The 72,089-nt window shown below is 43.2% G+C and overlaps 1 protein-coding gene across 2 annotated transcripts; it reads right to left on the reverse strand.

The window, feature by feature from the left end:
* Positions 1 to 2,075: 2,075 nt before the first annotated feature.
* On the reverse strand, positions 2,076 to 56,313 carry PPP2R2D (protein phosphatase 2 regulatory subunit Bdelta). Of its 2 annotated transcripts, XM_025178191.3 has the most exons (11): positions 55,729 to 55,815; positions 44,130 to 44,219; positions 34,695 to 34,792; positions 33,948 to 34,163; positions 26,947 to 27,112; positions 15,729 to 15,841; positions 8,988 to 9,165; positions 7,337 to 7,501; positions 5,625 to 5,794; positions 5,456 to 5,547; positions 2,076 to 4,180 (listed from the first exon to the last, which is right to left on the reverse strand). In XM_025178191.3, the coding sequence occupies exons 4-11, from the start codon at positions 33,948 to 33,950 to the stop codon at positions 3,901 to 3,903; spliced, it is 1,167 nt and encodes a 388-aa protein (XP_025033976.1). In that variant the 5' UTR covers positions 33,951 to 34,163; positions 34,695 to 34,792; positions 44,130 to 44,219; positions 55,729 to 55,815; the 3' UTR covers positions 2,076 to 3,900. The 2 variants fall into 2 exon arrangements, with proteins under 2 accessions (XP_025033976.1, XP_075791355.1); XM_075935240.2 differs by lacking the exons at positions 33,948 to 34,163; positions 44,130 to 44,219 and adding an exon at positions 56,146 to 56,313.
* Between the last annotated feature and the right edge of the window lie 15,776 nt (positions 56,314 to 72,089).

The following is a 72,089-nucleotide window of genomic DNA, read 5'->3' on the forward strand; positions in this document are numbered from 1 at the left end:
TGAGGACTCTCTCCTCTTTGATGCCTTCTTGTCCTGAGGAAAACCTGGGATGAGCGTACCTCCCTAGGTTGTCATCCCAGGTCTGAGGCAGGGTGTTTACTCTCCTCCAGTAGAATTAGCTTTAAGCAGAAGTGTCTGTTGCTGTGAGCCTTGGCCTTTTAAGTTTGGTGCAGTCCTGAGGTGAATGATGTTCTACCAGACATCTGACGCATTGTGCATATCTGTCAGAAATTGGCATTGCCTCTACAGGAGAGAGAGTGTTTAAAGCCTGGAGAACCAGGCATGGTGAAAAAAGTTTGTTTTGTTTTTTTAAATGACTAATAACTAACAAACAACAAAAAGAACTAACTACTAATCTATGAAAATCTCTTTCAGAAATGTCAAATAAAGCAGAGAACTCAGGTTGAGGGCAGTTGAGAAGGAATTGGAGGGCTCGAGCCACGTTTCTGCAGTGCCTGCTGGCATGTTGCATGCTGCTTGGCACCGTGCATGGATGACTTGCGCAGGGACTGCTTCAAAATCGCCATTCCAGGAGCTGGGAAGGCATCCAGTTCAAATGTGGAGCATCCATGGGGGGACCTCTTGAGGAAGATTCTCCTCAAAAGGTTTATGTACCTTTCTTAGACACGTTTGCCTAAATAAGGATCCTTATTTCTTAAACTGAACTTTTTTACCTGCCAAGATGAAAGTTTGAGACTTAAATTTCTCTTTTAATATTTGCAACTAGAAGACTTGCCAGGCATTGCTCAGGTCCTTTAGAATAGGGAACTGGGCGTGGGGTAGATGCAGGAGTCAGGACAGGGACTGGTTTCAGATATCAATCGATACCATTAATTTCAATTTTAATACAAATAAAGAATCCCAACCACCAAAAGGAGAAACACTGTTTTCAAGTAAGATGTGTGTTGAAAGCTTTTACTGAACTACAATCATCTGTTTAACCAGAACAGTAATATATATAAAAAAAAGTACCCTAATATAATCTCCCTTGCAAAAATTTCTTTAATTTTCTCCTTAATCCCACCTATGCTTTGGGGTTTGCTGAACCCAACTACAATGGCTCTCTAATAGGGATGTAAAATCCCATTTAGTTGTTTAATTGGTTCACCAATTAAAGGGGAGGTTGCTCCAGACCTGCTAGAGCAGTCCCTCCCACCCCATCACTGGGCTCAAGCAGCCCCTGCCTGTGGCAGGCCAGGGTGCCCTGCAAGCAGGTGCTGTTCTGGCGTCCCAGACCAAAATGGACAATGGCTGCTCTGGCCGATCTGGCATCCCAGTTGGAGCAGCCCCTACCTGAAAAGTGCCCAGGCCCACTGCAGACAGAAGTCGCTCTGGTGGGGAGGCCAGAGCAGCCTCTGTCTATGGGGTTCCTGGGCTCTCTATAGTCAGCTCTGCTCCAGCCGGGCCAGAGCAGCACCTGTCCATAACAGGTCCCCTGTAGGGCAGAAGCAGCCCCCTTCCTACCTGTCCAATGTTTCAGCCCCCACTGGTTAACCTTTACCAGTAAGCCTTACCCGTTAAGGCTGAGGCTTACCGTTTGATCAGTTAAATGCTCACATCCCTCCTCTCTAATAGGCAGAATAACATTATTTAGTCATCCAGTATGGACCTTACAAATACTTAAGCCTGGTCTGTACTAAAAAATTAGGTTGGTATAACTACACTGGTCAGCGGTGTGATGCCACACCCAAGCTGTATCAAGCAAACCCAAGTCCCTGTGTATACAGCACTCAGTCAATGGAAGAATTTTTCTGTCAGCCTACCTACTGCCTCTTCGGGAGGTGGATTGCCTACGCTGATGGGAGAATCCCTCATGTCAACATGCATACTGTCTGCACTGAAGCACTATAGCAGCACAACTATTCCACTGTAACAATTTAAGTGTAGACACAGCCTTACTTTGCTCATTGGAATATTAATGGGACTAATCCAGCTACATTTGGTCATTTCCCTTTCCTAAGTAGTATGCTAATTTGATATGTAAGTCTACACTGAATTATGCTGGGGGAAAACTCAGCTAGAATTTAAATTTAAGAGCAAAAATAAGAAAAAATTGTCAAGATACACAGAACAAGTTCAGGTAAACATTTAAAATTTATTAAACTTTTTGGTCAAAATAATTGAACAAGTATATACAATCCCATTGTATTAGCTCTATTATGTATTTTAAGAACAAGGTCAAATCTAATGCTTAAATGACCTAGTTCTACAATTCAAGATTTGCAAATAGTGTCACAACCAATATACAGTATAAGATTTTTATTTAAACTTTATTTGTAGAACCCCCAAAAGTTAGCTGTATTTACTAGCTTATTGTGAACAAGAGTGGCACTATGGACATTAATTGAGAGGGTAGGAACAGACATTTTTCTCTTGCATATCTTATCTGATTGAGTAATCATAATACACCTTCATTTTATTAAAAATGGAGTGTAAACCACACTTCTGTATTTCATCAGGGAAGCTCAAGGGGCTAATTTCTGAAAGAGACCTTTGATTTTGTAGGCACATTTCATAGCCCTTATATATCTAGGTAACGTAATGCTATTAAAATGTGCCTACACCCTCACCTGTTCTGGGTGAAAAACTGATGGATGAGTTCTGGACCCTTTTTAAAAATAGTACCAAGAACTATTCTTTAACCTCCTGCTGTCAATGGGAACAGACATTACCACAAATGCATTTCACATCAGTATGTAGCCTCCACAGAGCCTGATCTCTTGGTGTCTTTGTTAGACTATGTTATAATTTATTTTGTTGTGATGCTGCTTAGCATAAATTAATTATTTTAACTCCAATGTGAAATTCAATATATATGCCAAAATTTTAATTTAAAATAAAGTATATTTTTTTCCAAACCAAAAGTACTGAACAGGTGAAAAAAAAGTAATGTGCATAAAGTATGTGTCTGTCTCAAACATTTGAGAGGACTCTGTTAAACTGGATTTTTAGTTTTCAAAGCAGCAATTTTATTGAATATTTTCAGTTATTTTTCCTTCTGTGCAAGATGGTCTCTTACTATTATGGCTCTAGATGACTTTATACCAAACTTTTCAATCTCTAACTTTTTTTGCATACAGTATATAATTTTACAGAAAAACAACCTAATGACAATTCCGTGGAAACTAATTTCAGAGTTTGAAATATTTCATGTTATACGAAACTTCAGATCTGCCTGTCAAAAATCAATGTTCTGGAACAAACTTGTCAAATCTTCCCATCAGAATTTTTTTTTCACAATTTCAATACATGCGATAAAAAAATAAAAAAGACTGAATACATACTTTCAGATTTAAAAACACTTTTTTATAGTTTGTTATTTTTATTAAGTGGTTTACACCCGAAGGTGTGGTTATAGATACAGTTGGTGAGTAAATATACATGGAAACTTGCCTACAAATCCAACTCAAGACCTACCTTAGTGCTCAGAGATAAAAACACCTAAGCCTAGATGAAAGGCCAGAGGAGGAATGTTTACAGGCATAAAGCACAATATATGTTTTGAAAGGCCCAAATATTACAGCAGAGAAAGAGCGCGAGAGACAGAAATTACATTTTTTTGACAAATTTTCTTCTTGGGTGTTAAATTTTTGGTCTATAAACTGGAAAGGAAGGCTCAGACTTAAATAAATACATTTGAATATTGGCCTTTATTGAGTACTGTCCATCAATTCTGCTTCTAGTGGGCTTTTTCTTGTTGAAAATTGCAACTCACATCCCCCCCTCATTGAAGGCAGAACTACACCATGAACTCAAAATCAGGCAAGCTTCTCTCCTTTATCTATAAAAGGAAGTAAGTGCATCAATGTTCTTTACTGGTAGGACAACAAGGCCTTCTCTTTTACAGAAACAACTGAGCTTAACTATGCAAGAAGATGACTGTCCTCAAATAAGCCACCTTTAGTTAATTTTGTCCTGGAATATATACAAGTTATTGGTGGCAGCTACAGCAATGATGTTCTCTGTGGGGTGCCATGCTGTATGAAGGATCTTCTTGTTGAAGTCCAGACTGTCAACACTTATCTCATCTTTCTTTCTCTTACCACCTGTACACACTTTGCGTGGCTTTAAGATGGCACGAGGTTTGCTACTTTCTCTTGATGCTTCTAATGTAATATCCCGTCGTGTGTTACGATCAAACATCCTAAAGAAATTGTTGTAGGAGCCAGTCATGATAGCACTGTTCAAAACCAGAAAGGAAAGCATTTTACTGGATTTACTAGTGACCATAACACATTAGTCCACTCCAGCATTCCTCTAATTTACTACTTCTGCGCACAGAATGAATGACTTCCAGAGCTCCATTTTAAGACTAGCATTACGTTCCTTTCCCTCTTACTTCATGTCCTCCCCCTCATTACTTCTCCTTTGATCTGTCTTCCCACATCATTTATTTCATATACCACATTCACCACTTGCCTCTTCTCCAGCTCTCTTCCCTTTCCCCTCTCGCCATCCACTTTCACACAGGCAAATCACTTGTGACTTTTCCCTTCATTAGCTCTCTGGATCAGCACAAAAGGAAGTGGCTGGTGAAGCAGCAGGACCCTCTCCCTCACAGTTCATAGCAGAGCTGCTCCTTTTCCTAATATAGCACTATCTCTATATCCTCCTTATACTACAGCAGTCAGGGGAAAAAGTCCTTAAGCAACCACCCAAATCCAGCTAGCAGTACCAGAAAGGCAAGACATTTCTCCTGTACTGAAGACTCATCTATTTATTTAAAAAATGTGTCTTGAAGCCCATTGCTACTTCCCAGATACCTATTATCTCTACCTCCCCAATGAGAGAAAATTATGAAGACTAATGCAAATATCGATATTGTGAAAATTTAAGAGAACAGTATAAAATAAACTAACTTCTAATATCAAAATTCTATACTGATTGGATATACTAGAGGTATAAAGAACTTCTCTGGGGTGGAAACAGTGCCATAGGTTATGCAAAAAGAATGAGATACCTTTTTAAGTTCAGTCAAAAGAGTTAACAGAAAATGACCAACTTTGTTAAAGATATTTAATTCTTGTATTAACAGAAAAACAGATTGACACCGCTCCTGTTTGGGACATGATACAAGGGTAGGATTGCTATTATTATAAGTGAGATTTTTGCTATGATCCTAATAAGCTTTTTGTTTTGGTTACAGATGTAGCTGCACCTCTCTCCCCTTTCTTTTTTCTCCCCGAATGTACCACTTCAGGTGTTAGGCCTCATTCCTTTAACTATCCAAGGGTGGAATTTTGCAATGCTACAGTTCTCCTATCAATAATTTCTACCATGTGAATGGTTAACCTGAAAGCATCACCCTTACCAGGTGATGCTTACTGGTTACAGTTAACCAGCAGGGACTGAAGCAGCATAGCAGACAGGCCTTGAGGATGCATAACATAATATAAATCTATGCTGAAGTGTTTTCAGGATTGGGCACTAAATTTATTTCACAAATTAATCTTACCTGTCAGAACCATTCCAGCAGCATTCAAACTTGTCAAAGATGCAGTCATTTTCATACAGAGAACAAAGCTTGCTTCGAAGATATTCATGAACCTTAAAACATTTAATGAAGTATTAGACAGACTTAAAGAAAATGATGCTTTTTAAATAAAAAATTATGAAAACTGTACCTGATATGTCTCTACAGGCCTGTTTTCCATATTGAGATCCCACACTTTAACTGAAAGGTAGTCTCTTGTCATCATGTATCGACCACTGTGACTGAATTTTACATCAGATATTGAAGAAATAATTTCTGAAAAGAATGATCTGCTGCTGGGATCTTCAGGCTCTTCAAAAACTGTAAATTAAGGTGTAAAGTAAAACTTCATCCAATACAACAAATTTTACAAATGGCAATGCTATTCAGTATTTACATATTTTAAAATCATGGACCTGAATACTAAGTCCCCCATTTAAAAAAAGAAAAGAAAAAAAAGAGATCATAGCCTGGCTTAGTTTTGTGGGGATTTTTTTTTTTTTTTAAAAGGTGATCTTTGTTTAAAAAGGCACTAAGTTCTGGTATATCTAGACTATCAAGAAACTGCAATTCTTGGACTTTGGGAATGAACATTAGAGAGGAATTAACCAAAAAAAATGTATAGGAATCTAAATTAAAAAATAATTGCTTTTCCACTAGGACTACTTATTATGATAAAGCAGAACTACAAAATATTAAATATGTACAATAATAATGCATCTCCAGTGTACATTCTTTTCTAGATCCCATATCTCAGTGGTGCTAGAGAATATGCATTTTATAAAGCAAATATAAATTGCATCACACACAAAATATATTGAAAGAGCACGTTTGTATTTACACTGGAATTGCAATCAGGATCTAGGTCTACTTTTTTGAATCGTGCTACTTGGTGATGTTGAAAGTTCACGTACTCTTTATCCTTAAAATCAATGACAATACAAACCATTTAATACCAAGAGAATACCACCAAAGTTCGTTCTTATAAACCTTGTATATAACCATCACAGACTATGGTACATTTTACAGAGTAAAGAAAGTAAACAAAAATGATAAGCTAGACTGGCTATTGACATTTCCAGTTATATAAACTCTTCATCTTCATATAAACTAGGCTGGCTATAAAGGATGTTTAAAATATTTCTCTTCTGGAATAAAAAAATTGCTCATCTTTTCTACAATATATGAGCTTACCTGGAAATATCAATGCTATTTACGTCAACCCCAGGAAGGAGTGATATATAAAATTATTACTATTATGCAACCAAGAAACAACAGGCTGTGTGTAAACATGGGCCCTATTCCTTATGGTGGAAATATAAAAGCTTTCCTCACCTATATGAGGCTGTGTGGCTCAGTGGTTAAAAAAACAAAAAAACAAAAAAAATCACACACTGGCCTTTTACCTCTGGGAACTGGCTTCAAATCCAGCACAGATCACTGTGAATAAAATTCATTCCGATAGCTGTAAATGGTCACAAATGAAATGGGTTCTGGCAGCCTCAGCCCAGTTCCTAATGCACAAAGGTAGATGTCAATAAATTGCCCTGAACTGGCACTCGTTAAGCAGATACCTTTGAGAAGCACCAAGACTGAGTCTGGACAGAAGACAGGTCTCACTGGTGCCAAAAGCACTTGAGCCACATCGTCAATTGTCTCATGCTACACTTCTGCTTGTTGATGGCCTAGAACAAGACAATTAAAATGTTCTATTCTACAAAACTACGACCCCTTACCTTTGTAAGTTCTTTACCAATTAGCAGAATTTGACATTTTAATGTTTAAATAAGTAGAACACCGTCTCCAGGAAAATGTATCAGACAAACAAGTTTATAAAGCAAAGAGATATTTTAAATTACTTACATTTTGAATGCCTATCACAGAGGGCAGAAGAACGCATATCACAGAGTCGTATAGTTCCTTTACTACTACTGTAGACAAACACATTACAATGATGTGGGTGAAACTCTGCAGCAGTAATCACTTCTGTCAGTTCTTCCATATTAGCAGGCTTAATATCTACAATGTCTGAAAATTTGTTTGTAAAGGTGCCAAATAGCATCACGATTGTTTTAAAATATAATTTCAAAAAAATTGTTAATTATGGCTCTTGTATAATTTTAGAAGCATAAGGAAAGTTCATCTCTTCTGCTGTGGGGACATTTACTCATTGTAAAAGGATATGAGTAAGAAAAATAATCCTGGGCAGATGCTAGCATCTGTACCCAGTATCATGCATAAAAATATCTGAGTGGAAATTTTTTTGCAGGATCTTACCACTGAACATTGAATGGCCTTTGTTCCCCTTATGCTGTAAAACATCTTAAATGATATTTTATATTTCTCAAATCTTTGCTTTTATTGAAGACACTAATGTTATTTGCCAAAAATCTCTCTTAATTGTCATGGACCATTTTGGCCTGAAATAGGCAAACCTTAAGCCATACCAAAAGGGTCACTTTCAGCATTGTCTACAAGACATATCCATTCTTGGTGTGCAAAATTCTAAAGTGTCTATTTAATTTCAAGATAAACAGAATACACACAGGTGACACACTGAATACAACAGGAGGTAGCACTCTAGCAAAATGGAATCCTTTATTTTTTAAATATATCATCAATAATCTCATTTAATAGAAGACTGATACTCACAATTAAGAAATATGATATAACATAGCATTTCAATTCGTTTTCACATTCTGATTTGCAAAATTACACTACCTCAACCCAATATATGTCCCAGCTTGGCGCTTTCCATTTCAAAAACAAGTTTCACTGTGAATTACAGCATTTGAACTAAGGATGTTAAGCGGATAATTCACCAATTGTGTAATCGATACAATCTGTTGAGAACAGGGAGCCCGGCTCCTATTACATTTAAAATGCAGAGCCTCAGCAGGGTTAGCTCGCATTGGCTCTGCCTCCCGTCACCTAAGTTGGTCCCCCCACCCCCCTCCCCCCGTAGGGATATTAAATTTAGATTAATCATCTAATCTAACAGCTGATGCAATTTGCACCGACCATTCGATTAGTCAATAATGGCGCCTGTCTTTGAAGTGTAGCAACATCCCTAGCACTGCCACTTTGGAGCACCCACTTCTCTCTCCTCCCTACCCCCTTGCTGCCTCTTTTTGATAGAGGCAGCTGGGGAGGGGGAAAATGTGGAGGAGGGGAGCAACTAGTGTGTCAAGCAGTCATTCACCTCCCTCCCTCCCAGTACCAGCTCCTGCTTCCCCACCCCTCCATGGTGCTGCTTCTGACACAGAGGTAGCAAGGGTGGGGAGGGAGTGAAGAGTCTTTCAACTACCCAATAAGCCTAGGCTTATCAGGTACTTGACTACTCAAGTAGTCGCTTACATCCCTAATTTGAACTAGTGTTTAATTATATGACTGGAGTTAAATGAAAGTATTTAGGCGCTTATGTTTAGTAAAAATGCAGAGAAGCACTTTTCTATTAAAAGTTAAAACACAGAAATGTATATACGATCATAGAATTCATACTGAAAAAGGATACTAAAACTTCTATCTGTGATTTCTAAATGCCATAGGTTAATTCTTAGGTCATCTGCAGAAAGGTATGTTTCATGATCACTATTTACTGAAATAGAGTTTATGTGATACGTGTGTGCATTTGCAAATATCCTTCGGGGACTTGCTTCTACCATTAGGTCCATGGGTTTCAATATTGGTACCTGCAAAGAGCAAGATACAAAAAAAAGACAGTTTTCATTTGCAGGGAAAAACATCACTATAAAGGCAAAAGAAATAGTAATTTGTGATTCATACATTCACATTAAAGATAAGTTATATTCAACTACTGTATGTAGTCATTTTTTATTATGTAAAAATTTAGATTACAGTATAGGGTTGTAAAATCCTGTTTAATTGGCTATCCCGTTAAACATATTGTTTAACCATTTAATCTATTAAAAAGGGGAGCAGGGGGTAGCTCCAGCACAGCTAGAGATCTCTCCCGACCTGCCGCTAGGCTGGAGCCCCCCCGAGGACAAAGGCTGCTCCGGATCGGATGCTGGAACAGCATGCCTGCCCCCCACCCCATGGGGCTGAAGCAGCGCCCTGCCCATGGTAGGCGAGGAGCTGTTCCAGTCCCTACCAGTTAACCTTAACCAGTAAAATCTTTGCACCCCATCAAAGCAATCAGATTCTCTCTCTTTACTGGAAGAGCATTCATTTAGTTCTGGGGCACTTTCAAATCCACTGAGCAAAAAAAATATGTAGCAAAACAGTTGTCGTCCTACTTTGACTTTCCATATTAGCACACAAACCAGATCCTGGATTAACTTTTTGCATTTCAAACATGTAAGGCTCTCCCATACCTCCACCATGAAGAGACAAGTACAAGTACACGTTTATACTGAACAATTTGGCTATCTCCAATTTGAAACTAACATATCTGAAAATACATCTTCTGTAATTACTTTTAAAATCTATAACTGAAAGAAATTAGCTAACCAAAAAAGAGCTCAGATTGTTTACTTTGAGCATCTGATAGCTCTTGGTATTCATGCTATTTTTCCTCTAAAAGTCAATTAATTCCTTGCACACATCCATCAGGCAGACTCAAAACTCTTAAAACATTTTAAAATGGAATGAAAAACAAAACTATTTGAAGGATGAACCACCAGAATGTGGACTTTTAGAATTAGAAAAAAGTTGGTTAATTTAAAAATTAAATCATTTTGACCACGTACTCATAATCTGATACTCTTCTTACTAAATTGTTGAGAAATTATTTTTAAACACACCAAGAGGAAAGCTAAGAGAATCATTGTTTTTTAAAAAAACAGACGAGAGATTTCTGGAGCTGCCACATCTTGTTTATCAAAAACATCCTTTTTCTTACCACTAATGATGTGTCACATTTTAACATTTAAGGTAAAAACAAAAAATATAAGGGACAAAGTGGCATTCTGAGATGAAATGGAAAAAAAATATTTGAGGGTATATGATAGGGATGTTAAATATCGGGTAATTGAATAGTTGATTAACCTTGAAATTCTTATCAGTTACTCAATTATTCTATAGTACCCAGGTGTGGGGCCGGTAGCCGGTGAGCTCCAGCCCCATTTCTGAGGAGCCCCCTGCCACTCAGAGCTGTTGCCTCCGTATCAGGCGGGAGATGGTCTGAGAGGGCAGCCAGTTTAAAAAACCAGGTCCTCTTGCCGATCTGCCTGTTGCCCTGCACTGCTGCCTCAGACACAGAGGCAGCTGTGCAGGGTAGCAGCAGCCCCTTTCCGGGGGACTGGAAGGGGGGTTTAGCTTCAAGACCCGGCACAAGCTGGAACGGAAATGGGCTGCCTGCTCGCCTGGCTCCTAATACAATTTAAATGGAGAGCTGCAGTGGGGTAGGTCCTGGACCCAGAGAGAGACAGGACTGAGCTGGGCTGCTGGTTAGCCTGCTAAAAAATTTATTAGTGGGCGGGGGCGGGTGGAAGAGAGAATGAATATAGTCTATAACATTAACCTATAAACTTTTGCTTATTGGTTAATCAACTACTCTATTATATCCCTAATATACAAGTCTTATAAAAGACAATCAACATTCAGAAACACTTGGATTAATGTAATTAAAGGTAAATTAAACAAAATCTAAATTACAATTAATTACAATTAAGTGTGAAATTTTCCTTGATGTAAAACTCTGCACCAAGGCTGCAGAGGAAAAGTGGAGCACATGAGCCACACAGAGAGCTTCAACACTCTGTATGTCAGTTTGGAAGATCAGTGTTGAAAGAATGAGGATGGCTATGTAAATCCAGTAGGCCTAACACACCAAGTGTACAGGAGTGACTACAACTACAATTCTGCAGTAGCTGCTGTTGGAAGGGGAAGGCTCTATGCACCACAGTAGGGATGTTAGCGTATACTTAGGTAAACGAATAACCGATACACCTAGGCTTATTGGTTAATCCTATCGACTACATGCACTTCCTCTCTCTTGCTGCCTCTGTGTCTGGGAGTAGGGTAAAGTGGGATGAGGTGCCCATGAGGAGATGGCTTTAAGCAGGCTCCCCACAAGCACCAGATCTGACCCCCCACCGTGCTGCTGCCTATAATCGAGAGGCAGCAGCGTGGGGAGGGGGAGGGGAAAAAGGGGGGCAGCTGGAGCAGATACACACAGGGAGCAAACTTTCAAGTTAGCTCCCCATGCATATGGGGTCCCACGGACCCACCTGCTCCCCCTATTGGCTGCCTCCTACAGAGGCAGCAAGGGGGAGCAGGCAGGCACCAGTACTGGGGATAGCCAGCTTAAAAGCCAGTCGTCCTCCCCGGTCCCCAGCTCCGCGGTGTCGTCTGTCCACCGCCTCCCCCCACTGCTGCCTCTATCAGTGTTTTTTAAACTGTGTTCTGTGGCACACCAGTGTGCTGCAAGGCAGTCGGAAGTGTGCCGTGGGAGAACAGAGTTCAAAATATCTGCCCGTAAAGGGGCAGGCAACCTTTTTTTTTTGCTCAATAACTTCCTTGCCAACCCTTTTTGATGGGTGGTGCTCAACAAAAAATCCTAGGTGTTCCTCATAAAAAATATTTATTGTTTGGTGTTCCTTGGTCTTAAAAAGTTTAAGAAACACTGATATATCAAATGTAGCAAGATGGGGGAGAGGGAGGCAGGGGAAGGCCTCCATGAAGCAGTCTCTGTCCATGGGGGTCAGAGCTCCCCATGGACAGAGACTGCTCCTCATCTCTCAAAGCAGTCTCTCTCCATGGGGAGCTCGGACCTGAAAGGACAGTAGCTGCTGCCACCCTGTGCTGCTGCCTCTGTATCAAAGGCAGCAGCGCAAGTAGGCAGACAGCCAGTCCATGAGGGAAGCTCCTTTTTAAACTGGCTCCCCTCATGGGCCAAGTGCTGCCTGCCACCCTGTGCTGCTGCCTCTAATACAGAGGCAGCAGCGAAGGGTGGCAGGGGGCTCCCCAGGAGTAGGGCTGGAGCACATAGGCTGCCAGCCCCACCCCCAGGGACTATCAAATAGTCATGTAATTGCTAAAGTGTCATGAGGTTACATGACTATTCAGTTACCCGATATCTAACATCCTTATACCACACTGATAAAACCATAAACATACATTCCCAGCATCTAGTTATGTGAATGAAGCAAATTTCTTCTAAAAATGCACAAGAAAGAGTTAAGTAAAATTCACCTACTGAAATCTAAAATTAACTTTTGAGACTATAATGTGAAAAAGAAATGTCAGGTGAACCTATTAAGAGATCACATGTATCATTCCTGGGGAACTGATTATGAAAACATACAAGTGTAAATATCACCAAATTGGATATTAATATGTTCCTTTTATAAATTACCAGTAAAATTAAACCCTGAACCACTAAGATTTCTAGTAAGTGTGATATGCAAGTAGTTTTTACTACTTACCAGTTATAGGACACTAAGAAAAATATTACTTACACATTACTTGCTTTGGAAACAAAAAAAAATGACGAGCTATTTCAGGTTGAAACTCTTAACAGCGACTCCCTGGTCCGGCAGCATCCGTGGTCCTGCCAGACCATGAATGTTCCAAGACCAGAGAGTCCCAGGGGAAGGCTGGAGGCTGGCCTGCCTGGCTCCTTGCAGCTGGACTGCTATGTAAAACCCGGCCGGGCTGTCTGGCACAGCCAGAAGCTCAGTGCACTGTGGCAGAGCTGCCTGGTATGGCCAGGAGCCCAGCATGCAAGGAGCTGGGCTGCCAGACTTATCAAGGAAAGGGGTGGGAGGTGAGGAAATGGCAGGGCAACTGAGCTGGCAATGGAGAGGGAGCCGGCCAAAAGCCTGTCCAAGTTGGGGAGAGAAGAGCGCAGTAGAAAGGGGGCCGGATACAATCTCCCCTTGGCCCAGCAAAATCCCTCATCTAGGACTGGTAAGGTCCTGAGGGTGCCAGACCAGGGAGGTCCAATGTATATTGCAATTTGATTGGGTTGTGACTGGTTTTGGTAATTCTGGGTTTTAACAGCCTCAGTAACAATAAACACATGATCAAAAGTATAAAACCTTCTTGTTTCTGCTTTCAAAGAATTTTTACAGTACAGTAGAACCTCAGTATTAAGAATACAAAATTACAAACACTGATCAGTCTACCACACACCTCATTTGTAATCAAAAGTATGCATTCATGCTACAGCAGAGACCAAATGCTCCCACAAACAACATCAGAAACAACAGAAGTACAAATATAGTGAAGTACTGTTAAACATGTATATCACTACAAATAAAGGAAATGTTTTTAAAAAATTGACAAAAAAAGTGTTTATGCTTGTTTCATTTAAATTAAGATGGTTAAAAGCAACATTTTTTGCTGCAGTAATATTTCAAAATCAATGTTCATTTGTAAACTTTTGCTCAGACTTATGAAAAATCTCCATTCCAGAGATGTTTATAAATGAGGTTCTACTGCATTATGTCTTGACACCGTGTTTAATCATATTCTTCCTGCCATAGCTTTATATTTTAAAAGGGCAAATCAGGACTAGGAATGGATCCAATTCTTAGTTTATGATGCAACAGAAGCAAATGCTATAAATAATATTACTCTACCGATTAAAAACATTAAATTTACAAGCACTAAATCAAAACCATTAGGAAAACACTTCTTTACAGTTTCCAATTTCAGAACAAGCTCCACTCATTCAAATACAGCATCCAAAGACTCCTGCAATGAATCCTTAAAACAATTACATTTAGACCTAGATGATCCACGTGGCCAAACATAAGTTTCTTTTAACTAACTGAGTTGACCATTATCACTTAAAATTATTTCAAATTATTTTTCCACCAACGTCCAAGATAACCACCCTATTTTAAGTGCAAATTAATCGTATGTGCCTCCCCTTGGAAGCACTGCATGGAGCCCAGGATCAGTTACAGTCCCCAGCTGACCGCGGGCTCCACGCAGCACTGCCCCTTTAAAGCACTGCAGTGGCGCATCAAAGGGGCAGGGCAACACGGAGCCCAGGATCAGCAGGAGTGCCGAAGCTGATCCCGGGCTCAATGTTGTGCTGCCCCTTGGAAATACCGCCCCAGCAACTCAAAGGGGCAGCACATTAGGAGCCCGGGATAAGCTGGAGTCATCAGCTGACCCTGAGATCAGCTACATGGGAAGCCCAAGATCAGCTGGGAGTCCTCAGATGACCTTGGGCTCCACAGCTTCCCCTTCAAAATGCCACCTCTGGCATTTCAAAGGGGCAGCTGCCATGGAGACCACGGTTAGTTGGGGACTGCCCAGCTGATCCTGGGCTCCATGCAGCATTTCCCCTGAACCCGAGGTCAGCTGGGAATCCAAAGGGGCAGTGCAGTGCAGAGCTCGGGATCAGCTGGGGACTCCCCAGCTGACCCCAGGCTCCACTGCCCCTTTGAAACATGTGGAGATGTCGTTTCTAAGGGGCAGCTGCCACACAGCTAGTCCCGGGCTCAGCTGTGAGGCGGCTGCTCCTTTGAAACGCCGCCTCTGCGCATTTCAAAGGAGCAGTGGAGCCTGGGGTCAGCTGGGAAGTCCCCAGCTGATCCCGAGCTCTGCACTGCACTGCCCCTTTGAAGCGCCGCAGCAGCATTTCACAGGGGCAGTGCAGCATTAACACCTACGATTAATACATTAAAAAATGTAATACGTTAGTCCTGGACTGCGTTATTGCAGGCGTTAACACATGTCAATTGACAGCCCTAGTGACATTTATGAATCCACACAAATATTGCAAGATGGTTCACTAACAGAACAGGTTATTCAGGGAGATGAGATGTAAGACATTGTCTAGGTTAAAAAATAGTTTAAAGAATCTGTAATGTTAAACTGATCATTCAAAAATATTCTCTCAATTTCAGTGTCTTCTATAAATTATTTATATGACTGAAAAGATGCACCTAATGAAAAACTGTATGTATTAATTTTAAACAGACTTTAAAAGCCCTATATTTACAACAACATTAAGATATTCCAAGATGTCAGTAAGAAGCCAGCCACAAAATATTTGAAGCAGTCTTGTCTTTAATCTTTGCAAAGCATCTATGCAGTGTTTTATGGGACCATGAATTACTGAAACTTCAATAATGTCTTCACATTTAATTCTGCATGTTTTGTATGATCGTGAAATACCCAGTACACTTCTGATTCCACATAGTACAAACTGCAACATAAGACAACTTTATACATGAATGTTTCTTTTTAAAATGTACAATGGTGAACTTACACATTCAAAAAACTAGATTTGATTAGAGTCACAGGAAAAGAAAAACAAAACATAACGTACTCGTAGTGCTGTGATTCTAAATGGATCCCGAAGTCGTCCATCTTCATCTTTCAAGTTATACCCTTCAGCTCTTTTATCCCTTTCACTTATTTTCCATAATTTAATAGTTTTATCTAAAAACAAAAATTCACATTCTTGAAACTGAAATTACAAAATTAAAGACGTTTCAATAAAATATAAAGTTACATGCCAGATTATGAACTTTCCAGGACAGGGACTGTTTCTTTCTTTGGATTTCCCCTGTACCAAATACTAAGACGAGGCCTTTGAGTGCTACCATAGTAATACCGTTATTAAAAAACACACACACTGCATACTGAAAGTATTTTACTTTGTATGAGCTGCTTATGGAATCAATCAGAATTCTGTCATTAAAGTTGCCTGTTTTAGCCAGTTATATACAATGTTCAAACATAATATAAATGTAAAGCGTTGTTAAAGCTGGGAATACATATCAGTAATGCAGAGCTATTGTTATACCCCAAGCAAGCAAGATAAACCGAGGAAATTTGGAATTAAAATAAGAAATGCAAATATGTTACTTCAAGGAAATGCACAGTTAAGGCCCCCTAAATGCCTTAATTCTGACTTGTAGTGAGTGCCAGCATCAAATAATCATCCAAAGGGTATTTTAGCATTTGATATGCTGGATTAGATGAAGTTCAAGCAGACAATAGATTTCATATTTTCTCTCATGATTTCTCTGTCCACTATATATTAGAGTTGGTCTGATCTAATTAGCTCATCACCTAATAAACCATCTTGTTAGTCTTTAAAGTGCTGCATAGTCCTGTCTTTGGTCTGACTGTGTTTGTTCAAGAACTCCTCCTAAACAGCAAGAGCTAGGAACATCTAATTCCAGCTTCCTCTTATCATAACTTAAAGCAAGGCAAGGGTCTGGTTGTGCCTGGAAAATGGGATATGCCCAGAGAGGAATTGCTTCTCATAAAACCATAGAGAAAGGAGACAATCATCAGACAGGTGAAAGGGACTGACTGGGGGCACCTCATCTCCCATCCAGAACTGCCCCAGTCCCAAGCCTCATGCTCTCTCCCAACACCCTTTAGGGAGGGTGGGGTCAAAGCTCCCTCCTTGTTGATTTGTATGTGAATACAAAAACGAACAAACAACAAACACCAAACACACACACACCACCACCACCGGCGACAATCACCAGGAGGGTGACTTGAGCATGTTGGCTCCCATCCTGTCCGAGACTACCCCAGCCCCAAGGTTCCTACTGCCCAGGTGCTCTTTAGCTCACCTGCTTTTTCAGTATGGTTCACTTATATTCCACCGGAAAAACTAGCCATGAAAGAAGTTCTAATTCTCCTTTAGGGTCACTAGTCCCTTGATACTTGTGCACATAAGGATACTGAACTACTGTAGACTTGCGATAATCCGGCACCTTTGGGACCCAGGTGGTGCCGGATTATCAGATATGCCAGAGTATTGGTAGGTCCCGGTACAGCTGCACGGCTTAACAGCTGGCTGGGACCCTATCTCCCTTCTCCCTCCCCTTCCCTTTCCCCTTTGCTGAAGCAAAATGCTCTTCTCTATGCTGATCCCACTCCCACTTGTGTTCGGTCTGGGTACAGCCAGCATGTGCGTTGAGCGGCCGGCTTTTTAATCAGTTGGATGGGAGCGCTTGACATTTTGATGCTGGAGTATCGGAAGTCCCGGACAATTGGAGTTTTACTGTATTAGACTGAAGAGCTCTTTTTCCACTACAGAAAGATGGAATACTCAGCCTCAGGGACAAGTTAAAAGGAGTGTTACTCGGAGTGTTATGTAAGAAAGTTTAGAGAAGTTAACTATCTTTCTTTGTTAAGGTCAGGAGCATTTTGGTCTGCTGGTTTAGACAAAGAATTGAACCCTGGATTTCTTGAGACTAGCAGGTCACCTTTGTGAAATAAAAATTGTTCAAGGATAAGGTTGTGTGTTTTTCTATAACAGAAAGTGCAGGAAAAATTATTCTGAGGAAAACCAACAACAAGCAGTAATGCAAACGTGTCTTTTAGCTAACTTGGTCTCCCCAGCTTGAATATTAAAAGTTCTTTTCCAAGGCGGCATAAGTTTACTCTATACCTTCTATGCTAACTGGAGAACCCAGGTATCAGTATTCTTCTGAGCTAAGTTGGGGTTCTGAGTGGGAAGAGATGCAATATAGGATCAGTAAAACAATGAAGATGTAAGCACCAAGTATATTTATATCTAGGGGCCCTAACAAATTCAGTCCATTTTAGCCAATTTTAGGCATAGGATTAAAAAAAAAAAAATCATAAATGTCATGATTTCAGCTATTTAAAACTGAAATGTCATGGTTGTGTAATTGAAGGGGTCCTGATCCAAATCAGTTGGCGGGGTTGGGGGGGGAGATGCAAGGAAAATTTCCTGAGGATTGAGACATCCTTCAATTTTAAAATTTTAAAAGAAATGCCAAAAAGGAGTTTGAAGAACAGCTAGCCAAAAACGCAAAGGGTAATAACAAAATATTTTTAAGTATATCAGAAGCAGGAAGCCTGCTAAACAACCAGTGGGGTCCCTGGATGATTGAGATACAAAAGGAGCACTTAAAGACGATAAAGTCATTGCAGAGAAACTAAATGAATTCTTTGCTTCAGTCTTCACAGCTGAAGATGTTAGGCAGACTCCCAAACCTGTCCTGTCCTTTGTAGGTGACAAATCGGAGGACTGAAGTGTAATTAGAGGTGGTTTTGGAATTAATTGATAAACTTTACATTAACAAGTCACTGGGACCAGATGGCATTCACCCAAGAGTTCTGAAAGAACTCAATTGTGAAATTACGGAGCTATTAATTATGGTTTGTAAGCTATCTTTTAAATCAGCTTCTGTACCCAATGACTGGAAGATAGCTAATGTAACACCAATATTTAAAAAGGGCTCTAGAGGTGATCCCAGCTATTACAGACTGGTAACCGGGCACATTAGTTGAAACAATAGTAAAGAATAAAATTGTCAGACACATAGAAGAACATAATTTGTTGGGCAAAAGTCAGCATGATTTCTATAAAGGGAAATCAAGGCTTACTAATCTATTAGAGTTCTTTGAAGGGGTCAAAAAACATGTGGACAAGGGGGATCCAGCGGATATAGTATACTTAGATTTCCAGAAAGCCTTTGACAAAGTCCCTCACCAAAGGCTCTTATGTAAATTAAGTTGTCATGGGATAAGAGGGAAGATCCTTTCATGGACTGAGAACTGGTTAAAGGACAGGAAACAAAGGGTAGGAATAAATGGTAAATTTTCAGAATGGAGAGGGTAACTAGTGGTATTCCTCAAGGGTCAGCCCTAGGACCAATCCTATTCAATTTATTCATAAATGATCTGGAGAAAGGGGTAAACAGTGAGGTAGCAAAGTTTGCAGACGATACAAAACTGCTCAAGGTAGTTAAGACCAAAGCAGACTGAAGAACTTCAAAAAGATCTCACCAAACTAAGTGACTGGGCAACAAAATGGCAAATTAAATTTAATGAGGATAAATGTAAAGTAATGCATACATATAATATGATGGGGGCTAATTTAGCTACAACAAATCAGGAAAGATCTTGGAGTCATCGTGGATAGTTCTCTGAAGATGTCCATGCAGTGTGCAGCAGAAGTCAAAAAAGCAAACCAGATGTTAGGAATCATTAAAAAAGGGATAGAGAATAAGATGGAGAATATCTTATTGCCCTTATATAAATCCATGGTACGCCCACATCTGGAATACTGCGTACAGATGTGGTCTCCTCATCTCAAAAAAGATACAGTGAGCCCTCGCTACTTCGCGGTTCGACCATCGCGGATTCACGACTTCGCGGACTTTTTTCATTACATTATGTATATACGTGAATCCGCGATGGTCGAACCGCGAAGTAGCGAGGGCTCGCTGTATACATGTTAAATATGGTGTCCCTACTTCGCGGATTTTCAACTATCGCGGTCGGGTTTGGAACCTATCTACCGCGATAAACGAGGGTTCACTGTATACTGGCACTAGAAAAGGTTCAGAGAAGGGCAACTAAAATGATTAGGAGTTTGGAACGGGTCCCATATTAGGAGAGATTAAAGAGACTGGGACTTTTCAGCTTAGAAAAGAGGAGACTGGGGGGGGGGGGGGGGAGGGGATATATGAGAGGTATATAAAATCATAAGGGGTATGGAGAAAGTGAATAAGGAAAAGTTATGTACTTGTTCCCGTAATATAAGAACTAAGGGCCACCAAATGAAACTAATGGAGAGCAGGTTTAACACAAATAAAAGGAAGTTCTTCACATAGCGCACAGTCAATCTGTGGAATGCCTTGCCTGAGGAGGTTGCCATAGCTAGGACTATAACACGGTTTAAAAGAGAACTAGATAAATTCATGGAGGTTAGGTTCATAAATGGCTATTAACCAGTATGGGCAAGGAATGGTGTCCCTAGCCTCTGATTGTCAGAGGGTGGAGATGGAAGCAGGAGAGAGATCGCTTGATTATTACCTATTCGATTCACTCCCTCTGGGACACCTGGCATTGGCCACTGTTGGCAGACAGGGTACTGGGCTGGATGGACTTTTGGTCTGACCCAGTATGGCCATTATGATGTTCTTATGTAAAATGGTATGAAAAAAAGCATGACCTATACACTTGAATAAGCCTCTCTTTCAGAAGGTTGTATGAAATTTTTTCATGAACAAACAGGAGACTGATACACAGCATTGAAATGTGCAGCGATTTATTCTGCTGAGTTTCACAGTTGGTGAGCCTGGTGTTCTCTTTAAAAGGTGACCATTATATAATGGACAAGCCCTTGTGAAAGGATATGGATTCTTACGTAGGAGGTAAGAATGATCATGATCACCCTCCCTTCCACCGTTCTTCATAGGGTGGGGAGTGCTGAAATGACAAATTTTGGATTCTCTTACCATTTCTGTAGCAATGGTATTGGATTACAGAAAAGCTGAAAACATACTGGATTAAGAGACTAAAGAATTCATTTGTGGACAAAAGTATAATGAAGAAAAAAGTGATTTAGTCAGGAAAGTAAGGCTATTTTAACAGAAGCTATTGTCAGGAAAGATAAAACTTTATTTTACAAACAAGAGGAGACTATTGTTGTATAAAAAAGCCTCCTCCTGAGCTTACTTGATTTATATACACATGGATTTTCTAAAGCTACACCAAACTGTAAGGTGTAAGGGTTTTAAACTGAAACTCATTGTGATCTTCGTCAAACTTTGTAATCTGTGTAACTCTCAGAAATTTACTGTAAGCTGCAGTCACCTTGCTTGTAACTTTCTCAAAGCTGCATCCTCTCCTGGGTGAATGGAGAGAGAGTGTGAGAGTGAGAGTGTGTTTGAGAAGACTGGGAACAATGGAGGACATTTTAATGAATCATCACAGTCTGGTCATGCTCCTTGCTGGATAAAGCGAATTCTGGGCATGCTCCCTGATGATGAGGTGAATGAGTCACAGGAGCCATTCAGACACTATATAAAGAGAAGCAGCACATGTGAGACACTCTCTTTTTCCCTTCCCTAGTTCCTGAGAAGCCCCTCTCCTGTGTCTTTGCTCATCATGGCTGGTGAAGCTGGTCAGGAGGAGACAGACCCTCCAGGATCCACATGCCTTGGCTCCTTCTGCAACCCATATGTCTGTGTAAGTGTGAGAGCGCCTGTGGGCAGGAATGAATGGGTGTGAATGAATGGAGGGTTATGTGCTTGCTTGCACGTGTGTGAGAGATCGATCGATCTATCTTTAGTTTAAATCATTGGTGGTTGCTTTCTTCTCTTTAGTTTTTCCTAGTGGAAATAAACGCAATACTAGTGTAACCTTGGTCTCCAGTGAGAATATTTTTGGTGTAACAACTATCTTGTCAGAAATTCAACACTTTTACTCAGTGATGATGAACTGACTTTCATAAAAGGTGGGTGATCTCATTTTGATAGGATAACAAGTCTTATGGATAAGGAAGTAGTGGTGGACGTGGTCTTGCATGACCTCTACATGACTTCAGTAAAGCATCTGATATGGTTTTGCATGATCTTATTAATAAACTAGGGAAAAACATCCTAGATGGGGTGGGTACATAACTGGCTAGATAACTGTTCTCAGAAAGTAGCTATTAATGGTTCACAATCATGCTGGAAGGGCATGACAAGTGGGGCTCCACAGGGGTATGTTCTGGGACAGGTTCCAATCAAAATCTTCATCAACAATTTTGATAGCGGCATAGAGAGTATGCTTATTAAGTTTGCAGATCATACCAAGCTGGGAGGAGTTGTAAGTCTTTTGGAGAATAGGTTCATAATTCAAAAGGATATGGATAAACTGAAGAAATGGTCTGAGGTAAATAGGATGAAGTTTATTAAAGACAAATGCAAAGTAACCCAATTCAGTTTCACGCTTACAGAATGGGAAGCGACTGTCTAGGAAGGAGTACTACTGAAAGGAATCTAGGGATCATAGTGGATCACTAGCTAAATATTTGTCAGCAATGTGACACTGCTGGAATAAAACCAAACATGATTCTGGGATGCATTAATAAGTGTTGTGAGAAAGACATGAAAAGTAATTTTTCTGCTTTACTCTGCAATGATAAGGCCTCAGTTGGAGTACTGTGTCCAGTTCTGGGCACCATATTTCAAGAAAGATTTGGAGAAATTGGAGAAGGTCCAGAGAAGAGCAATAAAAATGATTAAAGTTCTAGAAAACTTGACCTATGAGGGACAACTGAAAGAACTGAGTTGAGAGGGGACATGATAGCACCATGGTCCCCAACACGGTGCCCGCGGGCGCCATGGCGCCCGCGGGGTCATTTGCATGCGCCCGCCACGTGCTCGGGGGTGGTGGAGCCCCGGGCGCGCGGCGGGGGGGGGCCCCCGGCGCGCGGCGCTTGCGGGGGGGGCCCCCGGGCGCACGGCTATGGGGGGGCCCCGAGGCGCGCGGCTATGGGGGGGGCCCCGAGGCGCGGGGGGGGGGGCCCCGAGGCGCACGGCTATGGGGGGGGGCCCCGAGGCGCACGGCTATGGGGGGGGGGCCCCCGAGGCGTGCAAGTGTCCCCGCCCCCTGGCGCCCGGCGGGCGAACGGCCACGCCCCCTGGCGCCCGACAACCTCAAAAGGTTGGGGACCACTGTGATAGCACTTTTCCAGTTCCTGAAAGGGTGTTACGAGAAGTAGGAAGAAAAATTGTTCTCCTCGGCCTCTGATTACAGGACAAGAAGCAAGTGGGCTTAAATTGCAGCAAGGGAGGTTTAGATTGGACATTAAGCACCCTGAGAGGAAGTTTTTCCTAAATACTGGAATAAGTTGTCTAGGGAGGGGGGTGGAATCTCTATCACTGGAGATATTTAAGAGCAGGTTGGACAGACATCTGTCAGGGGTGATCTAGATGCTTGGTCCTGCCATTAGGGAAGGGGACTGGACTTGATGACCTCGGTCCCTTCCAGCTGTAGTATTCTATGATTTCTACTGAAATGTTGGGTAAGATGGCAAACATTCTCTAAAGAGATGGTTTGTGTTTTTGCTGAAGGCACTATAATGTCAACAGTACAAAGATATAGCTTTGGCTTTCAAAAAGTCAAGACATTTCTACCTGGTAAGGAACATGGCAAGGAACAAAGTAAATAAACTGTAAAATTTAAGTTACAAAATAATTGGATAGACTGCAAGTAATTTTCATAGAATCCACATAAATATTAAATGAAAACTTTGTAGGTTTTCTTTCCATTCTATAAATTGTCTTAATTCAATTTACAAAAAGCAAAATCTGTATTTTTAGAACTGATGTTTAGTGGAAATTTCTAACATTCTTGAAACAACTGAATTGTATATGGGAGACAAGGAAGAATGAGCCTTGTCCCAAACCCCCAATGCTAATCAGTATCACTTTTTTGAAAAACAAAAACTGGTACCTTGAAGGTCTCTGAGTACAGACCCTTCCTGTAAATCAAGGGTAGGGAACCTTTTTTGGGTTGGAGGTCGCTAACTTACAGAATAAATCAGTCAGGCTGCGTACGGAAGAAAAAAAAATCCTCACTGACATGGCCCCCTGCCTGAGGAGAAAGACACACCACACATTCCCCTTGCACACCAGAGCCTTGGGGGCCCAGGCTAGTAGATTTTGTGTGCTCCTGCCCATGAAGGGACTGTAAGAGGGCTGGAGTGCCAGCACAGGCTCCCCAATGCTGAGGGAGTGCCCCAAGTCTCATGGGCCAGATCTAGGCAAGTTGGGGCCACATCTGGCCCCCAGGCCTTAGGTCCCCCACCCCTGCTTTAAATCTTATAGAATGGCTAGTTCAGGTTGCACCACAGAAATCCATCACTCTGGTCCAACATCATCTGTGATCTGGCAGGACTACAGATATTGCTTGACCAGAGAGCGCACCTGGGAGCAGGTCTAATGTACAGCCTCAGCTGGGGCCAGTGGCATCATGGCAGGTGAGGCAGGTAGTGCAGCCCTGGCCAGGTCTGGCGCTCCAGAAGGGCTGACAGTTGGGAGAGGAGGCTTGCTCTCCTCTGGTTCAGCAAATTCCCTGGTTTGGGATCACTTGGGTCCCGAGGGTACCAGACCAAGGAGATACAGACTGTACATCAGCAGAAAACAGGAAATTCTATAACAGTTAGATGTACAATAAAATGCAGGATTCCAAAGGCAAAGATATTTTATGATAAAGAACACCAGGGCAATGGTATACTGCAGTATTCTACATGAAATAACTACAGTAAAACTCCAATTGTCCGGCATCCAGTGGTCTGGCACTCCTGCTAATCCAGCACCAACTGGAACCCGGAAGTGCTCCGGCCAGCCGGACAATTGGAGCTCCTGTGAGCCCCACGCACGCTCAATGGCCGGGAAAGGGAAGGGGAGGAGAGGGAAAGGGGATTATACCCCTGTGACGGGTCTGCCCGGACCTGCACTGTGGCTGGCTGGGAGGCGGGGCAAACCCTCTACCATTTTGCAGGGAGGAGCGGGAAAGCCCCATGCAGCCACCTGCTACAGGCCAGCTGGGGCTGCAGGCGGCAGTGGAGAAGAGGGGGCGCTGCGGGACTAACTTGGCAGCACCCCAGCTGTTCTGCCCACCGCTCCCCCAAGTCCGCCGCTCGTCAGTTTCAGCAGCAGCAGGTGAGGGGTGGCGCTGCAGAACCAGCCAGGCAGCACCCCAGCTGCTCTGCCCCACGACTTCCTCAAATTCGCCGCTGCTGAAACTGACGAGCGGTGGACTTGGGGAAGCCGTGGGCAGAGCAGCTGGAGTGCTGCCAGGTTGGTCCCGCAGCGCCGCTCACGTGAGGGGAGGCGCTGCAAGACTAACCCGGCAGCACCCCAGCTGCTCTGCCCCACCACTTCCCCAAGTCCGCCGCTGCTGCTTGCAGCCCCAGCTGGCCTGTCACCGGCGGCTGCGCAGGGCTTCCCCACCTCCCTGCAAAACGGCGGAGGGTTTACTCCACGCCGTGCCGTTCCCCGCTGACCCGTCACAGCACCCCTGCCAGAGTACCTCCTGATACTCTGGCATATCTGATAATCCGGCACCTCCTGGGATTATTGGAAGTCTACTGTACATGTTTTAAGACAGTGGTTCCCAATATATTTTTTTTTTTTAATGCCAGGGACCAGCAAACCCATTCATACTTAGTGGACCAACAACATTTTTTTTATTTGCATATGAATATCCAAATAAAATGTTGCCAGTCTGCCTAGACCTAGCCCAACCCCTTGCTCCCCAGTATCTAACACCCTTTGACCCCCCCCCACACCTGTGCCCCATGACTTTGACCTCCAACCCCTACATTTCATGTCAACATCCTCTTGCCCTGTGACCCCAACACATCCATCGCCCCTTTGTCCCCACCCCACCGCGGCACTCCCCAGAGATGGGGCATAACATTAGAAGCAAATAATTTTTATTTCACTTATTTTCAGTATTTGATACTACTTGTGTATTCAGTTTCACTGCTTCCTCATAGTTTCCATCTGTGGTCATCTTTCATTCAGTAATAGGGAAGGAACAGTTATAAAATAAGAAAAAAGCGATTGCCTGTCAATTTTTGTTTTGCAATCTGGGTCCAATGTAATACTTGAAACTATTGCTGATTCTTTTTAAAAAACTAGTTAGATTTCATGTTCGTGCTCTCTCTTTAGACTTGTCAACTGGCATTTTCAAGACAGTGTAGAAGTAATAACCTATAAAACACCCTTCCCTATTAATTGAGTATTATAATGAAACAGCAGTACTGCAGTGCCTAGCACAATGGGACTGTAATTCTGAATGGAGTATTTTGGTGAAAGAGTAATATAAAGATTTCAGATTTTTTTAATTTTAGGTATGGCACTTACATATCATGGTCATGTATGTAATGGAATTACAAATGCATTTCTATAAATACAGCTGATCTTTTTAGTTTGTAAGCTAAGTGCCATGCTTTGATGTTTGGGAAACATATCACACTGTGGGAATAGGCAGAAATAATATTGCCTTGCTAACAAATTGTATTGAAGAATGGACCTGACATCAGATAATGCTAAAATCAGGGAAGCACAAAGGAGGCTTAAAGTCTCCTTTTCTAAACCTGTGCTGAAGATATAGGGCTAGATCCCACCATCTGCAACAGTTGTGCGAGACAGGGGGAGCAAACACACAGAGCTTTGCATTGCTTGCCTGACTGAAGACTGAAATAACAGGCCGGGAAGGTACTGCTGGTTATTAGATCAGCCTATGTATTACATCCAAAGACACATTCAGTGAGTTGGGCGGTATATTTTCCCATATAATAGACTAGCTGAAATCGACATACTACTCATTGTGGCATTTTGCATGTGGTAAGGCTGACAAGGGCTGCTCATCCATCGACGCCGGCTACTTTTCTCATCTTGGTGGAGTACCAGCGTTGATGGAAGAGCACTTGGAGATTGATTTATCTTGTCAACAGTAGACACAATGAATCAACAACTAGTGGATTGATCACTACAGCATCAATCCTCCATGTAATGCAAACAAGGTACAAGACAGGTAATGTATAGCTACTTATATTGTTGAGCTTTCACTATTCTAAAAACATAGGGTATCAAACCTAAACATGTCTTGCATGGAATCAAAATTATGAAAAAGAATACTATTTTACTATATGAAAGTAATCAACAAAGATATCCAGGGCAAGACTATGAAATTCAACTGGAAATATCAAGAGATCTTGCAGTTTTATAAACTAAAAGTACACAATGAAATGTCCTTACCATTTGTAGACAGCAGGAAATGAGCAGCATTCTGTTGTGGTAGCCACCTAATTTTATTAATTTTTTCCTCAATTTCTAGACTTTTCAAGTAGTCAAATTCAGGTTCATGACTCTGAAAGGTACTGTAAACATTATACTCTCCCCGAGAATGAGGACGGCTTTTATTCTGCAAGGAAGCATAACATTTTTATTAATGAAGTAGAACTCTTATTTCTGTACCTAGAAAGTGACAACAGTCTATATATGCTCTAAGAACAGATAAAATTAGTCAACTATGCATCCCAAAATAAATGTGAACTAGGAATTGAGAAATACTGGGCAAAGATTTGATGAACGGATCAAGATCCAACTGACTGCTATTTTGTATAACTGGTCGTTTACAAAAAAAATTGTAAGTTTTAAATTAAACTTCCATTTATGTTTAGTTTTAGACATTTCAAAATCCAATCTGTTCTTAATATGTTTGATGCACCAGTACGTCCTCTGCTGGCAAATGTTCTAGGGACAATTAGGCATGCCTTATCTGGTTAAGGGAAGACCCCATTTCTCACAAGATGTGTGGTTTTGTAAAGTTTTGAAAATGCGTTTATATTCCATTGTTATAACATATTACAAACTCTACAAAACTGCGCATATTGGAAGACAGTGGACTCTTACCACTATCAGGCAGCTCCAGTCCACAATAGGTTTCTGTGGCTGGTATGTCAGCAACAGAGAACATGTGGTGCACCAAACAGCAAGGGATCAGTAGATCTGCAGCTAGTCTTGAACTAGAGATCTGCAGAGAAACAAAGAAATTTACAGTACATTAATACTGTGCAATGTTTCTTTTTTGCCTGGTTACTTTGACAGTCAAATAATTTCTAAAATTACTGCTTTACTAAATATTCAAACTGATATTAATGCAGATCTGCATTAATAAATGACCTAAAAATGGTCATTATCTCCCCTTACCAATACGTGGTAAAACTCCAAAAGTGATCCAAAGGTTGGTCCAATCCTGCAGTGTGGCAAACATTTTCAACTTCCATTAATTTCAACTGGAGGGGAGGACACTATCCACAATTCAAGAAGTCAATTTGGCTTCCACTTTGTTTTAAGGCATTAACAACATCCCATTCCTCACTCTCATCAGCAGGCTCTTGTTCAGATGCCTCACTATGCTAAAAATAAACTCATGGAATACAACCAGAATATGGAGACTGCCGCAGACAGAGGCTGCTTCACGGCAGCCTCCTCTGCACCCTACATGCTGCTGCCTCTGATAGAGGCAGCAGCATGGGGGCAGGGGCACACAGTAGGAAGCACTGAGGAGTCAGTGCTGGGGGAACTGGCTTTTAAGCCAGCTTCCCCCAGCACTGGCTCCTGACTGCCCCACGCCCCCTCCACAGCCCAGCTCTGTAGGAGGCAGCAAGAGTGGGGGAGGGAGGCGGGTCCACAGAGCCGGCACGCAAGGAGAGCCTGCTAGAAACCTGGCTCCCTGCACGTATCAGCTCCAGCCTACCCCTCACCCTCTGCACTGCTGCCTCTCTATCAGAGGCAGCAGCACGGGGATGGGGAAGGCAGGCAGATTCAGTGCTCGTGGGGAGCCTGCTTAAAGCCAGCTTCTCACGGGTACTGGCTCCCGCTCTCCCCCACACACCTTTGCTGCCTCTCATACAGACAGAATTTGCCAAACCATGGAAAGTCACTACTGTCTAGCAGCATTACCAATATTTCCACTGCTTACTGGGTTATTAGAAAACATTTGGGGTTATATTAGAGCTAAATAGCACAGAGAACACTAAGAGCCAGGACTGGTGGCTGTAAACAAACTTTATGGGACCACTGGAAAGTTGGCCAGACTCATGATAAGCGGACATTTAGCTAACTAAAATCATGTTAGACCACAGATGCTGCTGGACCAGAGAGTGCCAGACTAGAGATGATCAACTTGTACATGACTTGGGGAGGGGAGGAGAGTAAATGTTGAGCCCCATCACTCCAGGAGGGGGGAAGCCAAAGCTTAAGCCATACTACCCCATGTGGGAGGGAGACCAAGGGCTTCAGCCAAGATAGAGGGCCTGTAACCTGAGCCACACAGCCCAGGATTGAAGCTTAAGCCTTGGGCCCCAGCAAGTCAAACACCAACTCCTAGTGAACCCATTAAAATGGGGTGATGACCCACATTGGTGTCCCAAGGCACAGCTTAAGAACTCCTATTCTAGTCCATGGAGATAAGCAGGACTTCCCTGCAATTGCTTGTCCCAGCAGTCAGGGATGGTGATGCCAGACACCAGAATTAAAAGCAGGAATAGCGTATTCTGTCTTCCCAATATTCCTACTGCTGATGTCCAGGTAGTTTTGATAAAGTAGCAGCAGCATGACTAGAATGCAAAGGGATGAGGACTCAAGGAAGAGAGCCAGGGACTGGACAAGGAGTCAAGGGGAGGCAGTAGGAAGGCAAGACTAGAAGTGGAACACGATCAGGTTGGCAATACCAAATGCAGAACATTGAGTATGCTCCCCTCGGAATCTGGTTTAAAACTCAGGATTCCTGAACCTCTATATTCTTCTATTAATAAACAGACATTAAACCTTCTAGCAAATTATGTGCTTTATCTCCCTCTAGTGGCTGAGCCACACAGAGGATGACAAATCACTACAGTTACCCTGTCAGGTCAAATGGCAGAAGTTTGCTGGAGATCTCAAGGTTTGTGACATATATAGATTTTTTTTTTTGATAAACTTATCCCAAAAGTATGATTTTAGAAAGAAAAATACTTTTTCCTCTGACTAAAGTCTACCCTTCAACACTAATTTACAGAGTAAAATAAAATGCTGCACAAAACTGAGTCAACAAGAACGAAAACATTTAAAAAAAGATGTTTTATCGACAGATGCTCATAACAAACAGTTATATGTGTATGGCTCAGCAAACGTCTTCTGTAGGTTTTCCTATTTCAATTCCAACTTTCATACCTTTGTATTGAGTTCGGACTTTATTAGCAGGGCTCGGCAAACTACTGAATCTACTCGCCCGTGGCGAGTAGATTTCAGCCCGGGGCCCTGTTTACCGGCGGCACATGCATGCGCAATGCGGCTCTTGCACATGTGCAGTGCGGGGTTGGCAAGCAGCTTTTGCAGCCGATTGTCAAGCCTTGTTTATTAGGATGGTGAAAATAATGTCTCTGAACCAACCTAAGAGTTTATGCATCTCAAAATAGTTCCATACCTCGGACTGTAAACATTTTTTGATCTGTTAGTTTTCTGACCTGAAATTACTGTAATCAAGAAGTTCTTTGTTTGATAAAGGTGACCTAATTGAATCCAATTGGGCCACGATCATGATTTCAGAAGAGGTGTATTAATTTTGATTCTGCAACGGACACAAAGTGCTTTTCCCTAGAGAAGAAACCACCTAAACTGCTACAGGATGAACTTCTCTAGTCAGGCACCGTCAGGACCTGACTGCTGCCAAACCAGAGAATTTGCTGAATCATGAGAGGTCAGTATTGTCTTGCAGTATTACCAACACTTCCACTGCTTACTGGGATGTTAGAAGACATGTAGGGGTGAACTAAAGCTAAATAGCCGCACAAAACACTGAGAGCCAGGACTGGTGGTTGTATACAAACTTTATGTGACCACTGGAAAGTTGGTCACACCCATAAGAAGTGGACATCCAGCTAACTAAAATCATGCTGGACCTCGGATATTGCTGAACCAGAGAGAGTGTCAAGTTAGAGAGGCTCAACCCATATCTTCAAATAGCTGAATTAAAGTTGCTAAAGCTTGTGGGCCTGTTTGCTGACAAATAGCTTCTGGCATCTGACCATTTGATACCTCCATGCCTGTAATTTACTCCATCCTCCAACTGGCCATAAAGAGTAAGCTGTAGCTACTTCTAAAATTCTACATTTACAAGCCTGTTATCTCTACAAATGCAGCAACTTGTCACTGTTTAAACATCCACGCTGATAAAACCATTAGCTAATATTTTCAAACATATGCCAGTATCCTGAAGTTGAATTAAACCACAAAAATATCAAATTTCCAAGGTTTATGTTTAATTTTTGTTGATAGACCTTTCTAATAAAAATGCAAGAATACTAATGTGGTTTTTTTGAAATTCCAATAGATAGCCAGTATCCAACAAGTATGTGCACACGTGTAGGACTATGCACAGCTAAAAGCCACAGAACGAGACATTTGCAAGGAAAGAAAGTTTATGTAAGAGCCAAGCATGAAGGCCATTTATTGTTACACCTCTGAGTGCTACATTCATTTTGGTAAATAAACAATGCTGTGTTCTGAGAAGCTGTTGAGTCACTTTAATCAGATGTTAGACATCAGCCCCTACAGGAAAAGAACTTACAAGTGCCAGACACAGTTGGACTTGTACTGTTCTAACAATCAGAAAACAAGGGGCTGCCACCGATAGATCCTGTTCCACTGTGGTTTGAACATAGGTGTCCATTCTTGTGGGAGATGAGGGATTCCAAGCCTATTACCTGAAGGACGCACTCAAGAGAGACCAAAAGTGGTCTAAAATATACCTCCCATAACTGATGCGCAAAGAGAAAGTAAATTGACACATACATATATGATAATTTCTTAGTGGGCTGCACAACCTCAGAGTACCCAGTGTGACTATTACTCACTCAGTTTAAATGTATCTAATATTCTACAAGCCTATACTCCTCCCACGGTTCATCAGAATGGTCAGCCCATGTGCAAGTCAATACAGTGCCACTTGGTGGTGGTGTTTTTTCCAATTTGCCTATGTTGTTACAGAAACACATTAAGGTTGCAAAAACAAGCACTCATCTAACCCCAGAATTAAGGATGCTTTTATAACATTAATTTGTCTCCCATGTGTATATGCATTATAATATTGTCTTGAATTACATGATCATTTATTAGAGAGATAAGATAAGTGAGGTAATATCTTTCATTGGACCAACTTCTGTTGGTGAAAGACAACCTTTTAAACCAAAGGTTTGAGAAGAGTATTCAGATTATTGTAGCTAAATATAGGTAGGAGCAGACTGTTAAGCTTAAGTAGTTAATATATATTGTAAGAGACTACTCAAGGTGGTCAACTAGTCTCTGAATTCATAAGACAAAAAGGGAGGTAAAAGTGGCTTACAAACTGTTTTAAATCCAATGCTTTTATTAATTCTGTGATTCTGAGTGTCTAGTAAAGTTATGAATTCAAGCTCCGAGGTAAGCCTTCTGATGATGCTGTACAGGTTTCCCTGGAGGGCAAGGACTGAAAAGTCTAATATAGAAGGAACGCACATGAAAAACACCACTATAACTGTGGGCAAACACTATTCAAAAAGCAAAATCATCGTATATCTAACTCATCCTCAAACAAAACCTGCTCAGCACCTTCAAAAGAGGAGCCCGGAAACTTAAATCTACCTGAGAGGTGGATTACGTACATCAATGGCAGAACCCCTCCCAGCAACATAGGTAGCATCTATATTGAGTGGTATAGCAGTGCAGATGTAACATTTCAAGTATAAACAAGTCCTCATTACAACAGCCACCTTTCCCAGACCAGAAGAATTCTGGAATGCTAGTCTCTTTCACCAAAAAAATTGGCCCTACAAAAGACATCACCTCACCTATTTTGTCACTCTATTAGCATGGGACCAACACAACTACAGTATTGCAAACAATGACAGCACACTGTTTTTTCCAGGGGATCCCTGCCTCCTTCAATGTACTGTATAGATGATGGAATTAATCCGGGCGGGGTAGGAAATGAGACTTGTGTATTGGACCTTGCCTCAATTGCTGCACAAGCTGGAAACTGTGCAATGAATAAGGAAGGGCATTAAGGGAAGGGAAGAGAAGAGATAGTCTTCATGATTTACAAGACTAAAAGCTACTCTAAAGAGCTGGATTTTATCTCCTGCCTCTGCTACAGAATTCCTTTTTGATACAGAGCATGTAATTTAAAGCAAATTTTTCAGAAGTGACAACTAATTATATGTTCCTCATTTTCTGAGTACCTGACCTGGGGTCTGATGTGAAGAAATACTGCGCAGTCTCAACTGCAACTGAAGTCAATGTGAGCGGTGCTCTAAACATATAAAAAAAGTTATGAAATGCTCAACTGACTAAAAAATAGAGTCAGGCCAGAAGCACATTCAATTATTACCTAAATTAGTGGATTTGTTTACCTGTGTCTGAGAAATATCATCACCTAACCTCATGGCTTGTGAATATTAACGTTTGTGAAGCATTCAGATGCTACAGCGATGAGTGCCATAGACAAGCCCAATAGAAAATTCTGTATGCAGAACAGGATTTGAATTGTTTTCAGTAAATAAGGCAAAGATCCACACAGTGAACAATGAGGCTAAAATGAAATATTGACTAGCTACCCATTAACTTCACACTGCCCATTCTAAACACTTAATGAGGCAAAAATTCTATGAGAGAAAATAGTATGCAATTTTGAATTAAAGACCATGTCAAACTGTGTACTAATAAGGGGTTATTTCTAAACTTTTACATGCTTGAGTTTGCAACTTGAACATTCTTTCAATGTAGTTTATTTATAAAATGTACACATACTTCAGAAGGAGGGCTCAGAGACAGGATTTTCCATAGGCTTTAAAACAAATGATAAAAATGCTCTTGGGAGGAAAAAAACCCCACAAGTGAATTCACTTGGTAACAATATGAAGATGTCTTTTGCATATATAGCAGTGAGATGGTAACTCATGTATTTGGCTGCTTACGGCTCAGGTAGTAAATCTGTGTTCTTTACATACCATGATATTGAAGTATCACATTGTATGTCATTTGGGTGTCATAATAAACTGGATTGTTAAATTAAAAGGTTAATAATCAGTATTGGTCAAAGATTGAGGACGAAGAATTTTTCTGTTTTTTCCAATTCTACTGCGAAGACTACGGTACATACAGTATGCAAATATGAAGAGTCTATAGACATGCGAGCCCACTCTGAATAACACAGGAAAAATGTAATTGGTGCCTACCATCTAAATGACATTATCTGCCAAAGTTTCTGCAGGTGGTATTCTCTATGTTCTAACTTGCCAGGTTGTCACATATTGTTGGAAACCTGCGGCTCTGCTGATCCTAGAATACAGCAAGCCACTGATGCTTCAATTTTCAAGCACCCTCTGCTTCCCTCCTTGTAGCTGAACGTCCATGCCTTCTCTCTGAAGACGGTTAAATATTTCTAGAAGAGACTGTAATTTATCTTTTAAGTGACCCTGAGCTTTGAATTCAACAGCAGGTCCCACATCAATCTGCAGAATAATTTTAGCTGTACAGGATAGAAGAAATATAGGCAGCCCCCTATATTGCGATGCCATCGGTTCCTGGGGAAGTGTCGCAAGTCGGGGGTGTCATAATTCGAACCCGCATTTTCAATAAGCACTGTGCACCGTCGTAAATGCAAGATGAGGATCTAAGTTTGGGTTTTTTGGCCCTTCCAGACTTACAAAAACGATTGTAAGTGCAGAGGGAGTCACAACTTGGGCCATTGTAATGCGGGGATTTCCTGTATGCAGAATGTCCACTACTTCAAATACAGCATTGTCCCAATCTCTTTTCTGAATTCAATTTCAAATTTTCTAAATAAATACCACGAACTAGAACACAACATGGGAACATTTAAAGTTGGTGATATGAAAAGTTTAACAATACAATGTTTGTTATAAATTAAAACTCAAAAGCAGCTTCTTTAGGCACACTTCGTTGTTTTTGAAGTCACTGACCTCTTGTTCCCTTTGAAATATAACCACTCTGCCACCTTTGTCTCCTGTTGCAAGAAGATCTCCAGAGTAATTAAATTCAACTGTTGAAATAATATCAGCTGTAAACATAAAATAGAAACAAAGTAGCATTATAATGTGTAAACTGAGCCAAGAAGTTTTAAAATCTAGAAACTGAACATAATATTCTGCAAGACAACTATTCCACTTTAGTAATATGACAGCATAACAATCCAAAACAAAACTTGCAGCATTACTTTCCAAAACTAGAAACAATACATTTTGAATAAGTATACATTATTTTATGTCTTATTGCTGTATATTTGCTCAGTAGCAACAGTATGTTCTATGCTGAATGGAACAAGGTAGCAAGCCAAGCTGACAAGGGTATGTCCATGCTGATACAGGATAGCTGTGAGTATCAATTGATTTGGGCTTGCGGGGCTATAAAACTGCAGTGTAGATATGTGGGCTGGGACTGGAGCTCAAGCTCCGGGACTTCCCCCAGGAAGCAGGTATGAGGTAACCTAGCCCCTAAGAAGGTTTCTTCCTAAAATAATCTCTTAACTCTTGGATTGTTAGAAACTAAGATGTGAGATTTATATCCTCAATTATTTAATTATTTTGCATTTATTGCAACAATTTTGGATATTTTTGATATCCAAACAAATATCTAATCTGGTTTTGAATCTTGTTAAGTTTCTCATTGATATTTTGCAGCAACAGGTTTCACATTCTGATTATATTTTTAGGAAAACGCCTAAAATCTACTCTATTAGCCTGTTCTAACTACTAGAATACTCACTGACTCATTCTCTTAAAAATATTGAACAAAAAGCAGAAACTGGTATTGCTAAAATGTTCGGGGACAATAATAGCTGTTTCTCTTAATGCCTACAAGTAGCTGATGCCACGTGGCATAGATCTGTTATTTACTATTTGCATTGCAGCAACACTGAGATTAAGTTCCCCTTAAAAATAAAATACAGTCCCTGTTCCAAACACTTTAGGCATAACAAAGGAAGGCAAGGAAACAGGCACAAAATGCTGAAGTACAGTAGGCAAGCTCACACTGCAGTTTAGTGGCAGAGCCAGCATTAAAACACACTTCTCTGTTGATTCCCAGGCTAGTGCTCTGAATTATACAGCCTGAATTTTATACAGCACCCAAAAAACATGCTGTGTATATTAAAGGCATATTTGATCTGGAAAAGCAGGCAAGTAGAGGTGGCGTAATGACAATGAGTAACAAAAGATTCAGAGTAGTGGTGTTAGTGACAAAGTTGAATGGTCAAACAGACATTTAAATCATAATGCAACTACAGTAGCCATTTAACAGCTATAAAGACTATACAACTTCTCTGAAGACTAAAAGCATGGGATTTTCTAGTGGCACAATCCTTTATTTGTGCCACTATTGAAAAAGTTATGAGGCCATTTAGGAGGTGCAGCCACTAGGATGACTTTTGGATTGGGCTACTGAAAAATATTGTAAATTGCTGACAGTACACGCAGGAAAGTAAGTTTTGGAGAAGGAAGCCAAACAGGGTACAGAAAAGTACACAAGATTATTCCACTGTTCTGCTGTTGCCAGGGGTCTGAGGAAGCTGCACAGAGCACAATGGAGCCACCATCGCAACTCTTGTGTTTGGGAAACATCACTTAACCTCTGCTTCTTTACCCTATCACTCTAAGAATATATTTTAGAATGCTTTCATTCATTTTTTTCCCAAAATGTAGAGCTCTCTTATTTAAGTCTAAGTAGTTAATGTTTTTAGTATCATTATATATATATATATATATATATATATATATATATATATATATATATATATATATATATATATATATATATATATATATAAATAAAATAGTATATATAATGGTGTGTGTATCTCAACAAAACACAGGAACATCAGTGAGAGTCACAGGGATTAGGAGGAAATCTTATAACTAAATACAGGCAGTCCCCGACTTACGCGGATCCGACTTATGTCGGATCCGCACTTACGAACGGGGCTTTTCTCGCCCCAGAGCTCACGGGCGGCGGGTCGCCACCCATGTCCTCCGGGGCGAGAAAAGCTTCTCCCGGTCCCCCTGGTCTGCTGGGAGGGTCCAGCAAAGCCGCTGGACCCTCCCAGCAGACAAGGGACACCCAAGCAAAGCCGCCCAGGTGGCAGCTTTGCTCGCGTGTCCCTGAGCTGCTGGGGGAGGGGTCCAGGAGCTTTGCTGGACCCCCCCAGCAGAGCAGGGAGACAGGAGACCAGGGAGACAGCAGACCAGGGAGACAGGCAGCATCCCGCCGCCTGTGCAGCTTTGCTCGGGGGCAAAGGAGCAAAGCCACACGGGCGGCGGGGTCCCTCCGCCTGTGCGGCTTTGCTCGGGTCTCCCTGGGGTGCTGGGGGGGGACTCCCCCCAGCACCCCAGGGAGACAGGAGCAAAGCCGTATGGGCAGCGGGGTCCCTCCGCCTGTGCGGCTTTGCTCGGGTCTCCCTGGTCTGCTGGGGTGGAGGGGGCGCAGCTAGTGTGCCCCCCCCACCTCCCCAGCAGACCAGGCTTTTGTTGCGGGACGCCTCGGGTAGAGCAGCTGGAGTGCTGCCGGGTTGGTCCTGTGGGAACCTACCGGGCAGCGCCCCAGCTGTTCTGTCCCAGGCTCCAGATTCAGCAGCTGTTGAAACTGATCAGGCTGATTCCAGGAAGCTGGGGGCAGAGCAACTCTGCCTCCGGCTTCCTGTAGTCAGCCCCCGGTCAGTTTCAGTGGCAGCAGCTGAATCTGGAGCCAGTTCCGACTTACATACAAATTCAACTTAAGAACAAACCTATATTCCCTGTCTTGTACGTAACCCGGGGACTGCCTGTACATCTAAATGTACTTTGGCTCTTTTGGCCCAAACTGTCAAGAACAAAATTCGGAACATGACAAACAGCAATTCAGAACTATTAATCTCTTGATGTGAAAATTATTTGTTCAGGAATATATCAGGCAATTGTGGCAAGAGGGAAGTAATCATCCCTGGTAGTTCCCAGAAAAAAAGTGAGGAAAGAACCATTAATATCAACATCATAATAGCTTCTCCCAGTCCTTTCTGAAGGGAAAGACTAGATTTCTGGGCCTATTATATCATGAAGAACTAGTGCTGGGAGTGGCACACCCACAGAAACCTATTCACTATGTATTACTTAGAAACACATCTGAGGCCTTGTCCAACTTGCTATGCCACATGTTTCCCTGAGGGTGGCTGAGACTCACTCTACCCAGGAAGTGTCACAGGCCTTAGTAAGTTCACTTGTAAATTAAGCAAGAGGACAGGTTTTTTGATTTTTATGGTTCTATTATGAATTTATTAATCTGGCAATGATGTGTTGCTTTCTTACTGGACAGAATGAATCCAAAGGAGTACATTCTTAGTGGAAGTAGTTCTACTGATTGAATGTAACTAGGGATGCAAGCAACTTATAGACTATCCAATAAGCAAAAGCTTATCGGATAGTCACCACACTAGTTGACTAGTCATTTCCCACCCCCACACTTGCTGCCTCTATCAGAAAGAGGCGGGGGGGGGGGGGGGGGAAGGGAGGATGGGTGGAGGAGGTAGCTTGAAAACTGGTTCCAGCCATCTACAGCTCCATGGGAGCGGCCACTGGGGCTCTTGTACATTTCAAAGTGGAAGCACCGCATGGAGCCCACGGCTAGCGGGGGGGACTCAAGGAAGGTCCCAGGCTCCATACGGAGTTTCAATCTTTGAAATGTGCAAGAGTCCCCACTGGGGCTCTTGTACCTTGCAAAGGAGGAACACTGCACAGCACTTCCGCCTTTGAAATGTAGCCACAGCTGGGCAGGTTCTTGCTACATTTCAAAGTGGAAGTGACCTTATCAACTAATCAAATAGTCAATGGAATTTCCATCGACTATTCGATTAGTTGATTAATCTAATTTTAACATTCCTAAACTTTACTACTCTTTGCAAGTCTACTATGTAGCTTTGTTCCTTTAATGGTATAGGGAGGAAGGAATGTTCAGGGACACATGATGCAGCTTCAAAGTTGCCAGTAGCCATTCATATGGCCACTTTATCATCCTGGAATTTATGACAGTCAATCACTAGGGTGTGTCTAGACTACAGGGTTGTTTTGGGGTTCCTCTCCCCCCCCCGAAAAAACTTCCCCTGCATCTAGACTGCTGCCGCATTCTGTCGACAGTAAATTGAAAGAACGTGGCAGTTTTTTTGACCGTGGAAACCTTGTTTTATGAGGAAGAACACCTTTTTTCGAAAGTGCTCTTTCGAAAAAAGGTGCTATGTAATGCAAACTGTGCTTTTTTGAAAGAGCGCATTCAGACTGCCTGGATGCTCTCTTTCGAAAAAGCAGCTTGATTTTTCGAAAGTACTGGTTGTAGTCTAGACGGTCTTTTTTCAAAAGAGGCTTTTTTGAAAGTAACTCTCGAAAAAGCCTCTTTCAAAAGAGGCTTGCAGTCTAGACGTAGCCTATAAATGGGGTCCCTTCCTTTTTTTAATCTGATATCAGGACATTTAAAATGACCATCTTTATAAAGCAGTAAATGGAAGCCCAAAACACTATTATTAATGCGTGCAAAAGAAGGTTAAAATTCACTATAGGTCCTCTCAATATCAAGATACCCCAGTTCTTCACAACAATAAGGATTTTCACCATGGCAGTGATCTGTTTATATATATATATATATATATATGTATATAATCGAGAGAGAGAGAGAGAGAGAAAATAACTTCCCCATAGGTAACGTCACAAAAAGCTTCCATTATTAAAGTCATATTATTGCCTGTTTGCTTTGGTCTGCCTAATTGTTTTGACCTGAAGACAGCCATGTTTACTGTAAAAGGCAGAGGAGAATGTTCCTGTAAGTATGCAAAAAATTCAAAGCCTTTTAGAATTATAAGTAATTTTAAATGTATCCTGATTTGAAGTTGATTGTTGTCGGTCTGTCTCCTTGTATCTTCAGGTCAGCCTAGTACTGATCATTCAAGTGTGCCTCAAGTTAAATCTTTTTTGAAAACTCGCTGTATGTAAAGAAAAAAAGTTGTACTTAAGCAAAAAATAAAGTTTGGTGGATCTTTTGAGGATCTAATCATGTCCAATTTCATTAGGAGTTTAACATGCATAAATACACTAGATGTGTTAGCTACAAGAATAAAAATAAAAGAGGGGAAGGACTGAAGGACCCAATGAACACCGCAGGAAGGGAAGAACAGCAGTTGCTGAAAGTCAGCAATGAAGAGGGAAATAACTTCACTGTCACCCTCTCCATAGTGTGAAATTCTCTCCTAGAATAGCAATCTCCAAGCTTTTCATGGCCATGCTCCTCTTTCTCCTGACTGCATCTCCTTCTGGGAATGGAGATACAGTTCCCAGTGGGAGGGAGCAGCCAGGGTTAAGGGGACAAGGCCGGAGATGGGAGTGGAGCCCAGCACTGAGGGGAGCAGGGCTAGGAGTTGAACCACAACTGAGGCTAGGGGTATGCTGGGAGAACTGTGACTGGGCCAAGGCTGGGGTTGCAGCAGAGCTGCAAAAGGGGCAGAACAGAGCTAAGTAGCACTCCCACCCTATCCCACTGTAGGGGCTGGCCCATGCCCCCCTCTCACCCACCCCCCAAACATTCCTCTGTGCTCTGTTTGGGGCTGAAGCCCACAAGGGATAGAAGCAGGAGAAGGTAAATACTCAGGATTAGGCAACCAGAATGCAATCCTATGCCTTCAAAAACAAATTTATGTTATTCCCTAGACATATTTCCTAACCCCTGGAAATATGCCAATAATGTACATCTACTAAAAGAGCATTAAATTAACTTAAATTATTCTGACATTATTTGAATTGTAGCGCTGGCAAAGTTGTTTAAATGAACACTTAATTATTACAGAATGCAGCTGGTACAGAGGTTAATACAAGCAGCTTGTTGACATAAGTTTTTTTTTTTAATTACACAAATATACTTACACTAATTGAATGTTCCAGTATTCACAATTATTCCAGTAGAAAGTGGATTTTTTTTTTCAGTTTAGCTTAAACCTTTCACAAGCAACATAAGCTACACGGAAGAAAGACAATTTTATCCTAAGTGAGACTGTCCGCTTGGTAATTAAACTGTGCTTGTATAAATGGTAAAATTTTGCTATATGAACAAGTCCACATGACCCAGGGTCTTTACAAGACCCACCTCTGTCAGTCTGTTCAAGGTAATACAGGCAGTCCCCGGGTTACGTACAAGATAGGGACTATAGGTTTGTTCTTAAGTTGAATTTGTATGTAAGTCGGAACTGGCTCCAGATTCAGCCGCTGCTGCTGAAACTGACCAGGGGCTGACTACAGGAAGCTGGAGGCAGAATTGCTCTGCCCCCAGCTTCCTGAAATCAGCCACTGATCAGTTTCAACAGCAGCTGAATCTGGAGCCTGGGACAGAACAGCTGGGCTGCCCGATAGGTTCCCACAGGACCAACCTGGCAGCACCCCAGCTGCTCTACCCCAGGGTCCACAACAAAAGCCTGGTCTGCTGGGGGGGGAAAGAAGGGGGCGCGCCTCCACCTCCCCGGCTTTGCTCCTGGTGTCCCATGTCTGCTGGAGACGGTCCCCAGCAGACCAGCGGCACTGGGAGCAAAGCGACAGCGGGGTGCCACGCCTCTGAGGCTTTGCCAGAGCAAAGCCTCAGAGGCGCGGGACCCCTCCGCCTCCCCGGCTTTGCTCCAGGTGTCCCTGGTCTGCTGGAGACGGTCCCCAGCAGACCAGGGGCACCCGGAGCAGCTTTTCTCGCCCTGGAGGTCGAGGTGGCAGGACAGCTGCACTCTGGGCGGTCCCGCTGCCTGCGAGCTCCGGGGCGAAAAAGCCCCGTTCGTAAGTGCGGATCCGACATAAGTCGGATCCGCGTAACTCGGGGACTGCCTGTAACCAAGTATTTTTGCTTTATAAGAGGAGAGTTGAACGACAGAGGGCAGTAGCTTTAACTGATCACACATTACAGAAGTGCTGAAAGGAACCCAGCTACAGGTTCATCATCTATTGTAAGCTTCCAAAGACTGAATAGAAGCCAACTAATATCTCCATCTTTGGGTCCTGAGGTATATCCTCAGGGTGCAGACCCTCTAAGTCCCTCCACCCTCATGAAAGTGGGAACCCACTCAGCTGTACAGGTTCTAGATTTAGATTTTCTGTTGCTTCAACTCACACCCCCCAGAACTCTACCAAAAGGTGAGAGTTTCTCTTGCTTACAATTCATCTGAAGAAGCGAGGTTTACCCACGACAGCTCATGATACTACATTTATATTTTTGTTAGTTTCTAAGGTGCCACAGGACTACTCGATGTTTTTCAAGTTACAGTCTAACACAGCTACCCCTCTGAGACTCTCTGGCTTACAGTTTACCTCCCATGAGGCAGTGCACTAGTTGCATATAAGCTGCTACGTGCTAAGCTGCCAATGCCTTTTCTTAAGCTGTAAAAAATGGACACAAAAACTCATCTTTCTGTAACATTTTAGCCCATTTGTCAGGGGACATTCTGCTCAGCCTCCTCAGGTGATGACATTCCATCCTCAGCCTCACTCCCTAGTACTAGTCTATTGTTTAGAGCAATGATTCTTAAAGCATGTTCTGTGGACCACTAGTGTTCCGCGATTGTCTTGCAGGTGGCTCTTGGGCTTGGGACTCCCTCTACTCCCACAGAGGGGGAGCTCATGGTAGTGCTCCAGCCCTGCACCCCTTTACACAGCAAGGTTGGAACACCAGTGAAAGGCTCCTGCTGCAGGATGGGGACAAGCCTTGCTGGCTGGATCCGGCTTGTGGGGTGAGGAAGGGCAGGAAATCACTTGCCTGGAGGCTTTCGCCCTTGCTCCCACTGGCTGGAATCACAGCCAGTGGAAGCAACAGGATGTGGTGCCTGGGAGCGGTGGGAGCCATGGAGCAAAGTAAGCATCCCCCATTTTCCACATGCCCAAACAAGGCACCCCATCTCCCTCACACACCCTCCTCCCGCCAAGACACCTCAACCCTACCTTGTTCCTGCATCCTCCCTCCAAGACCCCTCCCATCCTCAGCCTGCTCTTGCACCTACATTCCAGCCAAACCCTGCACCCCCACCTGCATCCATTTTGTCATCATGGGTGGCTGGTTGGCAGTTGGCTGAAATCTCTGCATTGAGAGGGGAGGGCCAAAATGTTTGAGAACCATTCATTTAGAAGTATTTCAATGACAGAGCACTTCAGATTTAGACCTTATTGTCATCCCTGTACATCTACTCTGTCGAAATATGAAACCAAAAGGACAGACAAAACAGATGGCTGAAACTTCAAAATGGAGTTTGTAAATTGATAAAAGATTCATGCAGCATAGTCATAATTTTAGAGAATGCAAAAATTGTACAGAGTCCTCATTGTTAGAACATGACAAGTTGATTTTAATGTCTCCTATTTCAGAAGTGACAAGAATATGCTCCAAATGTTCACTGTTCTTCCTTTTCCAAAGGTTTAAAATGGGAAATCTTCCTTTTCCAGTGGTTTAAATTCTTGATTTTTAGACTTTAGGATACATTGTACTCATTTTTTTAAAGACAAGTTATAGGATATAACGTTAACTGCTTTGTTCCTTAGAATAATGAATTTTGGGGAAATTATACATTTTGGACAGAGGAGGAATGCAGCTTCTCAGGCCAGCTTTTTGTTGTTTTTTTTAAATAAGTGGTTACTGCTTAGAAGGTTCAGAATAGCCTTGGTGAAAACAGATTAGCAAACAGAGTGAAGGTGCAAGATAGTTGCAATTCTCATATGACTATGTTCACAATATGTGGATATTAGGGATGTGATAGTGTACATGTTTAAACAATTAACCAATGAGCCTGGGTTAATTGGTTAACTCTCACAATTACACACTCCCCTCTGTGCTGCTGCCTTTGTATCAATGACAGCAAAGCAGTGGGGGTGAGGCGAGGGGACCGCGCAGGAGTCATAAAGCCAGCTCCCTGCACTTACAGCTCCTGCGGAGTCACCCTTCCCTCCCGCTCCTTGTGCTGTGCCACTCAACCTGCAGGAGCCAAACACACCCAAGAGGTCTAGCACACAGTATGTTGGATTCCCCTCAGAGTTATTCTCATAAGTGGCCTAAATGGGGCACTTGATAGAATGCGTGGTACCAACATGAAGTCAGTTGCAGGGTCTAAACACATCCTTTTATTATTTCAAGAAAGGATGAAGATACACCGAAGTCCAAAAAAGCTTAAAGTATTAAATTAATTCAAGCTACATACACTCTTAAAAGCAGTAGTTCTTTTGTGAAGTATTCACACAGTTAGAAAGCACGCCAAGTACAAGTAGCAAAATTATATATAGTTAGTATTTGATTATAAAAGACAGACATTTTAGCATAGTCCAAACACCACACACAATGCTTTCAGGAGAAACATTTATGATAGTTTTAACAACCTTGGGAAGCCTAAAAAAACCTCAAGATGTCAGTCTGATAAGGATCTTAGGTTCCTTCCAATATTTAGGCAGCTCCCTGACTTGTCACCCCTGAAATTAAAACAGGAAAAAGGTCTGTAATGACAGCCACACAGATTTTAGAGTTATCCAGAGTACTCCACTAAGCAGATCTGAAAGTGACTAATGCTTACTCCACACTGCAAAGTTAGGTTAGAACATAAGAACAGCCATACTGGGTCAGACCTAAGGTCCATCTAGCCGAGTATCCTGTCTGCTGACAGGGGCCAATATCAGACGGCCCAGAGGGAGGGATCACAACAGATAATCCTCATGTGATCGCTCCTGTCACCCACCTCCAGAGAAACAGGCTAAGGATGCCATTCCCATCCATCCTGGCTAATAGCCATGGATGGACCTAAGCTTCATGAATCATCTATCTCTTTTTTGAACCCTGTTACAATTCTTGCCTTCACTGCATCCTCTGGCAAGGAGTTCCACAGGTTGACTGTGCGCTGAGTGAAGAAAAACTTCCTTTTGTTTGTTTTAAACCTGCTGCCTATTCATTTGGTGACCCCTAGTTCTCATATTGTGGAAATAAGTAAATAACTTTTCCGTATTCACTTTTTCCATACCAGTCATGATTTTATATATCTCTGTCATATCCCCGATTAGTCTCCCCTTTTCTAAGCTGAAAAATCCAAGTCTTTTTATTTAATCTTTCTTCATGTGGGACCCATTCCAAACCCCTAATCATTTTTGTTTACCTTTTCTGAACCTTTTCCAATGCCAATATATCTTTTTTGAGATAAGGTGACCATATCTGCACGCAGTACTCAAGATGTGGGCGTACCGTGGCAACAATCTCTTCTCTTTCTTTTTCAATGACTCCTAACATTCTATTTGCTTTTTTGACTGCCGCGGCACACTGAGTGGATGTTTTCAGAGAGCTATCCACAACTCCAAGATCTCTCTTGAACCTTGAGTAGTTGTAGCCAAATTAGTCCACATCATTGTATGTATAGTAGGAATTATTTTTTCCATTGTGCATTAGTTTACATTTATCAACATTAAATTTCACTTGCCATTTTGTTGCCTAGTCACTTAGTTTGGTGAGATCTTTTTGAAGCTCTTCACAGTCTGCTTTGGTTTTAACTATCTTGAGCAGTTTGGTATCATCTGCAAATGCTGCCAACTCGCTGTTTACCCCTTTCTCTAGATCATTTATAAATAAATTGAATAGGATGGGTCCCAGGACAGACCCTTGGGGGATCCCACTAGTTACCTCTCTCCACTCTGAAAACTTGCCATTTATTCCCACCCTTTCTTTCCTGTCTTTTAACCAGTTATCAATCCATGAGAAGGACTTTCCCTCTCATCCTATGACAACTTACTTTTCTTAAGAGCCTTTGGTGAGGAACCTTGTCAAAAGCTTTCTGGAAATCTAAGTACACTATATCCACTGGATTCCCCCTGTCCACATGTCTGTTGACCCCTCAAAGAACTGTAGCAGATTAGTAAGGCATTATTTCCCTTTACAGAAACCATGTTGACTTCCCCCCAACAAATTATATTCATCTATGTGTCTGACAATTTTATTCTTTACTACAGTTTCAACTAACATGTCCGGTACTGACATTAGACTTACCAGTCTGTAATTGCCAGGATTACTTCTAGAACCCTTTTTAAATATTGGTGTCACGTTAGCTATCTTCCAATCATTAGGTACGGAAGCTGATTTAAAGGATAGGTTACAAACCACAGTTAATAGTTCTGCAATTTCACATTTGAGTTCTTTCAGAACCCTTGGATGAATGCCATCTGGCCCCAGTGACTTGTTACTGTTAAGTTTATCAATTTGTTCCAAAACCTCCTCTAATGGCACCTCAATCTGGGACAATTCCTCAGATTTGTCACCTAAAAAAATGGCTCAGGTTTGGGAATCTCCCCAACATGTTCAGCTGTGAAGACTGAAGCAAAGAATTCATTTAGTTTTTCTGCTATGACTCCTTCAGCATCTCAATCATCCAAAGCCCCCCTGGCTGTCCAGGTGGCTTCCTGCTTCTGATGTACTTAAAAATTTTACTATTACTTTTTGAGATTCTGGAAAAGTTGTTCTTCAAACTCCTTTTTGGCTTTTCTTATTATATTTTTACACTTAACTTGGCAAAGTTTATCATCCTTTATTTTCCTCACTAGGATTTGACTCCCACTTTTGAAGTTCTGTCTCTGATTCTTTTATGTAGTTAAGCCAAGCCATGGTGGCACTTTTTTGGTTCGCTTACTGTGTTTTTTTAATTTGGGGAATACATTTAAGTTGGGCCTCTATTATGGTGTCTTTGAAAAGTTCCCATGCAGCATGCAGAGATTTTACTTTTGTCGCTGTACCTTTTAATTTCTGTTTAACGTCCTCATTTTTGTATAGTTCCCCTTTCTGTAATTAAATGTCAGTGTTGGGCTGCTGAAGTGTTTTTCCCATCACAGGGATGTTAAATTTTATTATATTACGGTCACTATTTCCAAGCGGTCCAGATATATTTACCTCTTGAACCAGATCCTGCACTCCACTAGGACTAAATCAAGAACAGCCCCTCCTCTTGTAGGTTCCAGAACCAGCTGCTCCAAGAAGCAGTCATTTAAGGTATCAAGAAATTTTATCTCTGAAGCCCATCCTGAGATGATATGTACCCAGTCAATATGGGGATAGTTGAAATCTTCCACTATTATCGAGTTTTTTTAATTTGATAGCATTTCATAGTCACTATCACTGTCCTGATTAGGTGGTCAATAATATACTAATATGCTATACTCTTATTATTGGAGCATGGAATTACTATCCATAGAGATTCTATGGAACTGACTCATTTAAGATTTTTACTTCATTTAATTCTATATTTTCTTTCACGTATAGTGCCACTCCCCCACGAGCACAACCTATTCTGTCCTTACAGCATATTTTGTTCCCTGGTATGACTCTGTCCCATTGATTGTCCTTATGCCACCAAGTTTCCATGAGATAACTATTATATCAATATCCTCCTTTAAAACTAGGCACTCTAGTTCACCCATTTTACTATTTAGACTTCTAGCATTTGTGTAAAAGCACTTTAATAATTTGTCACTATTTATCTGTCTGTCATTTCCTGATGTATTAGACTCTTTTTCATTTGATTGTGTCTTGACTGATCCAACCTATACTTCCATCCTCTCCTCCTGACAGAACACAGAGCATCTCTATTAATAGAACCTCCTCTAACAGATCTCTCTACCTGATCCATGTGCTCCTCCACACCTGTCAGCTTTCCCCCAGCCCCTAGTTTAAAAACATTAAAAAGGTTGTAGAGCAGTTAAGTGCCAGCAGTCTGGTTCCATTTTGGTTTAGGTGCAGCCCATCCTTCCTATCCCAAAAGTTTCCCCAGTTCCTAATAAACCTAAAGCTCTACACCATCGTCTCATCCACGCATTGAGACTCTGAAGTTCTACCTGCCTACCTGGCTCTGCACGTGGAACTGGAAGCATTTCAGAGAACGCTAACATAGAGGTCCTGGATTTCAATCTTTCCTAGCTGCCTAAATTTGGCCTCCAGAACCTCTCTCCAACCCCTTCCTATGTCATTGGTACCTACATGTACCACGACCATAGGCTCTTCCCCAGCATTACACATAAGATTATCTAGACATCTTGAGAGATCTGCAACCTTCACACCAGGCAGGCAAGTCACCATATGGTTCTCCCCGTCATCAAAAACCTAGCTATCTATGTTTCTAATGATCAAATCCCCCATTACTAACACCTACCTTTTCCTAACAACTAGAGTTCCTTCCCCCAGAGATATATCCTCAGTGCAAGAGGATATCATAACACCCTCTGGAAGGAGGGTCCCAACTACGGGATCATGTCCCTCTGCTCCAGTTGAATGTTCTCCTTCCCTGATGTTTGATATAAACTGCTTACATAAGTGGTTCCCAAACTTTGAGCATAAGACCCCTTTTCAATCTATTAAAATGTCATGGACCCCCTTCCCTGGGGGAGAAAAAAAAAAGGAAAAGAGAAGTAAAGAAAAAAAGAATTGGGCCCATGATCCTTATTTTTAAAAACCTTCCACAGACTCACTGCAGTACCGTCGCGAACACAGGTTGGCAACCGCTGTCTTACACCAACCTAATTATGGCAGTATCTACAATAGAAGGCTGCTTCTGCTGAAGTAAGAGGCACACTTTACAACATAATTATTTCATCTCCATGAGAGGCATTGTGCTTATGTCAATGTAGTTAGACCGATACAGCATCTGTGTAGACACTGCATTACTTATACTGGCTGTTAGCTCCCACTGACAGACTTTTTCCTGCCTGGTGCTGACATCCCAGAGCCTTGCTGCCATCTCTTGGTGAGGGATTGAGTGAGAAGGGGAACCTGACTAGGGTTGGGATCTCCTTCCCTTCCACTTTCCTCACCAGGAGGGGGCAGCAAGATGCCCAGGTGTCAGCAGGGCTCACCGTGGGAGCCCTGGGGCTGATCAAGCTGCCAAAAAAGAAAATCATAGCAGAGAGATCAACAACAGTTAATTTTTTGTCAGTTTCATGGTTATTATTTTTCATTTTATCTCCAGCTCTGGCGGTTAGCTTCAGATCAGAGGGGCCTCCAGCTGTATCACCTGAGGGGTGACAGCCAGAGCCAAAATTTAATTGCTGGCTGGTAGACTCCCAGTTAGAAGCTGAGGCTCACCCAGCACCTGCCCAAGAGTCAAGGGAAGAAGCTGTGAGCTCCTTGCATACAGCTGAAGTTATCAACCTCAGGGCTGACAAGCTTCAGGTATCAGGCTATGTCTAGACTGCAGGCTTTTTGTGCAAGAAGCTTTTTGTGGAAGAGATCTGCCACAAAAACTTCTTGCACAAAAGTGCGTCCACACTACAAAAGCGCATTGCAAAAGTGATGCACTTTTGCACAAGAGCGCATCCACACTGCATGGACGCTCTTGCGCAAGAAAGCTCTGATTGCCAATAACAGAATGGACATCCAAGCACCTGTGTTTTTTCCAATAAGCTCTTTTTGCACAATACACCCCTGTTGCCCATCCACACACACCTTTTTGAGCAAGAACTCTTACCCAAAAAGGAGTTATTCCTCGTAGAAAGAGGTATACCTACACTGCAAAAAGCCCTCTGTTCTGCCATTCTACAGTAATTTTTTTTGCAAAAATGCACTTGAGGTGTGGATGCTCTGCGGGTTTTTGCACAAAAAAGGCCATTTTTGCATTAAAACCCTGTAGTATAGACATAACCTCAGTGTCCCATAGTGTCCCACTTCATTCATTGGGACAGCGGATGAGGACGTGCACCACCGACAGAAGAAGAAAGTGTAGACATAACAATAATCAGAGGTTGTTCGTGTCTGTCAGCTGATTTAAATTAACCCAATTCTGTAGTACAGAGAAGCTCAAAGGAACCTTTTGACCTCAAGGATCCAAGCTGATGCTGATAAACATAATGGGATAAGATTTTTCAATAATACTGTGCAAATTTATTTGCAAGGGAATTACTGTGATTAGCAAGCAACAAAACTTGTCTAATTTGTTTTACAGAATTTAGCACAGGCCTGGGCAAAAAGTAGCCTGCCAAACCACCAGATCCGGCCCACGGACACAGCAGGGACCCCAAGGCAGGGTCCCCTGCTTGCCCTGTAGACCACTCAGAAAAGCAGCTGTGGGGCCATTTCTCTTTAAAAACTGTGAGCCCGGGAGGGCGGGGGGAGGCTTCAGGTGTAATTCCTGCCTACAGCATAATCCCATTAGCTGGCTTATGGCTAGAAACTGGCCAATGGGAGCCACCTAGTTTAACAACAGGCTGAACTTGAAGCACCATGCCCTCCCCTTTCCTCCAGCTCAGTGATTCACAAAGTACATGGCCGGGCAGCCTGTGCAGGTATGGGGAAGGCAGGCAGAGAAACTTTTTAACCTCTGCAAACATTTAGCTCTGCAGGCAGGCAGGCTGGCTGGCTGGCAAGTCTCCTGGCCAGAGCCTGCCTCTGGCACCCCAGCCCCTTTCTTCCCCAACTTTCCGCTCCCCCCTCAACATACCCAACTCTCTGCCCGCCTCCTGCATCCATATCCCCTTCCAGATACGGCACCCCAAGCTCCTGCCCCAAATCACAATCCCCTTCTAGCCTAGGTTACAACCCAAATTCCTGTACCCCAGGCCCCTCCCCAGGTCACAAACCAAACCCCTGTACCCCAAGTCCCCTACCCTAGGTCACAACTGCCTCCTTCACCCAAACTCCCTTCCAGACCCCACTCTCCCTCCTGCACCCCAATTCCTTACCCCAACTTCCTTCTGCACCCAACCTCCATCCCAGACTCTGTACCTCCTTCCATTAATATCATGGAAGGGTACAGCCGTTGACCACTTTCCAAAATCTTGGAGTGGCCCCCCGCATCAAAAATTATTGCCTACCCCGATTTAGCATTATGCCATTGGAGAAACAGTCAGATCTTCTGTTGATGAGATTAGTCAGATGTAGGGATGTTAAGTAGCGGTTAATTAACTAATTAAGTAGTCGATGGACTTTCCATCAAATACTCAATTAGTCGATGGGGGGAGGAGGGCGGGAGGAGGCACTACTGCCGCTGCGGTTCTGGATTTTAAATACAGTAAGAGCCACCAGGCTCTTACTACATTTCAAGTGCAGAGCCACAGCAGGATTAGGACCTGGACCACTGCAGCTGGCTCTGCCTACCTAGCCCTTCCCCCCATCAGACTGAAGACAGTGATGAGGGAATCAAGCTGATAGAGGCAGCGGGGATGGAGGGAATGAGTAGTCAACTACCCGATAAACCTATGCTTATTGGGTAGTCAACTACTAGCTTCTAACCCTAGTCAAAATTAGAAAAAAGTAGTGAGATCAAGCAATCACAAACGATAAACGTTAAAAAGGAAGCCTACATTTATAAAATTAGGCAGCCCAGAAGTTTCTTTGGATGTGAAATTCTGGGATTATCAAAATGGAAGCTGTAGGCAAAATGTTTCCCTGCAAAGAAACAATTGAGATTTAAGTAATCTGCTTTTAAGAAATTCATTTAAAACCAAGTGTTTCAGTTACTATCTTCCTCCAATACTGTTCTTCAGCTGTTCTCAAACACTACTTTGAAAACTACCCTCTTCTCAGTGCACTACAGGCAGTCCCCGGGTTACGTACAAGATAGGGACTGTAGGTTTGTTCTTAAGTTGAATCTGTATGTAAGTCGGAACTGGCGTCCAGATTCAGCCGCTGCTGAAACTGATCAGCGGCTGATTCCAGGAAGCCCAGGGCAGGGGCTTCCTGTAGTCAGCCACTGGTCAGTTTCAGCAGCAGCTGACTTGGGGACGCCTGGGGCAGAACAGCTGGGGTGCTGCTGGGTTGGTCCAGTAGCACCGCCGCTCCTCAGCGCTACTGGACCAACCCAGCAGCATCCAAGCTGCTCTGCCCCAGGCGACCTGATTCAGCCGCTGCTGAAACTGACCAGCAGTGGCTGAATCAGGACGCCTGGGGCAGAGCAGCTGGGGTGCTGCCGGGTTGGTCCCGTAGCGCCCAGAGTGGCGCTACGGGACCAACCGGCAGCGCCCCAGCTGCTGTACCACAGGCATCCGGAGCAAAGCCGTGGAGCACGGGGGCAGCAGCTGTCCGCTGCCCGTGTGTTCCACCGCTTTGCTCCCCGTCCCCCTGGTCTGCAGACCAGGGAGACGGGGAGCAAAGCAGAGCAAAGCCGCGGAGCACGCGGGCAGCGGACAGCCCAGACGCGTCTGGGCTGTCCGCTGCCCGCGTGCTCCGCCACTTTGCTTCCTCTCCCTGGTCTGCGGGAGACCAGGGAGAGGGCCCCGTTCGTAACTGCGGATCCGACATAAGTCGGATCCACGTAACTCGGGGACTGACTGTACATTAAGTGTCTATAATTTTACATGACTGGTTTGTAGCCATCACTGATACCTTGAAAGAATGCACTGCCTATTTGTTAGATATACATATGAAAAGAATTCTATCAATCAATCTCAACACAAATTTATAGTGAATAATTTTTAAGAGCTGTTTGAGCACAGGAACCACATCAGAAAGACAGCCAACTTCAGTTTTCTATATTAATCAAATAAGTTCAAAAAAGTTTTGAAAATGTACATTTCAGATACAAACTTACCTTATCAGCACACAGTAACAATCCCAAAGCATATCTCACAACTCAGTATATTTTAATTAAACAGTGTCATATGAGAAATGAGCTCCACATGATCTTGTACATTAAAGAAATATCTCTAACTTTAAAACTAAAAGTACACTTAACTCCCTCAGTAATTGCAAAGATAAACATGAGTATTCTAATGAAAAGTTTAGAGAAAAAACTTCTGCATTTATGTGTTTGACAGCACTTTGTGCATTATCATTTGCAGGTTTATTTGTAGAGTTATCTTCCTCCTACTGACATCTCTTTTTCCACAGAGGAAAAGATAAAAACATGTATTTGTAAGACCACAAAAAGCAACAGGAGAGTTGCAGTTAGCACAGCATCTGCAACATGACTACATTTCAAGCTGATAATGCCCCATCAAATCAGTTTATTTGGGCAGGCTGGTAAAAGATGAGATTAGACGCCATTGTTCAATAGTCAAAGCCCAATCCCTAAGAACAAGTACTGCAACACTCACTAAAGGTATAGACTTTCCGACTTCAGAGATTGCTACACAGACAAAGAAATTCACACTAGCAGAGACCAATGAAGGAGTGGGGGACCAATATGTGATTATAAATATTTCTGTTTAAAGACAAAAGGTAAGAGAAAGAATCCTAACACATGGCAAATGTTACCACTATTTCAAGTGTAGCAACTGATAAATTTAACTAAGATCTCAATCCTGCAAAACGTGTGCTTTAAAGTCAGTGGGACTACTTACAGAGGTAAAGTCAAGCACAAGGCAAATTATTAAGCAAAATCAGGTGCAAATAAGTCTACAAGATGTTCATTTGTACTGGGGAAAAAATAAAGCTTTTATCCAATGTGTGTGTGTCCTACTGCCCTACTATTATGCTTTTTTATTTCTCTCCCCTCCAGCACAATTCACAAACTAAACTCATGTCAAGAAAAATAAATATTTGTCTTATTACAAACTGGCATAAATTTTTTTTTAAAATAAGTTAAAACGAACTTTGATAGAATACTAATGAAATGCCCCTCATCTGAAGTCACAAATGATTTCATGACACTGTTCTATTTAATTTTAGTAAAATAAAATTGTTTTATTGTTTTAGAAATAATGCTTTCAGCTTATTCAAATTTTACTGACAAGACAACATTTTATTAACTATTTGATTACATTTTAAATTTTAGCCAAAAGACTGAGAAAGAAAGCTAAGAGCCAAAATATCACACTGGTAAACTTTTACAAAATTAAGCAAAAAGCTCAGTTGAAGGAATGGGGCTGAACACAGCCTGGATCTTACTTCTCATGCCAATAAATAGGCCAGCTATAGACAAGGGTGATTCACTCATATTATACTGCAGCAAATATTGCCATCATCCTCTGTGGAATTCACCATCAAAGACCAATTTTAGAATGGACATGATGTGTTAAACAGGAGACCTCCTGGTGGATTGTTCAAAAATAAGCGGAATTAGCATATTACTTAGTAACCCTGGCTGTACCCTTGCTAATGGATGTACTGTCTACTTTCAGATTGCACAGGCCAGAATTACATGAGCCTTACAATACTAGAGGCCATTATTTGGGAACACTCTGCCACCATAAGCCAAGATCTCTGCCAGATTTAATGCAGTTCATGATACTAAAGTGAATGAGACCATTACAGGTGCTTCTGTTTTCACTTAGGCAGAACTCTTGTTGATTTAATAGGTACTAAAAATCACACCCAGAGGTGGAAAGTACATTGCTAGAGTTTTCTAAGTTATAGTGATATGGTTTTTCCTATTACATACTGACTACGTGAAGGAATGGAGCTTAAGTCTTTCCAAGTTGCCAATACCTTCTGGCTCTGATAACACACATTTCTTTCACATTGAATTCTGATGTTACAAAATCACTGAATGAGGTAGTTAAACTTACTGGCTATTTAGAAAGGGAAGAGCATGTGATTATAAACACATGCTCTCTACTTTTTAAATAGCAGGAGAGAATATAAACAACAAATATGCTGGTAATCAACAGTGACTGGAACATAATTTTATCATAATAAGTATTTTGCCAAAATTGACTTGTTTCTTAAAATATAAGAAGGGATGGCACTTTAAACCTTATCAGTGTAAAAACTTAAGAAACAGAGACTATTAAATAAAAATACCAGAAAGCTCAAAACTTTAGAATGTGTTACAAGAATAGAAAAATCAGGAAATGCATACTCCCATCTCTATTCTGAATATTATCTGCTCCAAAAATCCAAAGCATTATAGACTACTAGAACTGGAAGGGACCGCGAGAAGTCATCAAAACCTCACAGCAAGACCATCTACAATCATCTCTGATAGATGTCTATCTAACCTGCTCTTAAATATCTCCAACGACGGAGATTTCACAACCTCCCTAGGCAACTGAGTCTCTTTCCATGTCAGGCATTTGGGGTCCAATGCTGTAACTCCAAAACAAAAGTAACATGAAAACTAAAACTTCTTAATATTTTTGCAGTGGAAAATAATATGAATGAAACAGACTAGGTACAAGCAAAATGCATTCAAAAGTCATTCCAGAACCAAAAACAACACAAATAAGTAGCTAAAGTTTGAGGATTTTTTTTAAAAAAATCATGTAGTAGAAACTCAAGTACACGAGGAAAAGGTATGCACCCTCATGACATCCTCTTTACAAGCATATATTTCAATTGGAATAATCTGAACATGTCAGACTTTAAAAAAAAACCTAAGACTGTAACTCCTTGAAACTCATATAGCACACTCTACATGTCCATCTTGCCTATTTAGAAGGGATTACTTTTTAAAACAAAAATGTTTATCATCATAACACTCATCCCCAAATGCTCTGCAAGTCTAACATTTCAATGGCACTTAAAAAGGTACCTATTTTCCACACAAACCTCCTTCTTTATAGCTTTCAAATATCAGCAGATAAGAATGAAACCCTTCACTGCCACAAAGAAATTTTAAACACTGCTTCTGAAATTAATCCCCAATGAAGGAGCCTCCCTCTGTGCGTGAGACAGAAGCCTGACACGTCTGACTACTTTTTTCTCCCCCATTTTATCACTGTCGATATCCCATCTCGCTGGTGACCATAAATGATGATGAGGAGGAAGACACCTTCTCTGACATGCTATCTGGTGAGAGCAAGCCGTTGTGAAAAGCACAGGCAGCAGCTTAGTCATCGCACCCCTCCTCCACCCTCACACACACCGCATCCTCCGGGATTCACACCGGGCAAGAGAATGGCAGCACCGGGAGAATTGTAGCGACTCTCTGTGCGAAGCGGACACTTTAGACAAGAATAGGTGGTGTCCGGGGTGGATTAAAGCGAACGAGGGACAGGGAACCACTGACACCCCCGGCTAGGGACCCCTATGACACGGCGATTCCTGCACAACCGAGGGCCGCAGCGCCCGATCCCCCGCGCTTACCTTCCGCCACGTCCTCGTCGATAGCCCCCTTCACCTGGGAGAAGCACCACTGGAAGTCGTTACCGCCGCCGCCGCCACCTGCCACCCCTGCGGAGACAGCGAGCGATGAGGGCGAGCGGCGAAGGCAGCCCGACCCGGCCGAGGGCACCTAACTCTCAGGAGGCTTGGCCTGACCCATAACCCACCCGGCCATGTACCTCCGCACTCGGCCCCAAACCCGGCCAGGCCCGCCTCCCCATGGCCCCACGGAGCCCGCTCGGCCCCCCGTGACCTAGATCCGCGCTGCCCGGCTAGGCCCGACGCGCTGCCCGCCCGGGTTCCGCAGGCACAGCGCCTCCGCCCGGCCCCTGCCCTAGGCCGGCTCCAGGCCCAGGCCTCCCCCGCTGACGGCCGCGGCGCGGCGTGCGTCTCTCTCACCTGCCATGTCGCGCACTGTGTGGGGGGCGGGGGCCTGCGGGGCCCACGAGGGGGAGGCGCCGACCGGGACCAGGTCAGAGCCGCCGCCGCCGCACACAGCTGCAGCCGCTGGAGGTTTTGGGGTTTCAAAATGGCGCCCATTGCCGGTCGGCCTGATCCGGTGACGTCATCCGTCTGCCTCCCTCTGGGAGGGGGAGCTCGGAGCGCCGGGCGGGGAAGGAAGCGGGCGGGGCCGGAGCTACACGGGGGGGACGAGGGTAGCTGAAGGGGCGTGGCGGGACTTGGCGGGGTCAGGCTGCGGCGGGGCTGATCGGATGTCCCGGTTTTGTAGGGACAGGCCTGATATTCGGGGCTTTCTCTTATGTAGGCGCCTATTGCCCCCGTCCCGATTGGTCACACTTGTGTCCGGTCGCCCTAGCGCAGCCGGAGGGGCTTGCTGGGCCGGGCCAGGCGGAGGTGGCTGCCACCCTGGGAAGGTCGGCGGAACAGATGGTTCGCTGGGGCGACTGGGAGCCTCCGTGAGGCGCGGGTGTGGGAGACAGGTATCCCCCAGCGCTTGATTTATGCCACTCCGAGGCTGAGCTGGGTTTGTCAGTAATGAAAGTAAAAATATTGCTGGAGCTCCTGTGTTTCTTTCATCACAAACTAAGTCCCCGTAGGACCCGGTGAGGGGAAAACACTCCGTTCAGGCTGAGATTACAAGTATGGGGACGTTGTAAATCAAAGCAAGAGAGGAGCAGATGGGTTGGAAAGGCTGATGTGTTGTCTTTACTGTGTTTAAACACAACACTAGCTAACCCTGTTTCTGTCTGTTTGGCTCATGTTGGATAAACTGAAATGGAGGCCAAATTCAGAGGCAAAAAAAAGTGAGGGAGACCCCAATTTGGTAGGAAAAGGATTAGTGCTGAGAAGGCTAGGCAAACATCATCTCCATTCAGAATCAGCATTGACAAGATTGAGCCATGGTATTGCACAACAGTTGCTCAACATTACCCTGAGAAATCAATCAGGAAAGAGTGAGCAGATCTGTACTAGTGTTTCCATTCCTCATACCAGCTTCTGAAGTCATTTCAGCAAAACCATACTCAGCAATATCAAAGGCCACTAAAAGGTGTAACACTGTTCCTAGAATCAGGGCTGGAATCAGGAGGTCATGGAGTCCAGCCCCCTGCCCAAAGCAGGACCAACCCTAACTAAATCATCCCAGCCAGGGCTTTTTCAAGCGAGGATTTAAAAATCTCTAGGTAAGGAGATTCCACCACCTCCCTAGGTAACCCATTATAGTGCTTCACAACCCTCCTAGTAAAATAATGTTTCCTAATATCCAACCTAGACCTCCCCAAATGTAACTTGATACAATTGCTCCTTGTTCTGTCATCTGTGACTACTGAGTATAGCCTCTCTCCGTCCTACTTCCCCTATTAGTTCCTCGCTGTTTGTGAGTAGCAGTTCCTTCAACACTTGTACCAGGAAGTTATCCCCAACATTTTCCAAAAACTTCCTGGATTGTCTGTATACTGCTCTATTGGTCTCCCAACAGATGTCACGGTCTACGTATACACTGCAGGGGTTTTGCACAAGAAGTCTTTTGTGGAAAAATTGCACAAAAATTTCTTGTGCAAAAGCACATCTACACCTCAAAAGTGTGTCACTTTTGCAATTCACTTTTGCACAAGAGAGCGTCCACACTGCATGGATGCTCTTGCGTAAGAAAGATCTGATGTCCATTCACAGAATGGCCATCAGCACCTATGCTTTTTTGGATAGGCTCCTTTTGTGCAAGAAACCCTTGTAGAGCGTCCACACTTGCCTTTTTGCGCAATAGCTGTAGCGCAAAAAGGAGTTATGCCTCATAAGAGGAGGCTTACCTTCACCAGAAAAAGCCCTCTGTTCTGCCATTTTACAGACTTGTGCAAAAACGCATTTGAGGTGTGGATGCTCTGCAGGTTTTTGTGCAAAAATGGCCATTTTTGTTCAAAAACCCTGCAGTGTAGACGTAGCCAGGATGATTCAAGTCCCCCGTGAGAACCAGGGCCTATGATTCTTCCTAGAATTAAACTTGTTTTGATTTTTTCCCCTTCATTCTCCTCTTGAAAGAGGTTCCATTGTCATCTTGAGATTAGCCATATCAATATTATAGAACATATGATAACCTTACTGCGCATTGGGATGGTTTGTTCCTGCACATTCAATAAGGCATTTTTAAAATACAGTCCGCTCTCCTGGATTCCTTTCCCCTTTATGTTAGCATCCCAGGAGACCCTACCCATCAGTTTCCTGAGAGAGTCAAAGTCTGCATTTCTGAAGTCCAGGGTATGTATTTTGCTGCTCTCCTTTCTTCTTTGGTCAGGATCCTGAAATCAACACAAATAGTACTTCCATGGGAAAATGCCCTGAATCTTTCCTTTTTAAAAGGAAAATGATGTCAGTATATATTAGAATCTCATAACATCTTTTAATCCTCAATTAATTGAATCTAGCATACCGCTGACATTGCATGTTACTCATTAATGCCAAATGACTTTTCTGTTCTAAAAAGTTTCTTTTTTAAACTACAGCCTGGAATGATACAACATGAAATAATAATATTGGCCCCTATCCATCCAGGTGCAACCATTGGCTCCACATGAGTGCAGGGGTCCACCTAGGCATATTATCCTGTGCTTGTAGGATTGAGTCTACCACCCTGCACTCCCTAGGTAAATGCTCTAGTCCCTAAGCCACTCCAGAAACCATCACACCACCCTACCTTCAGGGTGACCCTTATCAGGCCTTCCTAATGTGGGAGCCAGCTCCATCTCTGAGGCAGCAGGTGTTGGCTATCTAAAGGCCCAAATCTCCATTCTGTTCTGACAAAATCATGTCGATATTATAAATGTAGGACAAATGCACTATTGTGATTTCAATTCATATTTATATTAACATGTTTTCAAACAAGTATAAAATCAACAAATCCTTCTTAGGAGCAGGATGTGAATGTCTGCATTATAGGCTACATTTTATTTCCAGATGTCTTCCTGGAGGGTCATGGCACTTAGATCCAGCTGGCCGGGAACTGGGCCCGGCCATTGGCGGCCCCCGTGGCATGGTGCTTAATTCTGGCCGGCCGGGGGCTGGGCCCGGCAGTTGGTGGACCCCACAGTGTGGGGGTCGCAGATCAAAAAAGGTTGCATACCACTGGTTTAGACTGAGCTTTCGCTAGCTGGTTTTTATTCAGATTCCAGCTCTCAAGGGATGTTACATCCGGGGTGAATGACAGGGAGCTATAAAACTAGGCATACTGAGAACACCACAGCCCATATGGTTGATGATCTAGAGATACTTCATATGTTGAACAAAAAAGGTGTTAGGATTGAGCCTGGGGCCTGTACTGCTGAGAGCGATTGCCCCAAACCATTATGTGGGATTTTTCAGAACAGAGTGAGTTTCTGTTCACCTATGCCATGTCTTGTAATGATTTAAGCAACACCCTGTGATCAGCAATATCAAAGGCCACTGAAATGTCTGGAAATGTTTGGCAGTGCATCTTTCCTCTCTCCCATGTCCAAGGGAGATTCTTAACCACCCAAGTTAGTATCATGTCCTATCAAAAGTCCAATTGGATGATATGTGGTACATAGGTATTAATTTAAGGCAGGCATGTCCAAAGTCCGGCTAGCGGGCCAATTGCGGCCCGTGTTCTGGTTTAATACGGCCCCACAGGTAATTTGGCAATATCTATCTTTTATGGCCCCCAACGAATCCATATGTATTGAGATGAATACATTGTAAAATCTCAGTTAATGTCAGTTGGTCTAAATCAGTTATAAATATATTTGGACACAACATGTATACTTGGTGTTATGTTCCTGTTCATATTTTTTGAACTTAAAAGTTGACAGACAACCTTTATTACCAATAATATGTAATGTACTTTACAATGTTCCTGACATATATTTCAGCTTCCTGGATTTTTTTTTTCATCTGGCCTTCAGATATGAAAGGCAGAGTGATTTAACACCTGTTTAGATTTGTCATCCATGTGACGAAATGAAAAGTATGCCGTTTGCAATAAACTTTGCATAAAATAGTTAATTTGCATTTAATTTTAATGGTTCAAAGAATGTCAGGCAAAATGGTCGGCCCTCAAGCATGTTCACTTCATCAAATCTGGCCCTCTTTGAAAAAAGTTTGGACACCCCTGATTTAAGGGAAGAACCATGGCTAAGAAATGTATAATTTAAATTACCTTTGCCCTCAAGATTCATGACCCTTGTAATTTGAAAAGAAAAGAAAAGAAAAGAAAAGAAAAGAAAAGAAAAGAAAAGAAAAGAAAAGAAAAGAAAACAGTACTGTGTATTTTTCTGGATTTTATTACACATTAAACAAACTGAAAATTAAACTTCCAGCAAAAAACTAATTACTACACCTTTTACTGAACTAAGTATGAACTAAACACAGTTATCAAATCAATGTTACAATGGGAATTGAATTAATAAGCCCATGAGTTAACAATGATATAGAATGGAGTCAAAATCAAATCATTCGATGAGCACAGTCAAGCTCAGTTCATGAAGTTTAATACACTGCATGATTCTTTTAGATACTAACCATGGAAACCTAAAAAAGCATAACATCAACAGAACTCAGCAGTTTTGTTGACGCTGGTAAACCTCATTTTACGAGGCATAACACCTTCTGTCGACAGAGTTCTGTCGACAGAAGGTGTTATTGCATGTACGGTTGTGTCTAGACTACAGGGTTTTGTCGACAAAGCAGCTTGCTTTGTCGACAGAACTGAATGTAGTCTAGACGCTCTTTGTCGACAGAAGCTTTATCGACAGTATCTGTCGACAAAACCCTGTAGTCTAGACGTACCCTTAAAAAGCATTAGAGGGAAAATCAGGAACACAGCTATCACAAATCCTTGTGATCACAAAGTATGAAAAGAAAAAGGGTTATTTAGAGAAGAGATTCTCTAGTTTTCATAGTCTTTGGAGAATCAAAGTCAGGACTGGAGTTCAGGGGATATGTTGCTGTGTTTAATATCTCATGCTGGTTGGCTTTCTATGCTCACTTGACTGGTTGGGCTGGCATGGCATGTGAAATCTTGGCATGCTCTTTCCTTTGAACTTGCCTCAGTAAAGCAAAGGCATTGGCTTTTCTTAATGTTGTGATGGCCCAGGAGAATCATACCATCTTCTATATTTACCACTTACTTAAAGGTTGCAATCCTTGTTCCATTCCCATGGCACCTTCCTGGAGACTGCAGCAAATCAGGGGATCACAGAACGCACTGCAGTAATGTGTTTGAATAAGGGTTAATGGTGGGCAAAGTTTGAATGTCCCCTCCTTTTATGAGCAGTCCTTTGACAGTATCCATCACCATGCTACAAACCAGATGCATTTCCAAAAAGTATTAAAAGCATGGTTTTAATGGTAGATGTCTTCACAGACATGATTCTAGGCCCTCTTCTCTCCCCCAATCCTCCACATCTTCTCTGAATTCAGTAGGTGGGGGCAGATGGCACCAAGCTCCTTAAGTGTCCTACATAGTCTGGATGTGATCAGTGACCTGATGAGACGTATTTGGGTACAGTAGCTCACATTTGTCAATATTGCATTCCTTCTGCATTTCTTAACATATTCTGGGGGTTTTATTGACAATTGGGGCAACAGTTTGTAGCTCTATCAGATAAAGGCTCACTTCTTTGCAAAGGTGAAAAAGCTGTCTGAGCTGTTCTTAGAAGATCCACTTAAGCTAAAAAGCTCAACTCTTTTCTAGGAAGGTGAAATTTGAGACTGGAAAAGAGGTGGGAAGGATATTGGTAGCCAAGTTGTTTTCTTTAACAGGTGATTGACCACACCTTGTTAAGGGTTTGCCAGCTATTTGCTCTGACATGTCATCTAATAAATGTCCCAGTTTCATCAGCCAAGACAGGCACAGATCCAGTTCAGATGAGGCATACTGCTTGTATCACAACTAGAATTTCAGACATATATTTCATGCCAACTTTAAAATCAAGATAAATTCCCCTCAGCTCACTTGAAACCTATTTCATTTTCCATACATTTCTTTGCCTTGTTCATAATTAACCACTGCCAGGAGCAGCATTCAGCACAGTTCTAATCAGTTGCTGTAGTAAAGGCGATGCATGGGATTTTTTATTTAGTGGGAATAGCAAGCAAGAGTTCCCCAGTGAATCATTGAGTATGTCTACCCTTCAAAACAAAACAAAAAGCACCTGCTGCAGAGAGTCTCAGAACTGTTTTGGGCTTCCTATGCTCATGCTGTGGAGCTAAAAATAACACTTAGATATTCCTGCTCTCAATCTGGAGTCTGAGCTCTGATACCAGGCAAAGGGTGATGGGTATCAGAACCCAGGCTCCAGCAGGAGCAGGAATGTCTACACTGCTATTTTTAGGTCCAGAGTGTGAGCTCCAGTCAGTTGACCCAGGGTCTGAGATTTGCTGCTGCAGGTGGATTTTTATTTTTGTTGCAATGTAGACCTACCCAATATTACCTTTTCTTTTACAGGAGAGATCAAACATTTATTAACTTAATACAAGCTCATTATTTTTTGTTTTGCCTGTGATTTAATTTTAACATGCAGTTGATAATTGAACACAATCCATCTATGATACTTCATCATGAAGATGCTATGGAAGGGCACAGTCTTTAATTTGAAGTGAATTGCTCATCCCCTGGATGCTTCCATGACGAAAGTAACTGATTTCACAATTCTCTTAGAAGACAGACCAGAGACATATTTGTAAATTAGTCATAATTGTAATAATTATTGTAATAAGATTTCTATTATGTGATACTTTGTTAAATGTCAGTTACATCCCCACCCAGCTTACCGCTGCGTCATTCTGTGGAAACCAATTAAAATGTCAGAAAAATTCCAAACATTTTGGGGTTTGCCCAGCCCTACCTAGATTCTAAATACAACTTGTGTCTTTTCCAGGGCAGAAGAAATGTTATAAACTTGTCACAGCTAAATTGTGAGTCACTTCATTAAGTGTGGTTCCTGATAATCTACTTATGTTCTAAAACTAAGAAGACAGTCACTATCTGGGATTTATAACCAAGGAAGATTTAGCATGACAGCACTCAGACTTTCAGGCCTTTTCTATCTGTATTGCGCTAAAATGGATATTTAAATAAACAAACAAACAAACAAAGTATTTCTGTTTTGGTGAGGTAGGAATTCTTAAAACTCTTTGTCACAGCATTCTGCTCTAAATATAGACCAAGTATTTGTTTGCCTGAAACTTAACACTTTATGAATATGGTGCAAGAGAAGTTTACACAAGGACTTTACTAAGGGGAAAAAGAAAATTGGTTAAAATGTACTGCAGCCTAACTTTTTTTTTCCCTGGAACTTTTCTCCTTTGGATGCAGTAAACAAGGGCCAATTTATTAAATAGTAACTTTTACTTTGGCCTTTAAACAGATACATTTATTCTTCATTTACTTTTGGTTTGTCTAAGCTTCCACTGGAAAGGGTGAAGGTCCCTGAAAAGAAACCACCTCACATTTTGAGAAAGAGCCTCCTGGAGTAAATTTTTAATTGACCACAAAGTGAGGTTAACAATTTATTTTAATCTTGACTTCAAATCAATGTCAGTTCTTATGGTCAGTGTGCATGTTTGCATGCTGATTTCAGCGGTAGGAAATATATTTTTGGATGATATCCATGTATACCAACTGGAGGAAATAATTGTTATACGTATTGCTACAGTTGGTTCAATTGCAGAAACAGACTTTCTTCACTTCCCAGAACATACAATGTCGAGGACGGCCATTTCTTCCCCTGCTACTTTTTCTTTAGCCAGTACTCCCAAAATAAATATTTAAGAGCAGCAGAAATGTTGATGTAGATCTATTCTGAAATACGGATGCTGAAAAAAGGTGTAATAATTTAGTGAAGGTGAGAAGCAATTGTGTTTAAAAAAAGATATCAGTCTGGCAATGTGGGACTAGATGGAGGAATCTCTGGATCCTCTCAGAGCCAGATGCAGGCATACTGGCTGATATTCCTTGCCAAACAACATGTCAACTTGCTTAGTGGACAAAAAGCGATGCATCTATCATTTTGAAAATGTTTGACCTTTCAATAAAAATGGAGTTCTCAAACTATGCAGAAAAGATACTAAGCAGAAAAATACTTAAAGATGTGAGATCTTGGATTCTAGTGCAGAAATAATAGGTCCAGTTCAGCTATGAAGTGACCAGGGAGCAATTTATGCCAGGGCTAAATCTGGTTCTACTGAAGGACTTAAAAAGCGCATTTACATTATTATTAGATATTGTTGGCAGTGTTTTGAGATCAGCTACTAGTTTGACATGATAGACTGGCTATTTGGAAATTTTAAATTATTGAAACACACTTAATAATTGAAAAGCTTCAGGGTACGTCTAGACTACATGCCTCTGTCGCCAGAGGCATGTAGATTAGGCTACCAGACATAGGAAAATGAAGCGGCGATTTAAATAATCGTCGCTTCATTTAAATTTACATGGCTGCTGCGCTGGGCCGACAAACAGCTGATCAGCTGTTTGTCGGCTCAGCGCGATAGTCTGGACGCGCGGGTGTCAACATCAAAGGTATTTGTCGACCACCCAGGTATGGCTCCTGGGATGAGGTTTACCTGGGTGGTCGACAAATACCTTTGATGTCGACACCCGCGCGTCCAGACTATCGCGTTGAGCTGACAAACAGCTGATCAGCTGTTTGTCGGCTCAGCGCGGCAGCCATGTAAATTTAAATGAAGCGTCGATTATTTAAATCGCCGCTTCATTTTCCTATGTCTGGTAGCCTAATCTACATCCCTCTGGCGACAGAGGCATGTAGTCTAGACGTACCCTCAGAGAGGTAGCCAAGTTAGTCTGTTACAGGAAAAACTTTCAAAACAACAAATAGTCTAGTAGCACCTTAAAGACTAACAAAACATGTAGATGGTATCATAAGCTTTTGTGGGCAGATGAAGAAGTGGGCTGTGCCCATGAAAGCTCATGATATCATCTACATGTTTTGTTAGTCTTTAAGGTGCTACCAGACTATTTGTTGTTTTTTTAAGTTTTTAATAATTGAAGCAATATTGCTGCTGTCTGTTGTATGTTCCATGCATTTATTGGCAATGCAGGTTGTACCCCCAGAAACCAGCATTCTCTGGTCTGACAACATCCGTTGTCTGGAAGGACCATGGATGCTTCTGGACCAGAGATCCCAGCAGTCTAAGGGCAGGAGGGCCAGCTGGGGTAACAAGTTTGGCAGCCTGGCTGGGGAGGTTGTGAGACTGGGGCCGGAGCTCTGTGGCAGCCTCCAGAAGCCCCCAGGAGCTTGGGGCTGAGGCCAGAGCCCCACAGCAGCGTGCGGCTGGAGCAGCATTGCAGCCCCCAGGAACATGGGGCTGGAGTCGAGTCCTGTGGCAGAGCAGGACCAGAGCCCCACAGCAACTTGCTGGAGCACGGGCTGGGACTGAAGCCCTGCAGCTGCCCCCTTGAGTGGAGGGCTGGGGTCAGAGCCTCATGGCTGCCTCCTGGAGTGCTGCACCGGGGCTGGAGCCCTGTAGCAAGCAACCTGCTAGAATGTGGGGTCAGGGTCAGAGCCGAGCAGCTGCCCCTGATCCGTGTGGCCAAAGCCCCATGGCAGAAGCTGGTGCCAGAATCTGTGATGCCTAGGGAGCCAGCAGCAGGTGGGCAAGCAGCCCAGCCAGATTGGGGGTGGGGAGAGGCAGCAGGCGATGGGCTTAGGGGCCTATGCCAGGAGACCTCCTCTTGTTCGGCAAATTCTCTCATTTGGGACTGAACAGGTCCCGATGGTGCTGGACTAGGGAGGACCAACCTGTAGTAAAAATATAAAAAGAGAATAATATAAAACAGAGTATGCCGTCTCAGGGCCATCCTTAGGATTTATGATGCCCTACGCGAGATTATTAAACTGGTACCCCTATGACTGACTTGGTCTTCCACTCCCTACTCCCTCTCCTTCCCAGAGACTCCAGCAGCCAATCCCTTCCCTCAGACTGTGCTGCAGGCAGTGCATTCGGCTCTCTTTAGGACCCAGCCCTGCTGTGACATGCTACACTGCTTCCTGTCGTAGGCGTGCACAGCACATTTCATTAGGATTTTTTTAAATGTACATTGACCCCCATTAGCCACACCCCTGACCCCCATTAGCCACGCCTCTGGAGGCAACACTCTCGGGGCAAGATGGACACATGACCAAAAGTAAAAGGTGTCATGTGACCCTCCCCCCCAAGGACTTTTCCCACCATCCTCCTACCAATAGGGATTAGATTGGCCCCCACCAAACCCCCCTCATGCAATTATCCTGCAATTGCATTAACCCAATATGTGTGACCTTAACTCGGGGTGGAGAGGCTAGGGGAACTGTTCCCTCTAAGAGTTTTCTCCCATGAGCAAAATAAATGTTGTGTTGTATGCCAGTACTGAGTTCATGTGGCTTGTTTGGATGTGCCACTGTGGCACCCAAGTTATTAATAAATATTTTATAAACCTCTACCTTTTCCCTCTGCTGCCATATCTCCTCCCCTTGCTCCATCAGCTCCCCTGGTGCCTGCTGCCCCCAACCCTTCCCCCTCCTCTGCTGTCCTGACTCCTGCCCTTCTCACTGCCCTCAGCCATCCTGAGACCTGCCCCCCTCCACCAGCCCTTCTTTCCCCCCTGTGCCCACTCCTCCAGTAGCCCCACTCTGATCATGTGAGCTACCCCTCCTCTTACCTCCCTCTACACACCTGCCCTGCCTCTCCCCTCTGGTGCTGGTCCCTCCGCTGCAGGTGTCTGCCCTTCTGCTTCACCCCCAGAATCCTCTGGCACCTGCACCTTCCCTTAGCCCTGCACCCTCCTGGTGCCTCCCTCTTCCCTTACTGCCCCCACCCCCTTTGCCCTCTTTTTCCCTGATGCCCACCCCCCTCACCACTCTCTGCCCCCATTTCCCTCACTCCCCTCTGTGACCTCACACATGACTTGCTCCATACCCACCCCTTCTTTCAAGCCTTCTCCCAGCACCTCCCCCTCCAGCCCCCAATGTCCTTCTCCTCTCCTCTCCCAGCATCACCCTGTCCCCCCTCCCACTGACACCTCCCCTCCTTCCCTTTTCCTCATTGTCTGCACTTGCCCCCCCTTGGCATTTGTCTCTCCTCCACCCCTCTCTTGGTGCCTTCCCCTTTCTTCTTCTCTGACCTGCCCCTCTCCCATCAGCACAAGCACCTTCCTCTCCCATCCCTTTCCCCTATTTTCTCCCTCACCCTTGCCTGTCTTCTGCCTTCCCATTTGCAAGACTGGTGTCTGCTGCAATCGGGCCCCAGAAGTCCCCGCAGCCCAGGCTCCAGACCATGTGCCAGTACTGGAGCCGGAGCTGGGCCACTCGGCGCTCGCAGCCCTGGCCCATCACAACACCACCAGTGCCGGTCCCGCCCCATACCCCGCTCTGCTCCCCCATGCCCCGCTCAGCACGTCTTCTGCCGAGGCGCGGCTTGGCCGTTTTTAAAAATGGCGCCGCAACGCCAAGCCACGCGTGACCCCACCCTCGGTGCAGCCCCGGCTCCTCCCAGCGCTGCCGCCCGGGCTGACAGCTTTCCTTTTCTAGCCAGGGTCAGCTTGCCTGCCTCCTCGCCGGAGTCCCTCGGCCCAGTGGGGTCTTCTGGCGGGGCCGTAGGTGCCAGCAGCGCCCCTACTGGCTACGGTGCAGAGAGCACACCTATGCTTCCCCTCTGTCCTGGGGTGGCAGAGTGGTGCCCCAGAAAGCGTGGTGCCCTACGCGACTGCGTACTTCGCGTATGCCTAAGGACAGTCCTGTTCAGTCTGTATTTTAGATATTAGGAGTGTATCAGTCTAGAAACAGATATTATTGTCAGTAGTTAAATTGATGACATGAAGCTGTAGTTTAACTAGGACCCAGGAGCTTTGGTTTAAAAAATGTAGGCCTTATGCGATAAGAGAGACTCTCCATTAATTGTCACTAGGGACAGAGGCAATGTGGAAAATCACAATAAGGTTAGATCTGAAAATCCCATTTGTTTCAATAGGAATTAGGCAATTAACTTTACACATTTTTGAAAATCCTATTAGTCAGCTGCCTATGTCTTTAGGCACCTAAATACCTTTTGAAAACCAGGTTCTGTGTGGCAGATTTTCAAAACAGCCTGCACACAGTTTCCTATGCACAGTTTCCTATGCTGGACACCTAATTTGTGTGCAATTACCAAATAAGTATTTGTAAATTCAGTTTTCTGGCTAGACATGTAACTGTCCATTTAGACATACAGATATAATTGCGGCAATTTATTTATTAAATAATTCTATATGCATCTGCACCTCCAGTTTTGAGCATCAACTTAATAGGCATAAATAAGGCCCAAAGCTTATAAAAGTCGCTGTGTGCCAAATTTTTCTTGCACTGCACTGAAAAATTACCAGAGCTACAGATTCTTCTTCGAGTGATCCCCATGGATGCTCCACTGTTGGTGTTGGGCTCGTTCCGACGCCGCAGGTCGGAGATTTTTCTTAGCCCTAGTCGGCCAGATTGCGCATGCATGGTAAGCGCCACGCACCATTCGTGCCCTTTTGTCTTGCACGGTCCGGCTCCCGCCAGTTCCTCTCAACCGTCCTTGCTTGCAGGCGGAGTGCAACGTCGCTCTGGAGAGGCATTACTATGCAAAATAGTTAGATTAGTCATAGGTTAGTGTTAGTACTTCGTTAGTGTAGCTGTTAGAACGTTCTTGTTGTTAAAAAAAAATTCTCTCAGTTATTTAGTTAGAACTTTGTTCGTTAGTTTACAGAGTTTTATTCACAATGCCTGGTTCCCCAGGTTTTAAAAAAATGCTCAGAATGTTGAGAAGCAATGCCCGCATCCGACGGGCATGCTGCATGCATCCGCTGCCTTGGCGAAACGCATGTCCTGCAAAAGTGCATTCACTGCACAAAATTAACGGCCAGGGCCTGAAGAGAGGGAGATGCGCCTAAAAATGATCTCCCTTGATAAGGCGCGTCAACCAACAACTCCCTCTCCGCAACCCTCTTCTGAACCTTCTAGGTTGCATAAGTGGGCAGCTTCTCCCCTGCCATCTACAGCCACCAAGAAGGTCAGGCCATCCCCTGTGTGATCTCTCCCCGCTGTTTCTGAGACTCGAATCAGCAAGGGAAATAAGCCCGGGACCTCTGGTGTTCTCCAGAAGCCGGTGAATACCACTGGTCTGGCATCGAAGCTCCCAGAACCGAAGCTCCCGGCCCCGAGATTGCCGGCACCGAGATCATTGACACCGTCACTATCACCGGTGCACAAGGGCGCTGAGGACCTCTCTCCGGTATCGCAATCTCCGGCACCGTCAGTAGCATCACCTCCTCTGACGCCCGGACATTTACCAAGTCCCTTGGCTTTGGTTCTCACTCTGCTTAATTCAGCACCACGGACAGTCAGTCCACGCTCTTCAAAGTCTGCTTCCACACTGACCACCATAGTGAAGCGCACCACAGCGACTTACACGGTTCCACACACTCTGGCACCTACCAGGGCTCCACACACCTCTGCACCTGGCATGGCACTGCATGTTCCAGAACCGCCACCGGTGCACAAAACCTCGGCACCATGAGCTGTACAATGCACCTCGGCACCATCCGAGGGACAAGCTTCCAGACAATGATCGTCGGCACCGCATGTCTCCTCAGTGCCCACAAAGGCAGCCCAGAAATCTATGGCACGGCACATATCGGTCTCGCCTTCACCTATCTTCTCCCAGCACCATCTCCATTTTCACCCAGCTGTCTATTGCCGGTTAGTCAATGATATTACAGCCCTCCGAGATGCACAATCTCTCCGGCCATAGACACAAGGCGACACTGTTTGGGATATTGGGACAGATGATCCCGATCTCCATCAAGGAGATCTTATTACGGGCCTTACTCACCGAAAAGATCCCCGTACTCACCTTGTCACCATCGCCATGGTAGCAGGATGTCTGCGTGCCATTCCTCACCTGCTAGATCCCGACATGATTGCGGCTATCATCACAGAGCGGCTATCATCACAGACCTCATTACTACTCGAGGCACTCTCACGCATCATATGCGTATTCATGCTCATCTTGTGCTTGTCGTTCACCTCAAAGCATAACTTGCCAGGTTGCATCCCATCCAGCAGATCAGCCCCCACCACCGTCTGAACCGTCCCGGGATGCACAAGCTCAAGTCTCAGAACCTGAGGAAGGGCAACTGTCTAACCGGGAGGAGCTGGAGCCACAAACGTTGCCAACCGACCAATTGTCTTCATCACTGGACGAAGCAGTATTCCTAGGCGATATGTCGCCCCCCGACAGCCTGAAACACTTTCTGGAGTTATTCAAACGTGTTACAGAGTCCCACCAAGTACAATTGGCAGAGATACAAACCAAACAATATAAGCTGCTCAAAAACTTACAACCGCAACAAAGGGCGAAAATCGCAATACACATCAATTAAGCGATTATAGAATCTGCGGAGGAGATCTGGCAGACACCAACCTTGATCCCTCCAACAAACAAGCAAGCAGACAAGTGGTACTTTGTGACCCTTGAAGGGATTAGAATTCTTGTTTAACCATCCACAGCCAAATTCTTTGGTGGTTGATGCTGCTCAGAATAGGTCTAAAATGCCCCAATATTGAAATAAGGCTGGTGACAAGGACACAAAGAAGCTTGACATTTTCGGGAGGAAAGTGTATTCATCTGCTATGCTGCTCCTTCATATAGCAAATTACTCTGTGCTGCTATCAAATCATAGTTTTGATAACTGTTCAAAATTAACGGACTTACTCCAGTAGCTCCCTGACTCCAAAAAGCCCATACTTAAAGCCATCGTTCAAGAGGGCTTCAATGAAGCGAGAGCTGGTCTGCAGATCGCTATGGACATAGCTGACACATCAGCATGAGCTATGGCAATGGCTATTGCCATGTGATGATTGTCATGGCTTGCTGCAGCATCGGTTCCAAGGGAACTTCAGAACAAGGTGGAGGACCTTCCCTTCAAGAAGCGTAAGCTGTTTGCTGAAAAGACAGACAAAGTCCTCCATTTGGGTAAAGACTCCCGAACTACACTATGCACTCTGGGCATGTATACCCCTCCGTACAGAAGGAAGAGATATTACCGGTATCAAAGGTGGTACGATTTCCAGTACCATAGGCAGCAACGACGTCCCTTTGACCAGCCCAGACAGAAACAAAGAGTGCAGTGCAAACGCGCCCAACCATCACACATGACCGCTCAAACAGGCCAGAAGCAGCAAATTTGACTCCTCCATCAAGGTCTGCGAACCACTTCCCATTGTCAAACCAACCACCCAGGACCATCCTCTATTTTATCACAGGTTACGGCCCTTTTACCACCGATGGGCCGAAATAACTATGGATTGATGGGTCTTAGAGGTTGTAAGGTCCAGTTTTGTGATCCCATTTACTTCCATTCCTCCTCCCACTCCACCAACCCCGTCCCTCTTCAGGGACCCATCTCACGAAGATCTTCTGAAACAAGAAGTACACCGTTTACTCGAAATAGGAGCTGTAGAGATGGTGCCATTACAGTTCAGGGGAAAAGAATTTTATTCCCGTTACTTTTTGATGCAAAAGAAAACAGGAGGATGAAGGCCCATTTTAGATCTGCGAAGACTGAACCAATACCTTTAGAAACAAAACTTCAAAATGACTATTCTCACGTCCATAATCCCAGCACTTGACAAGGCAGACTGGTTTGTAGCCCTTGACTTGCAGGATGCTTATTTCCATATCACCATTCACCCAGTTCACCGTCGATTCCTCCGCTTTGTGGCCGGCAACACTCATTTTCAATACCACGTTCTCTTGTTCAGCTTGGCTTTGGCCCTAAGAGTCTTCTCCAAGACATTATCTGTGGTGGCCGCTCATTTACACTGCAAAGCTGTTATTATCTTCCCGTACCTAGACGA

This window comes from Pelodiscus sinensis, chromosome 8 (genome assembly GCF_052426305.1).
Source record: "Pelodiscus sinensis isolate ZL-2025 chromosome 8, ASM5242630v1, whole genome shotgun sequence".
Lineage (NCBI taxonomy): Eukaryota > Metazoa > Chordata > Testudines > Trionychidae > Pelodiscus > Pelodiscus sinensis.

What these genes read in the sequence shown, in the direction of transcription:
- PPP2R2D (XM_075935240.2), bottom strand. An exon ending in CGACGAGGACGTGGCGGAAG is followed by an intron (nt 34,793 to 55,728) that starts GTAAGCGCGGGG and finishes TTATGTTTACAG; the next exon opens with CTGATATTATTTCAACAGTT. An exon ending in TATTTCAAAGGGAACAAGAG is followed by an intron (nt 27,113 to 34,694) that starts GTCAGTGACTTC and finishes GCTTCCTTGCAG; the next exon opens with AATAAAAGCCGTCCTCATTC.